This window comes from Lolium perenne, chromosome 4 (assembly GCF_019359855.2).
Source record: "Lolium perenne isolate Kyuss_39 chromosome 4, Kyuss_2.0, whole genome shotgun sequence".
NCBI classification, from domain to species: domain Eukaryota; kingdom Viridiplantae; phylum Streptophyta; class Magnoliopsida; order Poales; family Poaceae; genus Lolium; species Lolium perenne.
The window spans coordinates 279171439-279243527 of NC_067247.2; the positions used below are offsets into that span (position 1 = coordinate 279171439).

At 44.2% G+C, this 72089-nt stretch overlaps 2 protein-coding genes across 3 annotated transcripts; one reads left to right on the top strand and one right to left on the bottom strand.

Moving 5' to 3' along the window:
* Positions 1–4449: 4449 nt before the first annotated feature.
* Positions 4450–9672, top strand: LOC127295525 (CBL-interacting protein kinase 31). Of its 2 annotated transcripts, XR_007847907.2 has the most exons (16): positions 4450–4595; positions 5438–5679; positions 6617–6679; positions 6792–6863; positions 6976–7083; positions 7180–7260; positions 7350–7400; positions 7490–7615; positions 7722–7811; positions 8068–8190; positions 8283–8393; positions 8528–8641; positions 8757–8813; positions 8899–8973; positions 9145–9553; positions 9614–9672. XR_007847907.2 is itself a non-coding variant. In XM_051325489.2 (15 exons), exons 2-15 carry the CDS (start codon positions 5488–5490, stop codon positions 9226–9228), a joined length of 1347 nt encoding a protein of 448 aa, XP_051181449.1. In that variant the 5' UTR covers positions 4450–4595; positions 5438–5487; the 3' UTR covers positions 9229–9672. The 2 variants fall into 2 exon arrangements, 1 of the variants encoding a protein (XP_051181449.1); XM_051325489.2 differs by having other exon boundaries at positions 9145–9672.
* Positions 9673–13316: 3644 nt separating this feature from the next.
* On the bottom strand, positions 13317–15447 carry LOC127295526 (calmodulin-1). The gene is made up of 2 exons (XM_051325491.2): positions 15151–15447; positions 13317–13949 (listed from the first exon to the last, which is right to left on the bottom strand). The coding sequence occupies exons 1-2, from the start codon at positions 15224–15226 to the stop codon at positions 13576–13578; spliced, it is 450 nt and encodes a 149-aa protein (XP_051181451.1). The 5' UTR covers positions 15227–15447; the 3' UTR covers positions 13317–13575.
* Between the last annotated feature and the right edge of the window lie 56642 nt (positions 15448–72089).

Here is a 72089-nt window from a genome sequence, read left to right on the forward strand (position 1 = left end):
TTCTATACTTTTCCTATCCTATGAATCAAAGGAGCCCTAAAATCCTAATTTATTCGCCTGGATGATCTATTTGTTCTTTTTTCGATAAAGGAAATATATTAATATCAAAAGATACCAATTACACCCATCCTCTGCAATAACGCAATGCCCTAATGGAAGCACGGATGTACACAGCCAAAAAGGAGAAAATGAAAACTAAGAAATAAAAGTCCCGCTACAGTATCCCAGCCCTAGCAACAACAGTACATCCACCACCAAGACAACACCTGGAATTTAGACACTCCAAAAGCGATGCATCCAAGAAGGGAATAGTGCATCAGCACCGTTGTCGCCCAATCAAAGATCTTAGTTTTCCACCCTGAAGATAACCCCCACTCTCAAAACAATGCCTTTAACAAGGTCATTGCCAGACACAACCAGTTAAGGCTAGACCTTGGGTTTTCACCCTGAAAGGTAAGACTTCGAACTTCACATGTTCTGCCACCCCCACTCTCATACCACTTCCGCGAAGCCCGAAACACCAAGCAAGTCCCTCAACAGCGCGGAGACTTGAACCTCCCTTAGCTAGTCCTCCAAACCGGGTTTCATGATATTCTCTTCTTCTGACTTCACCATGGACCAAAGGTCACTTGATGTCAACACAGAACAGAGCTTCGTGCCGCTCCCTCCAGAACCAAACGGTCGGAATAGAAGCATGGGTGTGCTGTGTGCACGACCGAATACCACCGATCTAGCAAACTCTAGGCAATAGAAGCATTGTTACATTCACCGGCGGCGACTTCCAGAACTCAACACTCCGACCAGATCAAGAAGGGCAGGCCTCACTCAGGCAGGTCTTCATCTTTGCTCAAGAGAGATCCTAGGACTACCGCCTTTATTCAGGTCGGGGCCCCACGCCGCCGACCATCACAGGCTGGCCAAGGTTGTCGCCGGAGACACCAATAGCAGATCGCTTAGTTCAGGAGACACCGCTCACGCCTGGGCAACGCCACAGCCGAATAGCCAACCCACTACCGCGACCGCCAACACCACGGAGAGGCGAGGAGAAGAGGACCTAGGGTTTCCCCCGGCCTGCAGCCCGCCTCCAACCAAACCTCCGCCGCCGGCATGGCTCACCACCGGAGTCGCCCACCACCACTCGTCGTGGACGCGACAGCACACGCCCGAAGGCCCAGCGCCGGCGCCTCACTAGCCCCACCCAGATCCGTCGCCAGGACCTGAGGAGGGCGCGAGAAACGCTTGGTCGCCGCCGTCTTTTCCCGGCAGATTCCTCCGACGGCGGCGTGGGGGAGAAGACTCCGTCGGCGGCTAGGGTTTGGGGGTCGGGGTCGCCCCCGAGTCGCCCTTGGCGAGAGCGACGCAAGGGGGGCTCGGTATTGTTTCTTCTAAATATCGAACGAACTATTTGTATCACCATAGAATCCTATAAGCCGACATTCAGCGTCACAATAGAATCCTATAATCGGTCGAGCCCCCACGTTTTTTGGCCGCGACACGACGACGTCAGCGAGAAAATATTAGGCCAATGCAGTTGTGAACAGAATATGGTAAGCTAAACCGGTAAGAGAAAGCGTGCAGACGTATGCATGGGAGCATGGTTTTTCTGGCATCGTGACATGCCACGCTTCACCTGTTAAGATATGGTGATAAACACTTCCAAATGGAAGCAGGCAGGATAGTCGCTGCTTTTTTGCACTAGCTAAAAGTCGCAAAATTTCAATTGGTGGTTGTGCGATCGTTTCTTTTTGCTCCTGCTTTTGGCCAGCGACACGACCAAAAACAGCAGGGTAGGGGGGGCCAGCATCTGAATTCGAAATTAATACTTGACTATGTATATCCGGCTATCCGAAGAAAAATCTCATGCCAAAATAGCTCGTGTGGTATTTTGTTATCTCTGCACGCAAGGCACACCGGTGGCCAGCTCACAGAAAAAAGAGTGCAGCTAATCGAAAAGTAAGAATGCTATTGGCACGCCAAACAGGTGTATTCTGCTTACTTAAACAAGTCTTAACTGGCCCGGAAATATCTATGAGAAGGCAAAAGATTTGCTATTTTTATATTAATAATCAAGAAGAGTTTAGAACAAGCTAGTATTTATGACAAATCTTAGGGCTCCACAAGTAGTTTACTCTCTAGGATTTACATTACACACGAATTTTTCCCTGGCTATACTCCTCATTCTAGCCTCATCTTGGATCACGATGGTTCTCGTCGCCCTTGAAGTGTGGTTGCGATAGGCCCCACAACATTTCTTGGTTTCCAAATTATCAAGGCCATTCCCTTCATAGTAGTACCTTGACTAGCAGCAATATGAAGACAGCTCAGAATCTTACCAAGTGCCTCAGAGTTCAAAGACATCTGGGACACCCCGCTCCCTAATAACTTACCTCGATCAGTCTGGAGCTCCATTACCCTAACCATACTTTGGAAGATCTGGGACACAAGGAACGCCAAAGTATTCCGAGATATAGACCACACTCCAGTCTTGACGGTTAGAAACATTATTTCTGACTTCACGCTTTGGTCTCACCGCTTTAAGCAAGCGGGAATTAGGGTGGACGCCGATCTGTGGCGTGCCCACCTATCCACATGTAACCTTTGAACTCTATGGCAAGCAATATATTCAGGTGGGGATCCTCTCCCCCCGGTGAAAGCTTAAAAAAAAAACAAAATGTTTGATAGCTAGCTTCATTTGCCCACACAGGTATTTGTGTCATGATGACAGGGCCAAGGAGGATGCCGTCCCAAATGTGAATGCTAAAGCGACACTTGAATAAAAGATGATATGCAAATTCTTGAACTCGGTTACACAAGGGGCAATTGACACAATTTGGCCATCCTCTTCGAGTTAAGTGGTCTGTGGACCAAATTCAATTTTGTAAAACCAACCATGCAAAGAACTTGCATTTAGGTGGTGCCCAAGTCTTTCAGATCATGGCCTCCAAAGTAAAATTGATGATGCTTTCGAATTGCATTTTGTAAACTAAGAAAGCGGAGTTCTTGCTATCGTTGGTGAATTTCCAAGTAATAGTGTCTTTAATTCCAACTGTAAGTTGGATACTGGTGATCAACTCCCAAAGAGTGACAAATTTAAATTTTGGGGATAATATTCGAATTTCGAGCAAAATTTTGATTTTTCTCCATCACATTCGCCACAAAGAAAGCGCGAAGTTTTTTATTTGCATCCTTCAAGATTCTCTTTCAGACAAAGTTGACCAGGCCTCTGAAGTTATTCACCAGAGTAGTTGCCGCTCAAATTCACTACGGGAAAATATGTCTTTGACGTGCAACTATTTGCATGGCAAAGGGCCCTATATGCACGGCAAAGGTCGCATGGCAATGTCATTGACGGGAAAGGCTTCTTTGTCGTGTGACTTGCCAATGTGCCTTTGCCGTGCGACGCCGCATGGCAAAGGTCGTTTCTTTGCCGTGTGCCAAACATGTTTTATCTAAAAAAAATGTCCAATTTGGTTGGTCTGGGAATCGAACCTAGGACGCAGAGTAGGGAAAGCATGCGACGTTGCCACTAGGCTAAGTGCTTGTTTGTTGATAACTATACCACGCCACACCTTTTGAGATGAGAAGAAATCCAGTTGTTTACATCTTTACCGTGCGCTTACACTATGCAAAGCCTTCTTTGCCGTGCGTTTGTTGAAAACACTAGGCAAATGCTCCTTTGCCGTGCGCCAACGTTGCACGGCAATGCCTAACGCCTTTGTCGTGCACCGAATCTTTGCCGTGCGGTGTGTCGGGCCATTGCCGTGCACCTTTCTTTACCGTGCGGCCTCTTCCATCGTTGTCGTGAATCGTATCTTTGCCGTGCGCTCGTGTCTATCTTTCCCGTGGCCAAGATCTTTGTCGTGCGGTGTGTTGGGCCATTGCTGTGCACCTTTCTTTGTCGTGCGGCCTCTTCCATCGTTGCCGTGAATCGTATCTTTGCCGTGCGTTCGTGTCTATCTTTCCCGTGGCCAAGATCTTTGCCGTGCGTTTTTATCTGTGCACACGGCAAAAAAATCTTTGCAGTACGGGAACACACGGCAAAGAAAACCTGCACGGCGACTCTATTTTTCCCGTAGTGATTCCAATTGATCCTAGGATTTGTAGTTGTTCCCAGTAGTAGAAAAATAGTGGCATGTGAAGAGTCCTGGTAGCTATGATAAGAGCATGTACTTATCTAGTACATGCTATGGTGGGGTGAGCGCACGATGCTCTTCGTGGAGTAGAAAATACCTGTAGTAGCAGTAGAAAAAGTAGAGGAGGAGAATGAGTGGAGCAGACCATGCAGCCCTTGGCAACTGAAAGGGTCGGACGTGAGGTGGCACGGCTAACGTCGGCAAGCAAACAAACTCAGGTACGCCGCTGCTCGCACCGATCCATGTCCTTTTCTCGTTCGAGGTGTTGCCAACGCTACCTGCACGGTACGTGTAACACACCGCCACCCACCTCCTTATTTAGCCACCCATCCTCCCTCTCCCTCCTCTGCATCCTACATTCCTACCACTCCTCCAGTCTACTCTCCTCTCTAGATTTCCTCTGATACTCCTCGCCGCATCTGCTGGTTAGCTCGAGCTATCTGCCCGGCGATCGAGTTGAAGGTAAGGCCCAGCGCCTCCGCCTGAATCTTTTCCTAACCCCCTGAGAATTTTGCGTTCCGGGGATTCCCTTTCTCGTCATGGTTGAGGAGACACGGGGCTGATCTGAAAGAGTGTCTTTTTGGGTTTTGGGGAAGAAGAGAGATCAGCCGCTGCGTTTGCTGTGCATTGCTACGGCCGTGTGAGAGATGGAGTACTATGCTCTTACCATTTCCGGTCCATTACGACCCATTCCTCTTTCCTCATTTGAGCAATAAGTACGTTTTTTGAAGCGAAAGGTAGATGATTATCTACCTACCTTTCATAAAAGTTATCTGTAATTTGTAATTATTCCAAAAGGCATCTGTAATTTGTATGTATCTGTAATTAAGCTGCCTCCTGGAAATGTTTAGTCGCTTTTGGTGTCTAGTGGAATCACAGATCACCAATAACTGGGCGACTGTTTCTATGTGGCCTCCTCCATGTATGTAGTACCTGCCCATGTACTTTCCATCATTCTATTGCCTTTCGGCTGCAGGTACAGGTGTTTGTTAGTCTGGGATGATACATCTGACTGTCCTTAATTGCCACCTTTTTATATGTTACTGGTATAGTCAAGTGGGTTGAGTGTTTTGGAGCAATCTGGTCATTTTATATTGTGATCTGGTGTTATTGTTTTTGTTCGATAAAGATCTGGTCTTGTTAGTGTTCCTGGGATCTTTAGGATCTACACTACTTCTACCGTTCTTTCTTTTATACTTCTGAGAAAGGAGATAAAATCTGCTTCATATTTAATATGATACAAGAATTAATATAGTTTCACACCTTTGAATAGTCAGTTAATACTCTTCATTGCGCAACTGCAGGTCGTTGAAGAACATTTCGGAGGTTGGCAGTAACCTTCGGTTGTTGGAAGATGTATCGGGCAAAGAGAGCGGCACTGTCACCCAAGGTGAAGCGCCGTGTCGGCAAGTACGAGCTCGGCCGCACCATCGGGGAAGGAACCTTTGCGAAGGTCAGGTTCGCAAAGAACACCGAAACCATGGAGCCTGTTGCCATCAAGATACTCGAAAAGGAGAAGGTTCAGAAGCTCAGATTGGTTGAACAGGTCAGTATCACACGATTCCTTCACAAGCCTTCGCACTACCTTCTTCATTTTCCTTTTATCTGGCCATATGATACTACAGTATCATAGATCGGATCGCCAGATGCACGTGGTCAAATCTGAAAGTTCAGCCAAAGATACAGCAGTTTCCTAAATCATAGTAGTTAATATCCATTAACCAAGCCAGCAAAAGGCTTGTATTTCTTACCTTATTAGTGCTCACATGCAAAATCGCGATCCGTGTTTTATCTGGTCAAATTTCAGTATTATAAATTACATCTTTGTGTCAAGGAGCTAACCGGAGAAACACATTTCTAGCTTCCTTGGATGTTGCCGTGTTCAGCATGGGAGCATAGAAAGGTGTATCTTCAGTTAAGAATGATTCTGTGTCTACCCACTATGTTCTTCTGGTATCATTTGCTCTTTCTAATTGATGTCTGAACTTTGTGACATCGGTTCTTGCACTTTCACCATGTGTCCCTTGCACTACCGCAACCATGTCAACAATTTTCATTCTATATAATCGAATTGACTATACTTCGTGTCGTCTTCAAACAGACTTCTGTTAGCCACAATTTTTTTTCTCAAAACAGGAACTATTGCATCCTCATATATATGCTGATGTAATGAATGCCTCATACTCCCTCCTGCCCATTTTTTGTTGCGCATAATTTTCCGTTTAAGTCAAAATGTGCAAAGTTTGACCAAGAATATAGATAATAATACAAAGATCTACTATGACAAATGCATATAATATAAAAATATATTTCATGACAATTCTAAAAGTATTATTCTTTTGTTGTATATGTTTATATTTTTATTAATATACATGATGAAACTTTACGAAGTTTGACTTTGATCAAACTTTGTATGCAACATATTTTGGGCAGGAGGGAGTATTTGATACAAGTATGCTAACACTATCATGAACTCAATGCAGATTAGGCGCGAAATTTGCACGATGAAGTTAATAAAGCATCCCAATGTTGTTCGACTGCATGAGGTGAGTTCAAATACCTATTTATGCTTCAAGATTTATTGCAGTACCCTACTAGACTTCTATTTATAAAGGACTGCACCTTTTTGCTGACATTTACTTCTTCTTTTTACCTCAGGTTATGGGAAGTAAAGCAAGAATTTTCATTGTTCTGGAATATATTACTGGAGGAGAACTCTTTGAAACCATTGTAAGTACCGATATATGATCCATCTATTTGAAATTGTTATATTGTCTTAATTGGCAATTGATTCATGTTATAAGATCATATTTTCATTCATTCTACTTTCTGTTGTACACAGTATACCAATGGAAGGTTGAAAGAAGAGGAAGCACGCAAATACTTTCAGCAACTGATCAACGCCGTCGACTATTGCCACAGTCGGGGTGTGTATCACAGGGATTTGAAGGTAAAACAATATCTTCCGTTTTATGTGTTCATCTGTAATTAATTATGCACAGAAGTGTAGAGAAGTGATCTAATGATGTCTAACCTGCATTTACAGTTAGAGAATTTGTTGCTTGATGCTGCTGGAAACCTGAAAGTGTCTGACTTTGGCTTAAGCGCTTTAACCGAGCAAGTGAAGGTATCATCATATTAGTTTGGAAAATTTCTAATCAGTCACATCAGTGTCTTGTGTTGATTCTCATATTCTACTGTTCTTTGACTCTATAGGACGGGTTGCTGCACACGACATGCGGAACTCCAAACTATGTTGCCCCTGAGGTAATGTTTTTTGCTTGTCACAATATAATCATGTGTTCATTCCACTTTAACTGCTGCCTAACTAATATTTCTCTGTTTGGTTTTTGTAGGTCATTGAGGATAGAGGTTATGACGGTGCAGCTGCAGATATCTGGTCTTGTGGGGTCATCCTTTTTATTATGCTTGCTGGGTTTTTACCTTTTGAGGATGACAACATCATCGCCCTTTATAAAAAGGTAATTCTTTTCAAAAGATATAAAAAAGGTAAAAAAAAATCTTATATGCTATTTTAAGGGAAGCTTCTTATATGTTTTTGTTTCTTTACTCTCTTTGGAATCCCAGATCACAGAGGCACAGTTTACCTGTCCCTCTTGGTTTTCTACTGGAGCTAAGAAGTTGATTAGCAGAATTCTGGACCCAAACCCTACAACTGTAAGTGGCACATAACTTATGTAAATAGTTACTGAAATGACTAGGACTTGATCTTTTTAAAATGAAATGAATCAGACTAAGCTTCCATTTTCTAAAACAGTAATATGAGTAATACTGCCAGAATGATGCATACACAGTACTCGAGCTGATCCCACACTAGAAATGGACTGTTTATGCATTGAGTCCTATGTTACTTAGTACCGGATAGTTATGGAATCCCAACTTACCTGCCCTTCTGTTGTTGAATGTTGAACAGCGCATCACCATTGCTCAGATTCTGGAAGACCCTTGGTTCAAAAAGGGATTTAAGCCACCTGTTTTTGATGATAAGTATGAAACCAGCTTCGATGATGTATATGCTGCATTTGGAGACTCAGAGGTGAGTCAGTTGACCTGATAACGCTGAAGTACTTGCACTTTTGTGGTAGTAATAAGTGATTAACCATGTGCATGTACAAATGTATTTACCAGGACCAGCATGTGAAAGAGGAAACTGAACTTAAGCCAACCTCAATGAACGCATTTGAATTGATTTCACTGAACCAGGGACTGAATCTGGACAATTTGTTTGAGACAAAGGAGGTGAGAAATCTGACATAATTCTGCTGCGGACAGCCGTTTGAACAGATTGTGTTTCTTGCTTATTGTCTATGAATTTCTCTTTAGAAACTATACGTCTCATTGCAATGCACTCATTTGTAAAAATCATGTGGCAGGAGCATAAAAGAGAGACAAGATTCACCTCACAATGCCCTCCAAAAGAGATCATATCCAAGATTGCAGAAGCTGCAAGGCCACTTGGATTTGACATTCAAAAGAAAAATTACAAGGTATTCATAGTGCTTACTGTCTACATGGGCATATTTCTTCCAAAATAAAATTGTGTAGATGTTTGCCATATGTTGTCCTGCAATTTCTAAAAGGTTTTGATTTTGTTATTTCCAGATGCGGATGGAGAACCCGAAAGCAGGAAGGAAAGGCAATCTCAATGTTGCAACTGAGGTAAGGGAGAACAACAAATGAACAAAATATTCCAAACACTAAAGAAAGCATCCTCATTCAAATTTTATTCTTTGTCAACCTTCAGGTATTTCAAGTAGCTCCATCCCTACATGTGGTTGAGCTGAAAAAGGCGAAGGGGGATACTCTGGAATTTCAAATGGTACTAACCATAGCACCCTTTTTCTGAGCAGAACTTAACTATACTTTCACACTAGCACTAGAAAACCATCGCAAATTAAGCAAACAACTTTGTTCCTAAAAATCATTTTAACTAGCTTCCATTCCGTTGTTTCCACAACCAACTAACCACATTTATTCTACTGTCCAACAGTTCTACAGAAGTCTTTCGACCCAGCTGAAGGACGTGGTTTGGAAGTGTGACGGTGAAGCCAAAGATAACATCGCGGCGGCATGAAGCGGAAAGGCTCTTGTTTTTTTCCTTGCACATAGCTCATCCGGGGTGATGGACTGTCGGTGTTGGCTGCGGAAATCGGCTCTGCAAACAAAAGTTCTTTCGTTCATTTTGTTGATGAGTAGGCTCCGATGAGACAGCAGGCGCAAAGCCCGCTGTGGAAGAGCCTATGGCTTCGTTAGTTCGCTTATTCATGGTACGGAACCAGATTAAATCGAGAGGAGAAGATGCTGTATTGTTCAAAGATTGTATTATTGGTAGAGTACATTGGGATACTGCAATAGGTGTTAGTGTTACTTGGTTGAACTTGGTTTTGTACTCCTATTAGGTAGCCAGTATAATGTTTCTGTCGGATCAAATTCTAAATAAACTTTTGTACTCCTATTAGGTAGCCAGTATAATGTTTGTGGCGGATCAAATTCTAAATAAACTGATGGTTCGTGTGGATGATCTTGCCACTCAAAATTGTGAATAATAATTCCTAATAATGAAGAATATTATCGAAGGGTCGGCGACACCCTCTGCCGTTGCATGAGAATTGACTACTAAGGGGCTATCATAGTTTTAAATAGCCGTCTATAGCCATTCGAAAAGATACGGCTAAGGACATTAGCCCGCTAAAAAGTGGCTATAGCGGGCTAGCCTGGCTATAGCCTTTTTGGGATAAACTATGGCTGGTTCGAGCGAGCGAGGAAGAGCAAGCTAACCTTGTGAGTTGTGAGCAGCTGCCATGGATCCCGTCCGCTGCAGTGGCTGCGTCCATGGCGCCAGTGGGCACGACCGGCCGGTTGGCCGGTTTCCCCCACGCAGCGCGCCAGACGGCCAATGGCGCCGGGCGGCGGTGGAACCTCACGAATCGAGCTTGCACATCTAGGTGTGCTTAACTGGGGAACTTAAGCTGGAAAGCACATACTGCCTGCTTGGATGTATGGGCCTTCGAGAAAAACTTGGACATTACTGCCTAGCGTTCTACTCTATTGGATCTTGTCGTGAACATCCCGGCCTTTTTGCACAGCTCGGTCGAATCTTGCGATTCTCCTGTTTTGCGCCGTTGCTATCTGCCTATCTGTATCCAGAAATGCAGAACCCTCACTCAGGCCGGTGAGAAACAGTGGCAAGCAGCAACCAGCAACCTGGAAGATCAAGGCGCCTGGCAAGATGAAAATTCACCTCTGGCATTTCGTGCACCACCAGGGGGTACAAGCTACTACCCTGACGGTCAGCTTTTGGCATATTTGGGAAGAGGCTCATCATACTGTTTGAGAAGCCAAGACCGACGCGGACATGACACAAAATTCTGGCTTATATTGACCTGATCAGGGGATCACTTGTCCAAATGCAATCCGGTTTCTTTTTTGAAACGGAGATAAAAACTTTGCCTCAATCTATTATTAAGAATATAATATCCAGTTAATTAATGGAAAACCGGGTAAAAACCGTTACAACATCGCATACGGACTAAACCCGAAGTCCACAAGTTCTCGAGAGCTAAGCCAGATCAACCAACTCTCCCAACCCGTTGTGGCCACAATCTCTCGAAACAAAGCTCACCGCACACAAAAGAAACCCACTGAAAGATGAGACCATCCATCAAGTAGTTGCGAATGTCTTCCTTGTGGTGCTACTCTTCTTGCTTTTGCTCTTAAGATACTCTCTCACCTTCTTGGTTTTATCACCTGTATCCTTTCCTGACTGGAGGCGCACAATCTCTTTGCCAGATCCAGGGATAGCCGTAACCAAATTGCCAAGAAGGTCGAAAAGCTCTTTTGCAAAGAGAACCTCGGAGCCAACAAAAGCAAGCGACTGACTAAGCTTTGGAGATGGTGGCATGAAAACCACCGCCGAGGGCTCAAGCAAGTACGTCCACGTCCAAATGCACCATCGATGAGGGAGAAGCCAACTCCCCACACAATTCCTCACTCTCAGAAGCAGCTGATACATGTGACTGTGGCAGCAGACAAGCATTGTGGCTAGAGATGTGTGTTTGCTTGTTGACACCAGTTGTCGGGTCTGGCAACACCCCTGAAGAGGCTGAGGCCTCAACTCTTTAGTTAGCGGTTCTGCTTTTCTCGATGAAGGGAATATATTACTCTAGGAGTAATATCAGGAAGATATCAATTACAGCTAGCTTCTGCAATTATGCAATACCCTAGTGATAGTACGGATGCACGCAACAAAAAAAATATAAAATAAAAACTAAGAACAAAAAGTCCCGCTGCCGCCAGCCATAGCAGCAACAATACATCCATCACCATGACAATACATGAACTCCAGACTCTTCAAAAAGCGACGCCTCCAAGAAGGAGACAGTGCACAAGCGCCGTCACCCGATCAAAAGATCTTAGATTTTCACCCTGAAGATAGTCCACGCTCTCAAAATAATGCCTTCAACAAGGCACAACCAGTTAAAGATAGACCTTGGATTTTCACCTTGAAAGGTAAGACTCACCTGTGCTGCCACCCCCACTAGCATATTGCTGCCGCGAAACTCAAAACACCAAGCAAGCTCCTCAACAATACAGAGACTCGAACCTCCATTGCTAGTCCTCTAATCCGGCCTTCATGATATTGTCCGCCTTTGATTTCACCATGTACCCGAATGTCATCTGATGGCAACACAGAATAGAGCTTCACGTCGCTCCCTCCATAACCAAACGGTCGGAATAAAAGCATGGGTGCGCATGACCGAATACCACCCAATCCATCAAACTCCAGGCAAAAGATGCACTGCTCCATTCGCCAGCGGAGCTTTCCGGAAATCATCACTCCAGCCAGATAAAGACGGACATGCCTCGGGTAGGTCTTCATCTTCGCATAAGAGAGACCCGAGGACCGCCACCATTATTCAGGTAGGGCCCAGCGCCGCCGACCATCCCAGGCCAGTCGAGGCAACGCGGCGAGACACCTTGCAACCGGCCGACCCTCCACCGGCGACAACCAAGATCACGAAGAGGGAAAGGAGAAGACCGACCTAGGGCTTACACCCATCTGGTCCGTCCCACCTAGAATATCCACAGTGGCATCGCCCGCCGCCAGTGGCCACCACCACTATCACTAGGACGCTACCCAGACCGGTGCCCCTGGCGCCGTTCGCCGCACTGCTGATGCCCTAGGCGCGTCGCCGCTCACGACGCCAGGCACGCCGCTCACGCCGCCGCCCATCGAGCAACCAACACGTTGTGGTGCCCGGGCGAGCGCACCACACCCAACCGGTGAGGATCCTTCCCGCGCCGATCCACCACGCCAGGGGACGAGCAGGCCCTACCACCCACGGCAACGACCAGGCAGAGCCAAACCGCACCCCATGGCGGCGGCAGGAGGAGGAAGTTGGGGTGGGGGCTGGCAGCGGCTATCTAGGGTGCCCCCCCCCCCCCCCCCCCCCCTCTCCCGTCACCGCGCGGGGGCAAAAGGTGCACAAAAGTGCTATCGGATATCTGATGGCTGACAAACTGTTTTTGTTTTGCTAGGTCAAGGAGAAGGGCATGACCGTCCCATCGGACTGTCTTTCGCGAGAGTTCATTGGCTCAATTTGTCAATGATGGGCAAGTCCCCCGTTGGCATCCCCGTTGGCATAAAGGCCATTACCAACTCCTTCACATCAGTTTCCTTTGCTCATGTGAAGCGTAATCTGAAGTCTTGTTCTACTGTTTTCTCTAGTGAGGTTTTTCATTCTGTTTCAGATTGCATCCGCAAAACTCTGTATCGATATTATTTGATCAATAAAGCAATGTTTTCTATCAAAAAAGTCAAAAAGGGTGTGCGCAAACGCAAGAACATACGACGACCCGTCGCACCAAAACAACGATTCCAAACAGGTGAGGTCACTCCATAAGCGAGCTGTCCGAGATAGGATCACGCCTTTGAACAACATTATCACCTACCTACTACTGTCTGGCGGCAGCATCTTCTTCGTCAACCGTTAGTCCTGCCAAACTTCACCAAACATTGCGTTGGCTGAATTCAACTGATCCACATCACATGTGACCGGACGGCTCAACCGACACTGCCATGTTTCCTGAACGGAGCGGTACTGACAGTGCCGAGTCAAGCAGATTCAACGAAAAAACATACTGTAACTACAATCAAACGGATTCAACTGCAATCAGAGTTTCATCACGGAGAGGGCAAGTCTTACAGATCCACACAAAGAAACAGGTTTCAATGACATACCAGAGAGAGAGAGAGAGAGAGACAGGGGAGGAGGATTTCAGCAACTAGGGCTACTAATACGGTTCTTGTTTCAGGGAAGACAAGGAAACGAGAGTCGCATTCCTTACTAATATGCAATGCACAAATTTCCTCCTTCCAGGTAAATAAACAGTGATACCACCACCACCAAAGGAGGCTGGATCACTTGGCCATCATCACCTTGACGAACTCCTCGTAGTTGATCTGGCCATCACCGTCCACGTCGGCCTCACGGATCATCTCGTCAACCTCTTCGTCTGTTAGCTTCTCGCCGAGGTTGGTCATGACGTGGCGTAGCTCCGCGGCCGAGATGAAGCCGTTCTGGTCCTTGTCGAACACCCGGAAGGCCTCCTTGAGCTCCTCTTCCGAGTCGGTGTCCTTCATCTTGCGAGCCATCAGGTTGAGGAACTCGGGAAAGTCGATGGTGCCATTGCCATCAGCGTCAACCTCGTTGATCATGTCCTGGAGCTCCGCCTCGGTTGGGTTCTGCCCCAGCGAACGCATGACCGTCCCCAGCTCCTTGGTTGTGATGCAGCCTGTCCAGTACACGACGAGAATTTTTCACATGTCTGACTAATTCAGTGATCACATCGTTATTGAGAGCAAGCGTTAAACAAACAAAAAAGACTAATCAGACATGCATGCATGAAATACGGCAGAAGTAACCTAAATCTGGTATAGAAACACAGCAAATAAAACTCGCAGTGTATAGCTGTATTGCACTATTGGCCACTTGTCTAACATGGTAGGGACCCAAGCCAATCCGAATAACAGGAATTTAATCAACTTCACCCTGAATTAGGTTCTGCATTTCATCCTTGAAACAAGAACAACTAATTCATCTGCCAATATATAAAAAGTCGAAAGCTAAGCGATAATGGTTTTGTGAAATCCTCTAGGATGTTAATTGGTGAAAAGGATTGGAGCTGGTATAATTGGTAAAGCTGTTACTGCAGATGTATCTAAAGACCTAAACTGAATTCTGGGAAGGTCACAGTTCAAAAAACGAATCTGGCCAGGGCCAACAATTGCCACTTTATGAGCTCTATCAGACAGCAAACTATTCTCCTAGTTGCTAAATCAATTCATATAGCTGGATCTACTTGTTTCCCAATCTAATCTATACATTCAACCCTCGGTAGAATTGCAGCATATCTGCCGAATTCAAGGTACGAGCTACCGATCTAGTACGATTCAGCCGCTGTAGATGATTCTGGTCTACGCCATAGGCATCTGACCAGCACAAGCCCCAGCCCCCAGGGGGAGTTTGATTTGCTCCACATCCAGGTAGGAACTAACGCTTGGTCACATTCGGATCCGAGACGAGGTCACATCCGGCATGACGTAGAGGTGCCCCACAATCACATCGATCTGATGACGTTTCTCCTGAACAGCATAGTTTCCACAGCAATTACGCGAGATGGCGACCCGCGGCCGTGAATCATACGGCAGTGCGGACTACAGGAACTGGAGAGGCGCAGTGATTTGCTCCTGTTAATACGAGGAGATAAGCTCTCTACCGCCTCTGCGGAGTGATTTTACACGAGATCTTAAACATTACTCCTATGCTAATCAAACAGTAGACGGCGGTCATGAAATTCACAGTCTCGTTTGGTGGGAGGCGAAGAGCGTCCAGCCTGACATGGATCACGACTACCGCAGCAGCAAGAACAAGAACAAGAACGCATGCCATCTTCCTAAAACAGAAAGAAGAAAAGAGGGGAACTTTGGACTCACCATCGCCGTCCTTGTCGAATAGGCTGAAGGCCTCCTTGAACTCGGCGATCTGGTCGTCGGTGAGCTGGTCCGCCATGGTAAGCTTCTCAGGCGGGCGCTCTTCCTCGGGGCTCCTCGCGGCGAGCGCTGGGCAGGGAGGAGGGGGTGGGATCTCTTCTTTGACCGCGCGCGCAGGGAGGGATGACGGAGAGGGGGAGGCTGGGAGCGATTTGTGGGCTCGCGTCGGGGGAATTTTAGCGAGCTTTATACGCGGCGGCACCCCGTCCGGCCCGTTCCGCCGTCCACGCGCCCCCGGTAACGCCGGGCGGGGCGAATTGCCCGAACTACCCCTCGCCGAGCCCGGTGCTGCTTGTCGGGCCAATCAATCATGGATTCATGGTGTGGTGTGTTGGCCACACGTGAGGGGTCGGTGCTGCGATTGATTTCTTTATGGTTCTTCGTGTTGTCACAGGCTGGGCGGGCGCCGTGTAATTTGACGTGCCAGTGTGTTTGTTAAGGCTGGTGCCAACCCAACGCCCCACTCCCGCCCCGCCACGTCAGCTTTTGGGCCACTCTCACCCCACTCTCACCCCACTCTCACCACACGGTGCCAATGCATGGGCTATAGTCCCCACTCTCACTTCTCTCCCCTCCACATCACCATTTCTTTTCCACATTAAGTTATTTCACTCGATTTTGTTTAGACATTCAAAATAATGCAAGAAAATATTTTATTCAACTTAAAATATTTCCGATTACATAATAGTTAATAAATTGCATAATAAATATTAAAAATTACATAATAAATAAAAATTCTACTCTTCTTCCTCTTGTTCCTGCTCCTCCTCCTCGTCGTCATCATCTTCCAGACCAAGCTCTTTTTCCAGCATCTTCATGGCCTTCGCATGTTTGCGCTTTTCTGCTTCGTTCATGTCGACGGTTGATCGGTCTTTCACTTTGTTCCATTGCTTGAATAGCTTAGCCTTCACTAAACTCTTCATCATGTTACTCATCGCGAAGGATTTACTTCCTACCTCACTGCTTGATGAGGTTTCCTTCCCCTTCCTCCTGCCCTTACGTACCGCGGCCTTGGCCCTATCGCGGCCCATTGGACGCTCTTCCTCCGTGTCGCCTGTCGCGTCGCTAGAGCTGAACTCACCAGAAGGTCCTAGACGGATTCTCTTGGAACTGGAGTCGGTTCCACTACCAGGACCATGTTGTCCTTTCCACTTCGCTTCATTTTTTACAGCATTCCACCAGTGGAGCTTTCTGAACGGCCCTGTCACTCTTTTGTCTGCGGCGTACCTCTCCATTGCCGCCTTCATGACCATATCATCGTCTGCTCCACTCTGACGCATATTTGTTTCTTGGATGTGGTATGCATTGAACAGGGACACCTCCTTGTTGTAGGCGTTCCAATGATCCTTCAGCTGCTTCGAGGTCCGATGACGGGAAGGATCCGCGGTAGCGTTGAAGGTTGCAGCTATCCCACCCCAAAAACTTGGAGCTTCGGAAGGTGGTGGGGGGTACGGACCATATGGCGCGTATGGATACGGAGGTGGAGGGTATGCCCCGTACGAAGGTGGTGGGTACGGGGGTACAGTGCCACTCCCGCTACCTACAGGTGGAGCATTTTGAGGTGCTTGGGGGTATGGATACGGAGGCGGAAGAAATGAACCATATGGCCCCGGAGGCGCCGGAGGTGGAGCGTATGGGCCATATGGCCCCGGAGGTGGTGCGCCGGAGGACCATAAAACTCGGGGAATCGGCGAAGAAGCTACATTGGTGCGACGATGTGTCGGAGAGACACCTTCGAGGTCTATTGGTGACCCGTCTAGCATCAGATCCGTGAACGTGGTGCAATCTGGTGGAGTCCAACCGGACATGGTGGAGAAGTTGAGAGACGGAAGGTGATGAATGGAGATGAGATGGGTGTGGAGTGTGAGTGAAACAAATGGGGGTATTTATAGGGGTGGAGCTGAAATTTTGAACCAGCAACGGCTAGCTGACGTGGACCAATCAGGTCGCGCCACGTCAGCTAGCCGTTACTCGCTCCCGCCCCACTCCCGCCCTGCTCCCGCCCGCTCCCGCCCGCCTCCAGCCCGCCTCCCGCCCGCCTCCAGCCCGCCTCCCGCCCGCCTACCGCCCGCCTGCCTTCCCGCCCCGGCCCGCCAACGCGCCGCCCCGTCCCCGCCCCGCTCCCGCCTCCATCTCGCCGCCTACGCGGGCGACACCCGGGCGGTAGCGGGCGCTACCGCCGGGCGAGCCAGCCGGCGCCCGCCGCTCCACTCCCGCCCGCCTACCGCCCCTCTCCCGCCCCATCGCCGCCGCTACCGCCTCCCCTCCAGCCTGCGCTGGCACCGGCCTAAGTGATTGGCGACTGTGGTCACTGATTAACCTGCTAAATAAAGGGTCACTGATTGAGACGTGGGCACACGACGATGAGTCTACACCGTCTCTACCAAGTGACGCAGCGGGTAGAACGTAATCTTTATATTTATATACTGCATTCGATCCAAATTAATTGACTTAATTTTATCTAAATATGAATATATCTAGACGTGAAAAAAGCACTGGCACGAAACCCCTCCCTCTCCCTGGCGTCGCCCCTCTAGGCGAACGGGGGGGGGGGGGGGGGGGGGGGGGGGAACCTTAGTTCCCGTCGTTGCCTCCCCTCCCTTTCCTCCCCCTCATCGCCCCCGGAGGCGGCCGCCGGCAAGGCCGTGCGGCGCATGTGAAGGGGTGGCGGGGATCTCTCCTCCCCCCCCCCCCCGCCGCACGCGTTGCTGTAGGGAGGACGACGACCGCGTAGGGGTGCCCTCCGCTGCTGGGAGAGGTTGGCCTGCCTCCCTCCGTCCCCCTCTCCGGCGCGACCTCGCCGGCGCTGAGGAGTGGTGGCCGGTGGCTGGGTGCACTCCGTCGACCGGGCTGGGACCAGGAATCCAGGGCGGCAGCCTTGGGCGCAGGGTGGGGCATCGCCGGCCTGGCGGCGGATGCCGATGCTGCGGTCTGCTTTCTTCGGCCGCGCGGGCGGTGAAGGGCCGGCATGTGTGGGTATGGCGCGGAGGTCGCCCGATGTGCCTCTGTGTAATATCCCAGGATTGGGGTTACAAAAAATAGAGGAAACAGATGTGTGCATTGCATTCATGCATAGAAAATCCGGGGAATTTTCGCGCGTTCGTTTAAAACACAAAGATGTCGAGGTTTCTCTTGTGTCGATGGAATTGATATAGGTCATCGACACTAGTGCAATAAATTTCGACATGACCTTTGTTGATTTATTATGTTTTCGAGGGAAGGAGTTTGAATTCAAATTCAAATATGAATAACATGAATTCAAATAAAACTTGAATTGGAAATTGAATTCCAAACAAATACTCCCTCTGTTCCATTCTATAGTGCCTATAGTTTTTTGGCACGGAAATTAGCGCAAGAGTATTTTTTACACAATAACCCTAGCTAAACGATTTGAGATCAACGTAAAATTTGGGAAATCCATATCTTCCTAACTTACCATAATAAATTTGGGAGCTGAATGATTTGGAAGCTGAACGGGGAGGGGTAATTGAAAAAAAGCTAAGCTACAACCTTATATTCTGAAACAAATACCAAAAATATATAGGCACTATAGAAAGGAACGGAGGGAGTATATAAAACACAATTGAAAATTTACAAATAGATAAAGAAACAAAATATATATTACATTAAGAATTATCATAACTTAATCAATTACAAGCTCCAAAAGAATAGGAGATTACAAAGAAATAAAAAGAATCCCTAAATCTAATCTTGATCTCCTTATTCTTCATCCCTTGCAAAAGAAACAACAAAGATAGAAGAAATGGTTTGTGAATGTTAAAATGTTTGCCTCACCTTTGGTGAGGCAAGGCCGTGCGGCGCATGTGAAGGGGTGGCGGGGATCTCTCCTCCCCCCCCCCCGCCGCACGCGTTGCTGTAGGGAGGACGACGACCGCGTAGGGGTGCCCTCCGCTGCTGGGAGAGGTTGGCCTGCCTCCCTCCGTCCCCCTCTCCGGCGCGACCTCGCCGGCGCTGAGGAGTGGTGGCCGGTGGCTGGGTGCACTCCGTCGACCGGGCTGGGACCAGGAATCCAGGGCGGCAGCCTTGGGCGCAGGGTGGGGCATCGCCGGCCTGGCGGCGGATGCCGATGCTGCGGTCTGCTTTCTTCGGCCGCGCGGGCGGTGAAGGGCCGGCATGTGTGGGTATGGCGCGGAGGTCGCCCGACAGTGCCTACGTGTAATATCCCGTGATTGGGGTTACAAAAAATAGAGGAAACAGATGTGTGCATTGCATTCATGCATAGAAAATCCGGGGAATTTTCGCGCGTTCGTTTAAAACACAAAGATGTCGAGGTTTCTCTTGTGTCGATGGAATTGATATAGGTCATCGACACTAGTGCAATAAATTTCGACATGACCTTTGTTGATTTATTATGTTTTCGAGGGAAGGAGTTTGAATTCAAATTCAAATATGAATAACATGAATTCAAATAAAACTTGAATTGGAAATTGAATTCCAAACAAATACTCCCTCTGTTCCATTCTATAGTGCCTATAGTTTTTTGGCACGGAAATTAGCGCAAGAGTATTTTTTACACAATAACCCTAGCTAAACGATTTGAGATCAACGTAAAATTTGGGAAATCCATATCTTCCTAACTTACCATAATAAATTTGGGAGCTGAATGATTTGGAAGCTGAACGGGGAGGGGTAATTGAAAAAAAGCTAAGCTACAACCTTATATTCTGAAACAAATACCAAAAATATATAGGCACTATAGAAAGGAACGGAGGGAGTATATAAAACACAATTGAAAATTTACAAATAGATAAAGAAACAAAATATATATTACATTAAGAATTATCATAACTTAATCAATTACAAGCTCCAAAAGAATAGGAGATTACAAAGAAATAAAAAGAATCCCTAAATCTAATCTTGATCTCCTTATTCTTCATCCCTTGCAAAAGAAACAACAAAGATAGAAGAAATGGTTTGTGAATGTTAAAATGTTTGCCTCACCTTTGGTGAGGCAAGGCCGTGCGGCGCATGTGAAGGGGTGGCGGGGATCTCTCCTCCCCCCCCCCCCGCCGCACGCGTTGCTGTAGGGAGGACGACGACCGCGTAGGGGTGCCCTCCGCTGCTGGGAGAGGTTGGCCTGCCTCCCTCCGTCCCCCTCTCCGGCGCGACCTCGCCGGCGCTGAGGAGTGGTGGCCGGTGGCTGGGTGCACTCCGTCGACCGGGCTGGGACCAGGAATCCAGGGCGGCAGCCTTGGGCGCAGGGTGGGGCATCGCCGGCCTGGCGGCGGATGCCGATGCTGCGGTCTGCTTTCTTCGGCCGCGCGGGCGGTGAAGGGCCGGCATGTGTGGGTATGGCGCGGAGGTCGCCCCGACAGGCCTCTGTGTAATATCCCAGGATTGGGGTTACAAAAAATAGAGGAAACAGATGTGTGCATTGCATTCATGCATAGAAAATCCGGGGAATTTTCGCGCGTTCGTTTAAAACACAAAGATGTCGAGGTTTCTCTTGTGTCGATGGAATTGATATAGGTCATCGACACTAGTGCAATAAATTTCGACATGACCTTTGTTGATTTATTATGTTTTCGAGGGAAGGAGTTTGAATTCAAATTCAAATATGAATAACATGAATTCAAATAAAACTTGAATTGGAAATTGAATTCCAAACAAATACTCCCTCTGTTCCATTCTATAGTGCCTATAGTTTTTTGGCACGGAAATTAGCGCAAGAGTATTTTTTACACAATAACCCTAGCTAAACGATTTGAGATCAACGTAAAATTTGGGAAATCCATATCTTCCTAACTTACCATAATAAATTTGGGAGCTGAATGATTTGGAAGCTGAACGGGGAGGGGTAATTGAAAAAAAGCTAAGCTACAACCTTATATTCTGAAACAAATACCAAAAATATATAGGCACTATAGAAAGGAACGGAGGGAGTATATAAAACACAATTGAAAATTTACAAATAGATAAAGAAACAAAATATATATTACATTAAGAATTATCATAACTTAATCAATTACAAGCTCCAAAAGAATAGGAGATTACAAAGAAATAAAAAGAATCCCTAAATCTAATCTTGATCTCCTTATTCTTCATCCCTTGCAAAAGAAACAACAAAGATAAAAGAAATGGTTTGTGAATGTTAAAATGTTTGCCTCACCTTTGGTGAGGCAATGTTAAATGTTGGAGACTAGCCATAGGAAAATAGGAACTTGTCCTAATAACCAAAATTTGATTAGAGGGAGAAGTATTCTTTTTAGGCAGCATTATGGACAAATGTGATTTTTGGATCATGAGGCATCAAATAAGAAGGCAACTTAGGACAAATAGCAACACTGAAATGATCCATTACTATAGGCAACAAACCAACAATGTTTCTTCCCTCTAATCTAGCTAGTGTCCTTTTAGAAGCCCACATATTTTTTTAATCAGTGATTCACCATTGACATTAGATAGTCAAGATGAACCATTAGCCATACAAGTTAAGCCCACAAGTTATACTGCAAATCCCAACATAATAACATCCAATGCTAATTATCCACTTGGCAACAGAGAAATAAGAGGATAAGTATAGGATAAGAGCAACCTGACGTTGCTTGCTCAAGGAGGAAGAGAAAGGAATATTGTTCTCTTGCACTAGGCTGGGGAACACACACAAGTAGCACTATCACTACATGCAACCGGTGTGTTGTCACCTGCACAGCAACAGTTAAATAGTACATAAATATCACAGCAAAGGTACCAGCAGTTTCTCTAGCGCACAATCAACCAGCCGCACCAACAAATCATTAGCATTTATCCATTCATCAGGTACTAGCAAGAACACACCAATATCTGCTAGAACAATACACCAGATAAACCACTGAATCAATAACTAGATCTGAGGAAACCAACCAAGCATATCAGGAGCTAGGATGAGGTGCAGTCAAACAAGCAGTAGATCAAGATCATCATCACCAGCTATTCCACTTTGCTACAACAGGTAGATCCATCTACCCTTCCACTAGGTTTTTACCTAGGAGGATAGAGAGATTTATTCCTCTCAGTCTGGCATAGAGGTGCTATGAATTTTCATCACAGAGGTTTAGAGAAGCAACAACCCAGTAGTATCTGTTCATATCATAAATCATACCTCAGCCTTTGCATCATCGGCAAGGCTACAAGATCAAGCATATAATATGTTCTTATCAGTTTATATTTAGAACCAGAGAAACCATCTATGAGGGCAGCTAGATCCATAAATACAAGCCAGCCATCAAGTAAATCATCAAGCACCAATATCTCTACCTTGTTGCTTAAACTCAACCCCTACATGCAACATCAAATTATTATACCAAGATAATCATGCATGGATGAATAAACCATCCAAACAGGGGCACCACTCCTACACATTCACAACAGAGTGTCCATATAGATAAATTTCAGAGAATTACTTGGGGTCTAGGAACGATCCCAGGCCAACCAAGTTATCTCCAAGCAGAGCCATAATTAAAGCAATCATCTAATTGCCACCCAGCCAACAAGCATCATGTATTGCCCAAGCAGCACAAGTACTAACCATGAATTGCTTTTCCAGCATGTTTGAGCTCAATTAAGACTAAACAGCAGTACCACTGAACTTCTTCAGTTAACACAACAGTCCATGCTGTAGTGTATACTCAGTTTCATCAGTAAAAGAAATAAAACCAGCCACATATGTCTGGATGATTAATCATCCAACTACCATTTGTGCATTTGATTGAGTCATTACCATAAACAGCCACTATTAAGTAACATGTCACCAGGATTTACATAGGGTCCAAGAATAATTTCCATGCCAACCAAGTATTACTCTAGAAGTAGCAAAGCCACTAGAAGGTAACAAGCTCACATAAACCACCAGTAGTTTAATAATAGCATAATATAGATAGCCAGCAGCCAATTGATTTAAGCCAACAAACGGAAGCACTTAAAATATATCACTCGCAGTGGTTTAACAGTAAACTATCCACCACACTAGATCAAACCAGTATATCCAGTTCATCAAATGGATGAACCAGGACTACTACAAACAAATATCATGCCAGCAGCATAAGTCTCTAATCATGAACAGTAGTATCATATGCTGATTACCAGTAGAATCATAGGATCAGAACATGAATCCTTTAAACATCTAGACCAACAATTAAGTTACCACACACAAGCACAAGCCGCCAATACATGGTCATATGCAGAGTGGAGAGGAGAGGGATTATTGCTCACAGTGGTGCAGACGAATAGAGGAAGAGGCCGACGCCGAGGTTGCGTCCGCGGCACCGTCCAGCCGGCGTCGAGGATGAAATAATCATCACTAGCACAACACCATTCCCCACCAGTGCATCACCACCAGTACACGGACGCCAGGGTTGCAGTCGTAGACGACGTCCGACCGGCGTCGAGGATGTAGTAGTCACCACCAACACCACACCGCTCCACTAGTACAACAGCACCGCAACACCACACCACCAATTCACTGTCATGACAGCAGTATGGCCGCGGCGGCGTCGGAAACACGCCGGCGACCGAGCCATCCGTGGGCTAGGGTTGTCGTGAGGCACGTGTGTGGAAAGGGGGCGGCGCCGAGGCAGCGGTAGATGGCAGGGAGGTCCGGGGAGAAGCCACGCCGGGGAGTAGCATCGGAGGAGGAGGCCGGCGATGGCCAAATTGGCCGGCAGTAGGTAGGGTTCCGGGGTTGGGGACGGGTGATTAAGACCTCGAGGATCAAATCGACCGGGAGGAGGCGGTAGAGAGCAGCAAGGAGGAGCAAAGCCCCATCACGCCGGCGCTGGAGAGGGCCGGAGGCGGCCAGGAGAGAGCGGCAGCGCGGCCAGGCCATGGAGAGCTCGGGAATGTATGCGTGCGTGAGAGAACGAGAGGATGAGAGGACGACGAGAGCGTGAGGGAGAGGGGTTGGGTCAGGTCGAGTTTAACTCGAGCTCAACCAACTGAGTGGGCCATTTGGGCCAGGCCAACTTGGTCCGGTTGGACCAGTTGAGCTCTAGCCATTTGGCCATTTTTTTGAAAAAACAATTCTCTATATAATAAAGTGACATAAAAAGCCAAATAAAAAATAAGTTCTGGACAAGAGGAAATTATTAACAAAACAAAACCAGCAACAAATACTGTAAAATTTAAATAACAATAATATGAATGCTCCCTCTAAATTTCAGAAGACCAATTTTAAATCTTAAAGTGTTAAGACTTAAATACTAAAAATATAATCTCTTGTTTCTATTTTTTCCATCAAGAAAATAGTAAATATCAGTTTGTATTAAAATTTCATATAATGCAAAAATTGTTGATCATGCTTAATCATATGGAAACCCTAACTCTACTATTTCATGTGAACCCTAAATGGTTTCTGAAACCTAAACCCTAGATATTACATGGGATCATGTACTTCCTTTTGATCCATAGAACCATAATTAGCAATTAAATACTTGCCATGTTCACATAAAATGTAGGAGATCTATTATCCATAATTTAGTATTCCAGGTATGCATCCCTATCCAACCTAGATGATCAAAATAGGATCCACCAAGTCTAAACCCTAGTTCCTATCATCCCAATTATTATTAACCTTAACAATCCATATAGTATCACACCATTGTGATAAACCCTAGTAGCAACCATACCAATTATTTAGCATTACATAATGATACGTCCAAAACGTATCTACTTTCCCGAACACTTTTGCTATTGTTTTGCCTCTAATTTGTGTATTTTGGATGCAACTAACACGGACTAACGCTGTTTTCAGCAGAACTGTTCTGGTGTCTCATTTTTGTGCAGAAATCCAACTTTCGGGAAAATCCTCGGAATTTATGCAGAAGGCCCTATTTTCCCAGAAAACTGACGGAGCCAGAAGGACAAGTCAGGTGGAGGCCCGAGGGCCCCACACCATAGGGCGGCGCGGCCCAGGGGGGCCCGCGCGGCCATGTGGTGTGGCCCCCTCGGCTGGCCTCCGACGCCCTCCTTCGGACTATTTATCGGCCTCGACCTAAAAACGCACGGAGAGAAGTCGAAGTCGCCAGAAACCCTCCAGAACGCCGCCACATCGCGAAACTCCGTCGCGGGAGCCAGAAGTCTCCGTTCTGGCACTCCGCCGGGACGGGGAATTGGAGGAGATCATCGCCGCCATCACCGCCAACGCCTCTACATCAACCAGCCATGTTTCCCCCATCCATGTGTGAGTAATTCCCCCGCTGTAGGCCGAAGGGGATGGTAGGGATTGGATGATATTGGTCATGTAATAGCATAAGATTGTTAGGGCATAGTGCCTAGTGTCCGTAATTGGTACTTTGATGATATTGTTGCAACTTGTTATGCTTAATGCTTGTCACTAGGGCCCGAGTGCCATGATCTCAGATCTGAACATGTTATTGTTTCATCAAGATATTCATTGTTTATGGTCTTACCTATAAGTTGTATACACATGTCGCTGTCCGGAACCAATGGCCCCGAAGTGACAAGAATTGGGACAACCGGAGGGGATGGTAGTGATGTGAGGATCACATGTGTTCACAGAGTGTTAATGCTTTGCTCCGGTACTCTATTAAAAGGAGTACCTTAATATCCAGTAGTTTCCCTTGAGGCCCGGCTGCCACCGGCTGGTAGGACAAAAGATGTTGTGCAAGTTTCTCATTGCGAGCACGTACGACTATATATGGAACACATGCCTATTGATTGCTTTGTACTTGGACACCGTTTTATTATTATCTGCAAATGCCCTGCTATGATTGTTACATGGGTTTCTCTCATCCATGCAACGCCCGTTCATCCGTCCCCGTGCCTACAGTATTTTAATCCTGCTGTTTACTAAAATCACTACTGCTGTCTTTGTTACTCTGCTCTTGTTATTTCACTACTGCCATCGCTATAAAACTGTTACTTATCGATAAACTCTTGCGAGCAAGTCTGTTTCCAGGTGCAGCTGAATTGACAACTCCGCTGTTAAGGCTTCCAAGTGTTCTTTGTCTCCCCTTGTGTCGAATCAATAAATTGGGTTTTACTTCCCTCGAAGACTGTTGCGATCCCCTATACTTGTGGGTTATCAAGACTGTTTTCTGGCGCCATTGCCGGGGAGCATAGCTTTATTTGGAAGTTCACTTGGATTGATATTGTTCGCTGCAAATTCTCCATCATGGGTAAACCTCGCGATTCTAAGATCGCCATATTACCATCCACTACAAGAAAAGGTACAATTCTGAGTACCTCCGCTACACTTGATTCACCATCTGTGATTGATAAACTTGTTTCACCGCCACATGCTTCACATGCGGGTACTTCTGCTGAATCTGAAAACTCTCATAATATTGATAATATTTCTGCTGTGCTTGATGATAGTGGTTCATTGGGATCCTTTCTAGATGCTACGATTGCTAGGTCTAGACAAATTGAAAATACTGAAACTCCTAATGCTACTACACCTGTTAATTCACCTGAACTTGATTATTTTAGTGATGATCCTGATGAAGATTATGTGGAGCTTAATGATGATTTTATTGAAAAATGCAATGCTACTACTGATGCAAGAAAAATTAAAAAGTTGCTTGCAGAACATGCTGTTAGATATAAACTGTCTCCTGATCCTAAGTTTGCTACATCTCCTATAAACATTAAGGATAAAGATTATGATTTTTCTCTTGATTTATCTCATATAGCTATTGTTGAGAAAACACCCTTTTGTGGTACTGAAAAAGAAAGTGCTGTTGAACACATGATTGAGTTATCTACTCTAAGTAGCTTGTTTTCTGATGATGTCAAGATGCGTACTTACTTTGTTGCTAAAATCTTTCCATTCTCATTAAAGGATGACGCTAAAACTTGGTATAATAGTTTGCCACCTAATTCAATTAAAAGTCCAAAAGAATTGCTTGATGTTTTCTTCCGTAAATACTTTCCTGCTAGTGCTCAACATATTGCTTTGCAGAGAATTTATAATTTTAACCAGGAAGATGGAGAGAAATTGCCTGAGGCTTGGGCGAGATTTTGCTCTCTTATTAGAGCTCGGCCTGATCATGATTTGGAAAAGCATGATTTACTTGATATATTTTATAGTGGACTAACCATTGAGTCTAGGGCATACCTGGATAGTTGTGCTGGTTGTGTTTTCAGGAAAAGAACTCCAGACGACGCTGAAGAATTATTGGCTAAAATAGGCCGGAATCATGATGATTGGACTACGCCTGAACCAACTCCAACGCCAATATTAAAGAAGAGGGGTTTAATTAAATTGAATGATGAAGATATGAGGGAAGCCAAGAAGTCTCTCAAAGAGAAAGGTATTAAATCTGAAGATGTGAAGAATCTTCCTCCCATAGAAGATATATGTGAGATAATTCCCCCTTCATCCATGATTGAGGTAAACTCCCTTCAACGCTTTACCAGGGAAGATATTCCGTATTCGAAACCTCCTGCACAATGCTTAGATGAGTTTGATAATTATATTGTTAAGCAAGAAAATTTTAATATGAGAGTAGAGAATCATTTAATGGAAAATTCTCGAGCTATTAGTGAATTGCATGATATTGTAGAGAGAACCTCCAATGATGTTAAGATGCTTGTTAAACATTTTCATATGATTCAAACTCAAATTGATCAACTCACTAAAGTGCAAAATGACTTGTTGGGGAATAATTCTAAAGAGAAACATGCTTATGAAGTAACAACTAGAGGTGGTGTCTCTACCCAGGATCCTCTATATCCTAAAGGGCATCCCAAAAGAATTGAACAAGATTCTCAACGCATTGAACCTAGTGCTCCTTCTAAGAAGAAAAAGAAGAAGAAACATAAAAATGTTGTAGAATCCTCTGAACCTGCTAATGATCCTAATAGTATTTCTATTTCTGATGCTGAAACTGAAAGTGGTAATGAACATGATAAAGATAATGATAAGAATGATACTCCTGATAAAGAAGAGGTTGAAGAAGAACACAAAAGCATGCTAAAAATAAAAAGTACACTAAAGAAGACTTTATTGCTGAGAAACATGGTAATGAAAGAGAACCTTGGGTTCAAAAGCAAATGCCTTTTCCTGCTAAGAAACTGAAATCAAAGGAAGAAGAACACTATAATAAATTTTGCGATTGGATGAAACCTTTATTCTTGCAAATCCCTTTGACTGATGCTATTAAATTGCAACCTTATTAAAAGTATATGAAAGATATTGTTACTAACAAAAGGAAAATCCCCAATGAGGAAATTTCCACTATGCTTGCTAATTACTCTTTCAATGGCAAAGTTCCAAAGAAGTTGGGCGACCCAGGTATACCTACTATTCCTTGTTCTATTAAGAATAATTATGTTAAAACTGCTCTATGTGACTTGGGAGCCGGTGTTAGTGTTATGCCTTTTTCTCTTTATAAGAGACTTTACTTAGATAAGTTGATACCTACTGATATATCTTTGCAAATGGCTGATAAATCTACTACTATTCCTGTTGGTATATGTGAGGATGTTCCTGTTCAAGTTACTACTAACTGCTTGATATTAACTGATTTTGTTGTGTTGGAAATGCCTGAAGATGATAATATGTCTATTATTCTTGGGAGACCTTTTCTTAACACCGCAGGGGCTGTTATTGATTGCAATAAAGGGAAGGTTACTTTTAATGTTGATGATAAGGAGCATACCGTCTATTTCCCCAAGAAGATTGATAAAGTATGTGGAGTCAATACTATTTTTAATGTGAGAACTATCAAAGTGGGAACTATTGATTGTCCTATATATGAGCCTAAAGAAGAATATCAAACTCTCGTGATTGGATCCATATCAATACAATTCAAGGTAACATGATTGATTTGAGGTTTATTTCTTCTTATGCTATGTAAAATTTATTTGGTGGCAAGACTTGATCAACCTTGTTAACAAATACTTTTTATATGCATAGAGGAGGTAAACAACATCTCTTTCTTCCTCCACTTGCTCTAGTTGCTGTAGCATTTTTAATTTGCAAAGTTCCTTAGTTAATTGGAGATTTCAAAAATTTTCCTGGCCAGTAATAATAAACTAATTACCCAGAAATGTGCATTTTTCAAAGTTTTCAAAAATTCACAAAAATTATACCGTTGGTCCTATTTTTCGACGAGGCACCTGGGAGCACCAGAGGATGACCTGTGGGGCACCACAGGGTGCCACACCACAGGCCGGCGCGGCCAAGGAGGGAGGCGCGCCACCCTGTGGTGTGGGCCCCTCCTTGCCCCACCATCTCATCTCTTTCTCCCAGCATCTTCTCTCTCCCGAAAAAACTCGCACCAGGTTCCTCTCGCTCGCGTTTTTGCTCAAGAGTTCCAGATTTTTTGATCTCTTTGCTCAGCCCAGATTTCTGTCTGAAATTTGGCACATTTGCTCCTTGGTATGTGACTCCTCCAATGATCCAAGTAGAATTTTGTTTGGTTGAGTATATCTTGAATATTTTGCTGCTGTAGGTAACATGTTTAGTGAGCTTGCATGCTTGTTCTAAGTGGTAGAAACTAGTTTTGATGCATGATTAGTACTCTAGCAAGTTCCTATGGTAGTTTCCCTCAATTATATGTCACCAAATCAAATTTTATATCACTTGTTGAAAATTTCAGAGAAGAGATGAAGAAGTTCAACTTTGGAGAGTTGTTCAAGAAAGGAACAACCAGCACCGGGAGACCTTCTAGGGCCGCCACCCGGCTTAGGCGATCGTACAATGAAGATATCATCGCGCCTAGCTTCGCGCCCGAAGAGGACAACGGGGCTCCTAATGCTTCGTCTTTTCCATGCTATGATTTTCTGAGGAATGCAGGGATATTGGAGGATTTCTTCACCCTTGTCAACAGGGCGGGCTTAGCCACCTATGTGGGAGATGAAAGGGAGCAATACTACATGCTCACCAAAATCTTCGTCGAGAGCTTCAAGTTCCACAACAAGCAATATGAGCCGACAGTTGCATTCAAGATCTATGGTAATCCTGTTACTATGGGATTGGAAGATTTTTGTCGTGCATTGGATATTGCCCCTGTAGGTACAACAAGTAGGATTGATGACAACCCCCGGGACTTGTTGGAGCTCTATCGAGGGATTACCGATGATGATTGTTGCACCATTCAGCGTGGCAAGATAAGGAACATTCAACTCCCCGCCATTAAGTATTTTGCATATTACATTGCTACTAGCATTCTTGGTAGGGAGAACACTAGCAATATTTCTAGTTACCATCTTGCTTTCTTGAATATTGCACTTACTGGTTGGACATCTTATCACCTTGGTTCTCTTATTGCTCGCCTTTGTCTAATAGAGGGCCTATTTTTGGAGGAACTATTGCACTGCGCGTTTTAACATATCTAAGGCTTCCTCTTGATCCTAATGATGTGCCATTGGCCCCTAGGAGACTCGATATTGCTGCTATGAAGAGTCATCATTTTGTTACCACTGATTCTACTTTAGATAATATGGTCTATAGAATGTTGTTTGCTGACGGGGATGAGAAGGAAATCCCTCTTCCCCAACCAGGTTTGTTCAGTATTGACAGGCAATCATGGTCGTGCACTAAGGAGGAGGTGGATGAACATATGAAGATACAAGACTTCCACCAGCAGCATGACTCCGAGGACGCCGAGGCCTCCCACGACTACACCGTCACGTATCCGGGTGCTTCTTCTAGCACATACCCGGAATACGATCCATCTTCGTCATACTACGGAGATACTACCTCATGGTCTCGATGGGATTGAACTCTACTTAGGCCAAAAGCCTAAGCTTGGGGGGGAGGTATACCGGCATCACTCATTCTTTGCATATTTTGATTTCTGGATACTTGTACATACTTGTTTAGTCTCTTTGAGTGGTTTTCTAATGAGAGGGGGATGATATTTGGGGAAGTGCTGCCTGAAAACAGATTCTGGACTGTTACTAGAAAAATTCGTGCGCACAGCCAGAACGTTATTTTGAGCTGCCAATTTTTGTGCAGGTTCCCCAGGTTGTTATCTAACTTTCATTAGTTGAACACTTTTCGAGCTGAGCAACGTAAGATTTTTGTAAAAATCGATTTCTGTACTGCTGTCAGGTTTTGGCAGATTTCTGCCATCTCGCTTTTCTGTGTTTCTTCTAGTTTGCTATTTCTTGTTTTTGCTTTGTTTCCTTTCCAAAACATAAAAAGTCCAAAAATATTTTTGTTGTTTCTCTTCACCATTTGTTTGCTTTGGTTTCTTGCATTTGTTTCGCTTTATTTGCTATTGTTAGTTTGCTATAAGAAAACCCAAAAAGATTTTGCTTTGTTTGTTTGTTTCCTCTTGTTCTTGTTCTTAAATTCGAAAACACCAAAAATATTTGCTGTTCTTCTTTGATTTTGTAAAGTTCTTTATGAGTTCAATGGTCTTCGGTGGCTGGAGCATGGCTTTCATTTCATATTATCCAAACTGCACAAGTGAAAAGGCAATAATGACGATCTACGACAATTGGATTGTGGTGAGAGGCTGGTATGAACTCTATTTGTTTTCATTTTTGTACATATACTCATCCATGTGAGCATGCTTAGTTGGTTCATGTGAGGTATATGTTATTTGAGAAAGTCTAGTAGTTTATGATCTCTCATGTTTAGCTCCAATCTATTAATATGAGTAGCATGTCATGGATGTTTGCTTGCATCGTTTTATTCATAAGTAAGTATGGCATTGTGGTATCTTCCTCTGAATAATTCATTTATATCGACTTGGCACATGCTCACGCATGCATATGACTGAACAAAAAGTCAATTAAGCCTCGATGATCTATATTGCTTCAGAGTTCTTGTATCACTTTTATGCCTCCGTTAATTTATTTTGCCGCAAGCATGATTATGACAAGCTTCGCTCTCTTGATTTGTCGCTCCCTAGTCTATTGCTAGCCTTCACTTGTACTGAGCGGGAACGCTACTCGTGCTTCCAAACACCTGAAAACCAAGTTGTTCCAAAGTGTCCACCATAAATACCTATGCATGGCATTTCAAACCATTCCAAGTAAATTCTCATGCGCTACCTTTAAAACCTTCAAAATGCTTCTCAATTTGTGTTTATGTTTCATAGCTCATGAGGAAGTATGTGGTGTTTAGCTTTCAACCTTGTCATTTACTTTTGACGGACTCTCATATGGACTAGTGGCACATCCGCTTATCCAATAATTTTGCAAAAAGAGCTAGCAACGGGATTCCCAGTCCCAAATTAATTAACTTAAATAGACACTCCTCCATGGTTTGTGATTGATGGACGGCACCTGAAGGATTCGGTTAGCCATGGCTTGTGTAAGCAAAGGTTGGGGGGAGTGTCATCATCATAATAAAACTAAAATAAAAAGGCACTCCTTCATGGTATGTGATTGTTGGCAGGCACCCGAGGATTCGGTTAGCCATGGTTTGTGTAAGAAAGGTTGGAAGGAGTGCCACATAAATATGCAAATAATTCATGGGAGCCGCTCTTGAAAGTCCGGTTGGCGAGGTAGTTGGTGTACCCATTACCATTCGTTGACAACAACAAACACCTCTCAAAATAATTTTACTCCTGATTTCAAAAATGAAAAGCTCTAGCGCATGTTAATCCCTGCTTCCCTCTGCGAAGGGTCAATCTTTTACTTCTATGTTGTGTCTCCATTATTTCTTTGAGCACTATCTTGAGAGCACAACTGTCATTCTTAGTATAATATGCTTGTCTCAAAATATGATTGATTGTGGTATAACTTTGATGCTTTTATCTTTGACAATCACTACTTCTAGTCTTTCTATGAACTCCGAGAGGTGCACTGGCATTTATGTTTTGCCAATCAAATACAGGCAAGCGAGATACCACTTTATCATACTCTCTTATGAACATTGCAATCCTGCTTATATACATGATTCATGATGCTTATTATTAATTGTTGGTACCTCTCCATGATTGACATAGCTGTTAGATGATCTTATTTGCATGTATCTCATTATGAACTGCTTAAGTATTAGCCATAGCATGAGAATATATACATCATATGAGCAAATGCGTTCGTGAAAGTTCGTTTTTATCTCACTTTTTAATTGAATTTCTGGAGGACACGCACTAAGCTAAGATTTCGGGGAGTCGATACGTCCAAACCGTATCTCCTTTCCCGAACACTTTTGCTATTGTTTTGCCTCTAATTTGTGTATTTTGGATGCAACTAACACGGACTAACGCTGTTTTCAGCAGAACTGTTCTGGTGTCTCGTTTTTGTGCAGAAATCCAACTTTTGGGAAAATCCTCGAAATTTATGCAGAAGGCCCTATTTTCCCAGAAAACTGACGGAGCCAGAAGGACAAGTCAGGTGGAGGCCCGAGGGCCCCACACCATAGGGCGGCGCGGCCCAGGGGGGCCCGCGCGGCCATGTGGTGTGGCCCCCTCGGCCGGCCTCCGACGCCCTCCTTCGGACTATTTATCGGCCTCAACCTAAAAACGCACGGAGAGAAGTCGAAGTCGCCAGAAACCCTCCAGAACGCCGCCACATCGCGAAACTCTGTCGCGGGAGCCAGAAGTCTCCGTTCTGGCACTCCGCCGGGACGGGGAATTGGAGGAGATCATCGCCGCCATCACCGCCAACGCCTCTACATCAACCAGCCATGTTTCCCCCATCCATGTGTGAGTAATTCCCCCGCTGTAGGCCGAAGGGAATGGTAGGGATTGGATGAGATTGGTCATGTAATAGCATAAGATTGTTAGGGCATAGTGCCTAGTGTCCGTAATTGGTACTTTGATGATATTGTTGCAACTTGTTATGCTTAATGCTTGTCACTAGGGCCCGAGTGCCATGATCTCAAATCTGAACATGTTATTGTTTCATCAAGATATTCATTGTTTATGGTCTTACCTATAAGTTGTATACACATGTCGCTGTCCGGAACCAATGGCTCCGAAGTGACAAGAATTGGGACAACCGGAGGGGATGGTAGTGATGTGAGGATCACATGTGTTCACGGAGTGTTAATGCTTTGCTCCGGTACTCTATTAAAAGGAGTACCTTAATATCCAGTAGTTTCCCTTGAGGCCCGGCTGCCACCGGCTGGTAGGACAAAAGATGTTGTGCAAGTTTCTCATTGCGAGCACGTACGACTATATATGGAACACATGCCTATTGATTGCTTTGTACTTGGACACCGTTTTATTATTATCTGCAAATGCCCTGCTATGATTGTTACATGGGTTTCTCTCATCCATGCAACGCCCGTTCATCCGTCCCCGTGCCTACAGTATTTTAATCCTGCTGTTTACTAAAATCACTACTGCTGTCTTTGTTACTCTGCTGCTGTTATTTCACTACTGCTACTGCTATAAAATCACATTACTGCGATAAACTCTTGCGAGCAAGTCTGTTTCTCTGTGTGCAGCTGAATTGACAACTCCGCTGTTAAGGCTTCCAAGTGTTCTTTGTCTCCCCTTGTGTCGAATCAATAAATTGGGTTTTACTTCCCTCGAAGACTGTTGCGATCCCCTATACTTGTGGGTTATCACATAACTATATTCCACTAAACCCTACTAGTGTTGGATACTTATGAACCATCCTATTTAGGAACTAATTGTTACTTACCTAAGGGATCCAATAGCAAAACCTTGTACCTATAAACCCTAATTGCAATACTTCTTTTTATTTAAGAAGTATGGTCTTCAAAAGTTATTCTTTTGAAGTAAACAGAGAATCAGCATCAACCCTACTTATAAGGACCTATAAACCCTAGCTAGCTATCCCCAACAAGATGAACCAACCTTGATAGCAATCATGTATAAATAATTGCTTAGGAAGCCTAGGCCTAACTCAACCTTACAAGCCCTAGGTGTTGATGAATCCAACATTGTTGGGATCCATCCAATCCTTACTCTAGAACCCAATTAGAACCATAGTAAACCACAAAACTCCAAAACCCTAATTATCATACTGGTTCTTTATTAAAGAACATGTTCTTCAAAAGTTATTCTTTTGAAGCATATAAAAAGTAACTATCAACCATGCACTATAGAACTTAAAATTGACAACTGCTCTTTACTTATTATACAACTCCTATCCTTTGGTGTGTATGATTGTTACTTTGCATTATACCACTTGTTTATGATTCTAAGACAACAAAACCATAATAAGAACCTTGTTTGTGGAATCACTCTAAAAGTACAACACACCCTAAGCAAATCATTTCAACTAACTAATCCTAAAACATCGGGGTTAGGTCACGCTTAGAGCGATTGCATCTCATACTTATGCATTATTGCATCCTTGCCAATCTTTTAAACATCGTCCTTACCAGACGATGATGCTATTTCAGAATTTGGAGTTATTGTGTATCGAAGACCTTGCCTGCATAATCTTGCAGTCAAGAAAGGCAAGTTCATCGCTTGCTCATGTCATTTGAGTACTTTTACCAAATTACTTGCAAAGTACTATACTTATCACTCTTGCATGAAAATCAAAAGTACTATTTTCATAACTATGAATATGACTATGTGGTGGGCAATGGAACCATGGTATGTGTTGATATGGTGGAGGTTCCATTGCAAGGGTTTATATCCATCTGGGATTAAACAACAAATGTCGTCCAGTGATTCTCGTGTCGTAAAACTCGTGTTAACCATAAGATCTGGAGTGGGACGGAATAGTCAATTGTATTTCCACCTCTTGTACATCAACGGATGCGCTTTACCGTAGACACTTGTATTCCAAGGGGACAAGCGGTGGGCTGGGGAAGCCTAAAGTCCCCACGGCATTGTCCGTAGACACTTGTAGCCCGAGGAGCAAGCGGTGGGCTGGGGAAGCCTAAAGTCCCCATGGTATTGCGGTCTATGAGGGGTTGCATCTACCGGCGAAGGAGTTTGGTTCTATCCCAGACTGTCGTCGTGGTCGGGGGCCATCCTTAATTGGTATAAGTACACCGGCGAGGACCCAGGGTCGGGGATGCAACAAAGGCTGGGTGTGCGAGGTAGCGGAGGAATATGATTGGCTATGACCTTACTCCTGGCCTCACACCAAAGGAAGTGTGGACGAGCCTGCAACTCGGTTGGCAACAAGGATAAGATCTCTTATGGGTAAAGCAACACACCTTTGCAGAGTGTAATGAATCGTGACATGTCACTCCCTGTTCCGGGTTTGGAACTGCGAACGCTACCGGAAAGGAACTCCATGAAGTTCTAGTAAACCGGTGAAGGCTGACGGACATAGTTCTTCTGAATAAAAGCAACCTTTTGAAGAAATGGTTATGAAAATCTGCATTGGTATTAGACTTTCTGGTCTAATGCCGTAGCTAGTGCATTAAACACCTCTTTCCTATAATGAACTTGTTGAGTACGCTCGTACTCATCCCACTCTTAAATCCCCTGCTTAGATATGGAGGCATCGAAGGAGGATCTATAGTGCAACTCGAAGACCGAGGGATCAACAACTACTTCAAGGGACATGAACTTGTCAGAGGAGTCAAACACACATCTGATGACCCACAAGTATAGGGGGCGTATCGTAGTACTTTCGATAAATAAGAGTGTCGAACCCAACGAGGAGCAAAAGGTGTTGACAAGCAGTTTTGATGAAAGATTCACTGTAAATGCTCACAAACAAGTATTCAGGGGGTTTTGATATAGCAGATGAATAAAGTACGAGTAAGTAAAATGCGAGAGTAATAATTGCAGCGAGTGGCCCAATCCTTTTTTAGCACAAAGGACAAGCCGGTTTGTTTACTTATAATGACCAAACGTTCTTGAGGACACACGGGAATTTAGTCTAGTGCTTTCGCTTCATATAGTTGATTAATCTTCATTGTTTTGATAAGTGTTGTGTGGGTGAACCTATGCTAATGCACCGCCCTTCCTAGGACTAATACATACTTGTGATTATACCCCTTGCAAGCATCCGCAACTACAAGAAAGTAATTAAGATAAATCTAACCACAGCCTTAAACTCTGAGATCCTACTATCCCTCCTGCATCGATATACCAACGGGGGTTTAGGTTTCTGTCACTCCGGCAACCCCACAATTAGCAAACGAATACAAGATGTATTCCCCTAGGCCCATAAAGGTGAAGTATCATGTAGTCGATGTTCACATGACACCACTAGAAGAATAACACCACAACTTAAATATCATAACATTGAATATTACTCAATCATAACTCACTACTAACATTTAGACTTCACCCATGTCCTCAAGAACTAAACGAACTACTCACGAGACATCATATGGAACATGATCAGAGGTGATATGATGATGAATAACAATCTGAACATAAACCTTGGTTCAATGGTTTCACTCAATAGCATCAATAACAAGCAGAAATCAATACCGGGAGAGTTTCCCCTATCAAACAATCAAGATTCAACCCTAGATGTTACAGCGGTGACGGGGTGCAGCAGTGGAGATGGCGGTGATGATGATGGAAATGATGGTGATGATGATCCCAATGATGTCCAGCTCGATGACGGTGACGATGGCGTCGATTTCCCCCTCCGGGAGGGAATTTCCCTGGCAGATTTCAGCCTGCCGGAGAGCTCTTTTCTCTCTGGTGTTTTCCGCCCCGCAGAGGCGGCTGTGACTCTTCGCGACTATCCTCCGGAGCTTAGGTTTTCGGGACGAAGAAGTACGCAAAGGAGAGGAGGCCAGAGGGGGCTGTGGGCCCCCACCCCACAAGGCGGCGCGGCCAGGCCTGGGCCCGCGCCGGCCTATGGGGGGCCCATGGCGGCCCTCCTCGGCTCCTCCTTTTGGCTAGCTCCGTCTTCTGGAAAAATAAGATTTTCAGTGTAATTTCCGTCAATTGTTGATCTTCCGAAATATTGCATTCTGACGGTGCTTTTTCCAGCAGAATCCTGACTCCGGTGCGCGATTCTCCAATAATCATGAAACATGCAAAATAGATGAAATAACATAAGTATCACCTCTAAATATGAAATATATCAATGAATAACAGTAAATTATGATATAAAATAGTGATGCAAAATGGACGTATCAACTCCCCCCAAGCTTAGACTTCGATTGTCCCCAATCGAAACTGAACTCGGTAAACAAGACCACATGTTTATGGAGTGAAGAGTCGATAAACCAAATACAGACAAGAAGCATCATATTAATTCACACAAGGCATTCTAGTGAACAACTTCCTCATATAATTCAACTTGAAACAAGTAGAAGGTAATCACAAATAAAGGTGCATAAGAAATCATAATTGGTGATGGCAAACTTCGTTCTTGGTCAGAGAACAATTAACATATTGTACTTATCTGTTGAGCTGCGCTCTTATGTTAAAGCTTATATGGCACAACTTGCATACTCAATCATAGTAATCTCCTCATAATCATTGATAACTTTCAAAGCTATATTCATTCAGATAAAACTTGTACTAAACAAGGAAGAATAAAAGGCATGATTAAGTGGATCACAGTATAAATGGTTTGATCACAACAACTCAATTGCTTGCTTAAGATAGAGGGAAATAGGTTTACTGACTCAACATAAAGTAAAAGACATGCCCTTCGCAGAGGGAAGCAGAGATTAAATCATGTGCTAGAGCTTTTTCGGTTTTGAAATCATATAGAGAGCGTAAAAGTAAAATTTGAGAGGTGTTTGTTGTTGTCAACGAATGGTAGTGGGCACTCTAACCCCCTTGCCAAACAGACTTCCAAAGAGCGGCTCCCATGAAGGACGTCATCTCTACCAGCAAGGTAAATCATCCCTCTTCTCTTTTGTTGACACATGTACTTTAGTTTATTTAAGGATGACACTCCTCCCAACCTTTGCTTTCTCAAGCCATGGCTAACTGAATCCTCGGGTGCCTTCCAACAATCTCATACCATGGAGGAGTGTCTATTGCAAAATTAAGTTGCTTACTGATGAATCAGAGCAAAACGTGTGAAGAGAATTATTAATGAAAGTTGATTAAATGGGGCTGGGAACCCCGCTGCCAGCTCTTTTTGCAAAGTTATAGGATAAGTGGATGTGCCACTAGTCCATTGGTGAAAGTCTGCCTAACAAGATTGAAAGATAGAACACCACATACTTCCTCATGAGCTATAAAACATTGACACAAATAAGGGATGATAAATTTTGAATTATTTAAAGGTAGCACATGAAGTATTTACTTGGAATGGCAGGAAATACCACATAGTAGGTAGTTATGGTGGACACTGATGGCATAGGTTTGGGTTAAAGGTTTGGACGCACGAGAAGTATTCCCTCTCAGTACAGGTCTTTGGCTAGCAAGGTTGATTGGCAAGCATAAGAGTTGAGGGAAACAAACAAATATACATGTGATAGAAACAATCATGCATCTTCCTTGTAAGCACAAACAATTTTAACTTCAGAATACTAAGCTAGGAGCTAACAAGAAAGCAAGATAATGAAATAACATATCTACATGTATTTCCTCTTTTCTATTTAAACTCAAAGTGTTGTTGCTATTGACCAATGCTAAGTTTGCCAAAACCAAATAGATTTACTCAATGCTCCCAAAGTGATACCAATACTAACAACAAGATCAATCATATAATAGAGATTGCAAACTAAAATAAGATGTGAAATATGTAAATGATAAAACTTCTCATTAATATTCCATAACGATAACTCACACCAAGGGATACATAGCAACTAAAAGAGAGATACTTCCATACTGCAACCCATCTTATATGATAAATTTCCTACTCATGATATGACACTACTTGATAGTAAAAAGTAAAAGATAGTGATGATGTGATACCGCGGCACCCCCCAAGCTTGGAACAAACCAAGGGGGTGCCAATACTGATGATGAATTACTCCTTCGGCGGTGGTGGTGATGAATTCTCCCCATCATCAGACTTCCAAGGAAGAGGCTCTCCATCAACAAACGACATCTTGGTCTCGGGAATCCTGAAACTAGCAGCATAGCTTATGTGTTTAAACCTGTTTTCATACTCACAGTTTTGATTCTGAACATCATAGAGTTGAGCTTGGAGTTTGTTGATGGTTTCGTGAAGCGAGAGGATGTCGTCCCACAGCTTTGCAGTCTCCTTCTTGTGTCCATCAATAAGTTCAGACACAATCTTGTGGAAGATGTCCACTTCACGCTCAGCCATCTTCTTGTAGTTGAAGACCTCTTGTTCTAGTTTCTCCATCCTGTCTTCCAAGCTTCCTTCTCCTTTAGGACCCTGGACATCTTTGATCTGCAACTCTCCATCTACGAGCAGCAATTCCTTGGGGTGCATCTTCAGCTTGTTCATGTACGGGTTGACGACGTCCTCAAAGAAGATGTCCTTCGAAGTTCCCGACGAAGACATGGTGGCTCTAGATCTGAAGCAGATCTTGGCAGAAAATAGCTCGAAACAAAACACGTCGAGAAAACGATATACGGGCCTCCATGGGTCTGGGGGATTATATAGCAGAAATTTTCACGACGAAAGGAAAGTACCAGGTCGAACCAGAGTCGGAGAGGGACAGCGAGGAGCTGTCCTCATAGGGCGGCGCGGCCAGGCTGGGGCCCGCGCCGGCCTATGGGGGCACGCCCTTGTGCGTCTCCTCCACTCCGTTTCGATCTCGTAATTTTTCATATTTTCCAAAAACAGCAAAAACATTGTTCGGAAAGTTAAACGCGGACTTTTTATTACCAGTACTGTTACCTATTCAAAGTCGAACTCTGCAGAACTGTCAACTTGACCTTTAATGAAAGCTTCCGGAGTCACCACTCGAATAACATCAACATCTTCATTATAAGAATCACCAGGAATATAATGCTTGAGTCTTTGTCCATTCACCACTTGTGTGGCATCGCCTTGCAGAGAACTAATTTTAATTGCTCCTGAACGATACACCTCCACAATGACATATGGTCCTTCCCATTTCGAGAGTAATTTCCCTGCAAAAAATCTGAGACGAGACCGATACAATAGGACTTTATCCCCAACATTAAATTCTCTTTTGATAATTCTTCTATCGTGCCATTTCTTAACTTTCTCTTTAAAGAGTTTAGCATTTTCATAAGCTTCACTTCTCCATTCATCTAGAGAACTCAATTGTAGCAATCTCTTCTTACCGGCAAGTTTTGGATCTTTATTTAGTTCTCTTACAGCCCAATAAGCTTTGTGTTCTAGTTCCAAAGGTAAATGACAAGCTTTCCCATAAACCATTTTATAAGGTGACATACCCATGTGATTTTTATAAGTAGTTCTATAAGCCCATAGTGCTTCCTTCAATTTACTAGCCCAATTCTTTCTAGATTTATTAACAGTGTTTTTTGCAAGATAGATTTAATCTCTCTATTTGATAATTCTACTTGGCCACTAGTTTGAGGATGATAAGCGGAAGCAATCCTATGATTAATACCATATTTAGCAAGAGTTTTTCTAAAACCACCATGAATAAAATGAGAACCTCCATCAGTCAAAAGATATCTAGGAACTCCAAATCTAGGAAAAATAATATCTAAAAGCATTCTTAAAGAGGTCTCACCATCAGCACTTTTTGTGGGTATGGCTTCCACCCATTTAGTAACATAATCAACAGCGACAAGTATATGAGTGTTACCTTCTGAAGGAGGGAAAGGACCCATGAAGTCAAATCCCCAACAATCGAATGGTTCAATAACAAGAGTATAATTCATAGGCATTTCATTGCGTCTGGAGATATTACCAACCCTTTGACATTCATCACAGGATAAGATAAACCTTCTTGCATCTTTGAAGAGAGTTGGCCAATAAAAACCTGGTTGCAGAACCTTTTGCGCGGTTCTATCTCCGGCGTGATGTCCTCCATAAGCACTACCATGACATTTACTCAATATCTCTTGTTGTTCATATTCGGGAACATATCTTCGCATAATACCATCCACTCCTTCTTTATATAAGTGTGGGTCATCCCAAAAATAATGCCTCAAGTCATAAAAGAATTTCCTCTTTTGCTGAGCTGAAAAGGTCGGAGGCAAGTACTTGGAAACAATAAAGTTAGCATAATCAGCATACCAAGGACTATCTCGCGAGCTCACCTTTATTACAGCCAATTGTTCATTTGGAAAACTATCATTAACAGGAACAGGATCATAAGCAATATTTTCCAATCTAGATAAATTATCAGCAACAGGATTATCAGCACCTTTCCTATCTATAATATGTAAATAAAATTCTTGCAAAAGATGCACCCATCTAATAAGCCTTGGCTTAGCATCTTTCTTTTCCATAAGGTACCTAATTGCAGCATGATCAGTATGAATCGTAACTTTTGAATCAACAATATAGGATCTAAACTTGTCACAAGCAAAAACTACAACTAATAATTCTTTTTCAGTTGTAGCATAATTTCTTTGAGCAGCATCAAGAGTTTTACTAGCATAATGAATAACATTCAATTTTTTATCTACTCGCTGTCCAAGGACAGCACCTACAGCAAAATCACTAGCATCACACATGATTTCAAAAGGTAAGTTCCAATCAGGAGGTTCAACTACAGGAGCAGTTGTTAAGGCTTTCTTTAGAGTTTCAAAAGCTTCCTTACAATCATCATCAAAAACAAAAGGTACATCTTTTTGAAGAAGATTAGTAAGAGGCTTTGAAATCTTAGAGAAATCTTTAATAAATCTCCTATAAAACTCAGCATGACCAAGAACACTACGAAGACCTTTAACATCCCTAGGATAGGGCATCTTCTCAATTGCTTCAACTTTAGCTGTATCAACTTCAATACCTCTCTCAGAAATTTTATGTCCCAATACAATTCCTTCATTAACCATAAAGTGGCATTTCTCCCAATTAAGAACAAGGTTAGTTTCTTCACATCTCTGCAAAACTTTATCAAGGTTTCGCAAGCAATTATCAAAAGAATTCCCATAGACAGAAAAATCATCCATGAATACCTCTGCAATATTCTCACAAAAGCCATGAAAAATAGCAGACATGCATCTTTGAAAAGTAGCAGGAGCATTACATAAACCAAAAGGCATACGCCTATAAGCATAAGTTCCATAGGGACAAGTGAAAGTGGTTTTCTCTTGATCTTTAGTTGTAACAGCAATTTGTGAAAACCCAGAATAACCATCAAGAAAGCAAAAATGAGTATTTTTAGACAACCTTTCTAACATTTGATCAATAAAAGGTAAAGGGTAATGATATTTCTTAGTAACTTTATTAACTTTTCGATAATCAATGCACATTCTATACCCTACAACTACTCTTTGAGGGATGAGCTCATCATTATCATTATGCACAACAGTTATTCCTCCTTTCTTAGAAACACAATGCACATGACTAACCCATCTACTATCAGCAATAGGATATATAATACCAGCTTCAAGAAGTTTTAATACCTCATTTCTTACCACATCCTTCATCTTAGGAATTCGACGACGCTGATGTTCAACAACAGGCTTTGCATCATCTTCCATGTTGATGGCATGTTGGCAAATAGAGGGAGAAATCCCCTTCAAGTCATCAAGAGTGTAGCCAATAGCCCCTCGGTGTTTCTTCAATATTTCCAATAACCTTTCTTCCTCAAAGTATGATAGCCTAGAACTAATAATAACAGGATATATTTTCTTATCATCAATATGAGCATACTTAGGATTATCAGGCAACGGTTTTAAATCAAAAACAGGATCTTCCTTTGGTGGTGGTGTTGTACCTAGATCTTCAACCGGTAAGTCATGTTTAAGAATAGGTTGATGAAGGAAAATTTCATCAAGCTCATTCCTTTCTTCCCTAAAGACTTCACTCTCACTATCCTCCAAATGTTGTTGCAAAGGATTATTAGGAGCAAGAGCAATAGATGCACACTGTTCAACTCTAAAATCATTATTAGGCAAATCAGCTTTATAAGGAGTTTTGGCAAATTTAGAGAAATTAAAATCATAAGATTCACCAGCAAATTTATTCACAATTTTCTCCTTCTTGCAATCTATAACAGCTCCACAAGTATTTAAAAAAGGTCTACCAAAAATAATAGGACAAGACTTACTAGCAGCAGAACCAAGTACCAAAAAGTCACCAGGATATTTAATCTTACCACATAGAACTTCCACATCTCGAACAATACAAATAGGAGAGATAGTTTTTCTATTAGCTAGCCGAATAACCACATCAATATCCTCAAGTTCACAAGAACCAATTTCATGCATGATTTCCGTGTAAAGCTCATAAGGAATGGCACTAATACTTGCACCAATATCGCATAAACCATAATAACAATGATCACCAATTCTAACGGAGAGCATAGGAACACTGGCTTTCCTAGACTTATTAGGATGCGAAACAATATTAGAAGCATCTTCACAGAAAATAATATGACCATCTTCTACATTTTCAGTCACAAGATCTTTAACTATTGCAATAGCAGGTTCAACCTTTATTTGCTCTTCAGGTTCTATAGGTTTCTTTGCACTTTTATTAACCGCACTAGTTATAACAGAATACTCCTTCATTTTAGCAGGAAAAGGAGTTTTTTCAATATAAGCTTCAGGAAGAATATGATCAACAGTTTCAATTTCAACACATTTATCTATAGATGAATCAGTTTTATCTTTGTAAGGTTCATGATACTTATCAAAATTCTTCCTAGGCAATTCAAAATGAGAGGCAAAAGCTTTATAAAAATTTGCAACAACTTGAGAGTCAAGACCATAAGTAGCACTCATATTACTAAATTTATCAGTATCCATAAAAGTTTCAATGCATTCATAATCATAATTTATACCTGACTCTCTATCTTTGTCATTCTCCCATCCTTCAGTATTCTCCTGAATCCGATCAAGAAGGTCCCATTTAAACTCTTCTTTGTTGCGTGTAAATGATCCAGAACAAGTAGTATCCAGCAAGGTTTTATCTTGAAAAGAAAGTCTTGCATAGAAATTATCAATGATAATATTACCAGGAAGCTCATGAATGGGGCATTTGAGCATTAAAGACTTCAATCTCCCCCATGCTTGGGCAATACTCTCTCCATCATGAGGCCAGAAATTATATATGCGGTTCTGGTCTTTGTGAATTTCACTTGGAGGATAGAATTTAGAATAAAATAGAGGCACAATATCCTTCCAATCAAGAGAATCCCCATTCTTCAGCAATTTATACCAATGCGTTGCTTTACCAGACAGCGATATAGAGAATAGTTTCTTCCTAACTTCATCCATAGCAATACCTGCACACTTGAATAACCCGCATAATTCATGTAAAAACAGTAAATGATCTCCAGGATGGACAGTTCCATCCCCTTCATAGCGGTTATCCACAACACGTTCAATAATTTTCATAGGTATTTTGTATGGAACCTCTTTCTCACCTGGCGCCTCATCCACTACCTTTGCATTAGTAGTAGATTTTCCAAATAGGAATTCAAGAGAAGATCTCTCCATAATGAATTATAGCAGCAGGCAGAAATAAAATCAGCACGTACAGTAAAAGTTTCCCTTACCAATTCCACTTACCAATAGCGCTTCACTCCCCGGCAACGGCGCCAGAAAATAGTCTTGATGACACACAAGTATAGGGGGTGTATCGTAGTACTTTCGATAAATAAGAGTGTCGAACCCAACGAGGAGCAGAAGGTGTTGACAAGCAGTTTCGATGAAGGATTCACTGTAAATGCTCACAAACAAGTATTCAGGGGGTTTTGATATAGCAGATGAATAAAGTATGAGTAAGTAAAATGCGAGAGTAATAATTGCAGCGAGTGGCCCAATCCTTTTTAGCACAAAGGACAAGCCGGTTTGTTTACTTATAATGACCAAACGTTCTTGAGGACACACGGGAATTTAGTCTAGTGCTTTCGCTTCATATAGTTGATTAATCTTCATTGTTTTGATAAGTGTTGTGTGGGTGAACCTATGCTAATGCACCGCCCTTCCTAGGACTAATACACACTTGTGATTATACCCCTTGCAAGCATCCGCAACTACAAGAGAGTAATTAAGATAAATCTAACCACAGCCTTAAACTCTGAGATCCTGCTATCCCTCCTGCATCGATATACCAACGGGGGTATAGGTTTCTATCACTCCGGCAACCCCACAATTAGCAAACGAATACAAGATGTATTCCCCTAGGCCCATAAAGGTGAAGTATCATGTAGTCGACGTTCACATGACACCACTAGAAGAATAACACCACAACTTAAATATCATAACATTGAATATTACTCAATCATAATTCACTACTAACATTTAGACTTCACCCATGTCCTCAAGAACTAAACGAACTACTCACGAGACATCATATGGAACATGATCAGAGGTGATATGATGATGAATAACAATCTTAACATAAACCTTGGTTCAATGGTTTCACTCAATAGCATCAATAACAAGCAGAAATCAATACCGGGAGAGTTTCCCCTATCAAACAATCAAGATTTAACCCTAGATGTTACAGCGGTGACGAGGTGCAGTGGTGCAGATGGCGGTGATGATGATGGAGATGATGGTGATGATGATCCCAGTGATGTCCAGCTCGATGACGGTGACGATGGCGTCGATTTCCCCCTCCGGGAGGGAATTTCCCTGGCAGATTTCAGCCTGCTGGAGAGCTCTTTTCTCTCTGGTGTTTTCTGCCCCGCAGAGGCGGCTGTGACTCTTCGCGACTATCCTTCGGAGCTTAGGTTTTCGGGACGAAGAAGTACACGAAGGAGAGGAGGCCAGAGGGGGCTGTGGGCCCCCTCCCCACAAGGCGGCGCGGCCAGGCCTGGGCCCGCGCCGGCCTATGGGGGGGCCATGGCGGCCCTCCTCGGCTCCTCCTTTTGGCTAGCTCCGTCTTCTGGAAAAATAAGATTTTCAGTGTAATTTCCGTCAATTGTTGATCTTCCGAAATATTGCATTCTGACGGTGCTTTTTCCAGCAGAAACCTGACTCCGGTGCGCGATTCTCCAATAATCATGAAACATGCAAAATAGATGAAATAACATAAGTATCACCTCTAAATATGAAATATATCAATGAATAACAGTAAATTATGATATAAAATAGTGATGCAAAATGGACGTATCAACATCCAACAAGGAGACAACCTAGATTAGCAATAGAAGGGAACTAGCTTCCTACACTTAGATCCTATTTAGCTAGAATCTATTCATAGCCTCTATAGCTAGTTAAATACTCTACAAATAGAGTTCGTGATAAGCTTAGACTACGAGTCGTTCTTCTGGAGTTTATTTGCAGATTTACCTCATTGTAAAGTAGGAGGCTGTGATGATCTTATGTAACAGAGTCTGTGTGTAATTCTATAGACATGCCTTGGACCCGCAAATGTTTCTGTTGTACTACTCTGAGCGATATAATACTAGTGGAACGTTGTTTCATTGGTGTTATATCAGACTTGCATACTACACCATGCAGTGGTATGCCGGGTCACCACACTCTGGTACCAGATCTGAAGACGGAGGATCCTCCTACTTGCGGTGCTCGTCGCACCTCCTCGGCCATGGATCCTTCGGTGGTAGGGGTGTGGTCGGATGTGGGCTCTGGAATGGAGAAACCCTTGGCCGACGGTGGCGGCCGCGACGTCGACGACGCTGTCAGCGTCGTTCTCCTTCTTGAAGGCGACATCTAGGTTGTATCCCGTCCCTCCCTGCCCTATCTATCTCGGGTGAAAACCCAATACTTTGGTTTGGACGGTGGCGGCGCTCTGGTGGTGACGTTCCCTCGTTGGAGGCACCGTTTTGAGAAAGTGGGTTTGGGTGGATGAGCTCGGCGGAGGTTGGTTTGCATTGTATTCGCTTACTCCTGGCAGCTTGGTCTAGTATGGTGGTTTGTGCTGCGGGTGGCAGTGCTGCTCGTGGGTGGCGGCGCGGCGAGGCGAGTGCTCAGAGTCCTTCTCCTCGGCGGTAACTTCCAATATCCATGCGTGCTCAGGGAGAGCGATCTACCTCCGACAGGTACGGTGCCCTCCGATCCGGGGTGAGAAAGCAGGGAACTTTCTTTGGAGGTGGAAATGGATGGTGCCTGGGATTTGCTTGGCTTCTGGAGGTTGACGATGGTGCGAGTCCCTCAATGGTGGCCTTCTTGACCAACTTCGTCACCTCTCTAGTCGGATCGCAAGGCTGGACAATGGTCTCGGAGCTGAAGCTGTGTTTTACTCCTATTCTTGTTTTGCTTGCTTGTAGTTTTCGTTTCCTGTTATCTGGTTTTCAGCATCATGTATCAATTTGCCGGCAACGGCCTTATTACTTTAAGGCAGGGCTACGGCCTAGTGTTTAATATATCTAGACGTGTTTATTGATCAGATATATTTGTATTTAGATAAAGTTGAATCAATTAATATGAACCAAAGGAAAATATGTGTTTTGCGAGGAAAATAGTTCTCGATAAATTTTTTAAACATGGGGCACAAATACCTAGCTTTAAATTAATAAAGATCTAAATGGTCAAGTTTGATATAAGATGATCGTAACCAGCTTACAAGCAGTAGACACCACAAGCACAAGATAAACAAAAGAGCACAGCTTGTCGATGTAGAAGCCTCCTCGCGAAGCAACCAAAGGAGACATTGTCCTGATTCGAGGGATCCACCTGCTGCCTAGAAGACCATCATTTGCAGCACATGTTGGGAAGGGGCTGCAGCACCAACCATTTCCAATGCCAAGAGGGACCCTTCCCTCTCGTCGTGGCTCAAAGGACGCCGAACCATCGATGCCAGATGCACTCCCCTAAGCTATGGCGGATATTGACCACAAGCAAACAGCCAGAGACACCTCGCCAAAGCTGACGAACCACCGAGGTTGAAGTGCCGAAGAGTGAAGGAGTTGTCGCGAAGAGCGTAAACAGGGGACACAATCGCTGATGAGGAAGGAGTGTGGCACGGAGAAAACGCTCGGATAGCACTGCTACCAGCCGCCAACCACCAAAGCCACCCTCAAACGGAAACTACCGTTCCCCAAGCGACGCCCCCAAGGAGGAAGTGTCGTCCATGGCGTTGTTGTTGCCCAATCTAAAGGATTGTAGGTTTTCACCCGGGAATAAGACCGGGTTGGGGAGAATCGAGACTTCAACGACGCCTCAAGAGGAAACACGGGGCATCGCCACTGCCGTGTTAGGTCCATCCGACTAGGAATTTTTCCGGCCCAGATCTCACACCACCACCCAAAGATCGTCCCCGGATCCAGCGCAGGAGCCGACGACCAGATCTCGTGGGTAAGAGAACCAGTGGGAGGGGCAGACTCACCTTTCGATCTGAAGGATGGGTACTGGAGCAACCACCGCGTCTCGATTGCTGCCCACCGCCACCTTGCCACCCATGCGGGAAAGGATGATGGCATGCACCCGCGAGCGGCACTAGCCGTCGTAGTTGACCTCGTCGCTCCACCTGAGGCTAACGCCTCGTTGCCTGAGATCCCCTACTGAAGCAGCAGAGCCGCTCCTAAAGAAACTACGCAACCATTGACATCGCCCTATGAAGATGGCAGTACCACCACGTGGAACCGCATCGCCACGTCGCGCCGGCCTAAACCGTGAGGAGCCATTGGTTCGTAGTTTGAAATCGCCGCCGACAGGTTGGGAAAGCCCTGTGCCACTGATACATTGCAAACGTATCTATAATTTTTGATGCTCCATGGTGGTTTGATACGTCTCCAATGTATCGATAATTTCTTATGTTCCATGCCACTTTATTGATAATACCTACATGTTTTATGCATACTTTATGTCATATTTATGCATTTTCCGGCACTAACCTATTAACGAGATGCCGAAGAGCCAGTTGCTGTTTTCTGCTGTTTTTGGTTTCAGAAATCCTAGTAAGGAAATATTCTCGGAATTGGACGAAATCAACGCCCAGGATCTTATTTTTCCACGAAGCTTCCAGAACACCGGGGAAGATACGAAGTGGGGCGACGAGGCGGCCATACGCTAGGGCAGCGCGGCCCAGGCCCTGGCCGCGCCGGCCTAGTGTGTGGGCCCCTCGCGTCGCCCCTTGACCTACCTCTCCGACTATAACAAGCCTTCGTCGATAATAGTTCCAGTACCGAGAGCCACGATACGGAAAACCTTCCAGAGACGCCGCCGCCGCCAATCCCATCTCGGGGGATTCAGGAGATCGCCAACGGCACCCTGCCGGAGAGGGGAATCATCTCCCGGAGGACTCTTCACCGCCATGGTCGCCTCCGGAGTGATGAGTGAGTAGTTCACCCCTGAACTATGGGTCCATAGCAGTAGCTAGATGGTCGTCTTCTCCTAATTGTGCTTCATTGTTGGATCTTGTGAGCTGCCTAACATGATCAAGATCATCTATCTGTAATGCTATATGTTGTGTTTGTTGGGATCCGATGAATAGAGAATACTATGCTATGTTGATTATCAATCTATTATCTATGTGTTGTTTATGATCTTGCACTAGTGGAAAACAGGCCTAATGTCGCGGGTCGTATGACCCTTTTGTCGCGGGCGGCCAGCCGCGACAAGGGAGGCGCGACAAAAGGTCACCCTTTTGTCGCGGGTCGCTTACGACCCGCGACATAAGGTCCACCACGTGGCAGCCGCGGGGCGCGCAGGGCACGGGCCCTTTTGTCGCGGGCGGTATTACCACCCGCGACAAAAGGCCCTCTACATGGCGCACGCACAATGCTGCTGCTTTAGGGTTTGAGAGGTGCAGCACCCCCCCCCCCCCGCCACCGACCCCCTTTTATTTCATTTTTTCATTCGAAAATAAAAGTTGCATATATTTGTACGCTACTAGAAGTGGTACACGTTCATTCATTATATATATATATAGATCGATCAAACAAATATTGGAAGCAAAAGTCGATTCCCCTTACACATATTCGTAGATTCCCTATATATATACATGGAGCTCACGATCGACAAGCGGTACTAACGACCGTCTATTTGGAGGTAGAGCATCTATTTGGACTAAACAAGCCTTTGTTGTTTATTACTTCTCTAACCAAAAGTCCCGCCAGTTCCTCCGCGATTCCTAGTAGGTGTTCCTTTGGTTGGAATCTGTCCCGCATGAAGTCGACCTATATACGAAAATGAGATGAGTATGACTATATCAGTCTTGATAACGAAATATTGATGATAATAAATAAAGTTGTGAATGTTATTGCTTACGTCGAATTTATTTTTGTTCTGCTTCTCAGTGGTTAACATGCGAATGGACTCGCAAACGTAGTATCCACATAGATTCGTCCCTTGTGGCTGCCGGGGCACGGTACAGAGTAAATGTTAGCTTCTTTGCCCAGGTAATCTCCTTATGATGATTCTTCAAAGCTTGCCAAGCCCTGCCAGGCAAAAGAATGATTGAATGAGTGGATAATTAATTGATATCTCACGAAAGATAAAGCGCGGCGATGAAGGAAATTACACTTGGAGCAACTTCTGCAAGTCGTGGAACCCGTCCACGCCTCTACTCAGTGGGTCTCTTACTTCAACTATTCCCTTATCAGGTTAAATGTCTAGTAGAATCCAGTGGAAGTTGCACATGTTATGCATATACGTCAGGAATTACACTTAACATCGAGTAAGAAAAATTGAATGTGCATAAAAGATCATTAAGACTCTCACTCGTAGTTGTAAGGAAACAATATTGAATCACAGAAATATTGCTCCCCCAAAAACCTTAGTAGGTTTCCCCCCGTTTCTTCGCGTTTATGCTTTACCGTTTCAACATGTATTTTATCTGGGTCAATAAACCCAACATTGATAATATTATTACTTTTGAATTCACCGATCTTCACCTCCGCATAAGAGAACACATAAGATATAATGAGTATATGCAATGAAAACGAACATGAACTGAATGAAAATGAACTTATATGTAGTTAACAACTTACAAGCAATAGCAACTCATGAGAGATTTGTCGAGAGCATCTAGATTGAATAAGCTGCTTAGTTCATTCATCTCAATATGGATCTCCTCCTTTCGGTAGTAATATTCCCATGGTATACTCGCCACGATGTACATTATGTTCTCCTTGCATGCATCAAGGTACCACTGATGCAAATTCCGCATATGTGTTGGCAGTTTATGCAGCTGCTCTCTGCTGACCAAGTCGGCCCCGTAGACAAATTTAGGAGCTCTATCAAAGTGGGTAGTGCAGCATCTGCCGCAGACAATTCCTCCACGGTAACTGAACAGGAAGCCGCTAGCCTTGCAGCTTCTTCCATATCGAGACCACCATGTTCCTGGTACACCTTGGGAACATTAAACACTTTGAGTGCTGGGATCGATTGTTTGGGCTGATCTCCGAGGAGGGGAACTTCCTTTCTCTTTTTGCCTTTTGTTGTTTGCTTGGCCTTGAGGGGTGCACTTGTTGAACTTGACTTTTTCTCGGCTGCACTTCTAGCTGATGATTTGCTCGTGCCAGCAATGTCCTTCTCCTTAGCCTTTTCATCCTTCTTCTTGTCAATTACCTTCGCAAGAGTGCGTGTATAGTCATCCTTCTTCTCGTGTAAGTCATACTGCGATGGTGTGTTCAGAAAACTAGTAGCATATTCTATTTGCTTCTCTGTGTATGGCTCTGGCGCTGGAGGTTTTGGCTTATGAAAAAAATCATAATTGTATTTCTTCACAATGGCATCATTTTCCTCCTCAGTACGATCGTAAGGACGGGGGGAGGAACCTTTGGTACTTTTGGGAGGGGCGACATCTTGCGGACAGGACTCTTGAAACGCTTCCGGCTGGGTGCATTCCGAGTCTTAGTGGGCGGAGGCGGCGGCACTGGAGATGGAGATGGACTACCGATGTCGTGGTCGACGTCGTACCCACGGGGTGATGGTGGCGACATGTGATCAGTAGGAGGAGGTGATGGTGGCCTGCGATCACCTGGAGGAGGTGATGGTGACCTGCTGGGACGACTGGTACTAGGGGCTACCCAGCCTGGCAGCCTGATGTTCTTCTTTTCCCAGAGAATGATTTCTCCCAGCACCTCTCTGAGTGTAAGCCCCCCATCACCTCCAGGGATTTCGAGCTCCAATGTCTCCCACGACGGGACAACTGAATCCACCCCGACACGAGCATACCCAGCTGGAATCGGATTGCCATGCCATGTTGCCGGCTCACCTTCGGGTCCAAATGCCGGTAAGACATAGCCGACCGCCACCTTAACAGACACCTTCCTGAACACCTCATGGAGATCACAAGGTGTTTGCTCCTTGATTCCATCCAAGGGGTCGCCAGGACCGGCATCTATCATCATCCGTGTAGGAGGGGCCTCCGAGTCGGCCACGCTGCTGTCTCGTCGCTGAGATATGCCAGCGGTATTATCTGGCGGGCGCTGTCCTTTTAGTTCATTTATCTCCCGCTGCTGCTGCTGAAGCTCCCTCTGCTGCTGGTCAAGTCGGCATTGGAACTCGGCCATCCGGTCATTCTGCACCTCCAGCTGGCGTTGTTTAGCTCTCGCTTGGCTTCTATAAGTCTCCGCGTCGGCGGGAAACTCAAGCGACCACGGAACACTAGGGCCGAAGCCTCTTGTTCGTCCTCCCTTCTCAGGATTACCGAGGACAAGCGTCAGCAAGTCTTTCTCTCTATCGGGAGCAAACTTTAGTTTTCCCGCCTTTATATCTGCCGTCACTTCAATCCATTTTTTCCTGGGTACCCTAACCCTGCTGTCACTTTCAACAATGTTCCCTGTCTTCATGTCATACTCACAACCATGCACGAGGAACCAATTTCGAGCCCTAATGTCCCATCCTTCTCGCGTGGGTTCTGGAGTGATCCCATTCAGCTCCATCTCAGCTTCTTGTGCATCCCACTTAGGCATGGCTACTCCGTAGCCCCCTCGCCCCGTATGATGGTGATATTTCTTTTCACTTGCATTCTTCTTGTTTTTCTTGGACAGGTTCACAGCCTCCTCTGATTCTTTGTACTTCACAAATTCTTCCCAATGATGCTCCTGCTTCGCTAGATAGTTCACGAATAATGGAGGCTTCTTCTCTTTCTTATAATTTTTCCATAACCGGTTCTTATACGCCCGGAAAAGTTCCCCCATCTTCTTAAGAGCCCATTTCTTCACTAGCGCCCTCTGCTTAGCATTCTCAGACTCCGATCCCAAATCTGGCAAAGTGAAATGTGCCATGAGGTCGCCGAAAAGTGTGTCTTTGTACCTATCGGCAACCTGATTTTCGGACACATTCTTGGTCTTGTTCCATTCTCTGATAGTGATCGGGAGACAATCTCTAACCACAACTCCGCACTGATTTTTAAATGTCACTCCGACACTCGCGGGTACCACCGGTTGGCCTTCCGGTGATATAGCTTCAATTGTGAAGTGGTCTTTTTTGCCCAACTTCTTTGCCGGGCCTCGTTTCTCAAACTTATTTTCGGAGGCCTAAGAGAATACATATAGAATTCCATTAATGCCTCTATACTAATGCCTCTATACATATGTACATATAGAATTCCATTAATACCTCGTCATGACCGGAGCCGTCGGCTTCTCCGTCACCGGAGCTGTCGGCTTCTCCATCACCGGAGCCGTCGATGACCGGAGCCGCGGGCTTCTCCATCACCGGAGTCGCGGGCTTCTCCATCACCGGAGTCGCGGTCTTCTCGGTCGGCTTCTGTACCATCGCGGATTATGTCCGCGAAAATGTCTTCCTGTTCCAAGTCCCATTCGAATGGATCCATTATTTATGCAAAAGAATTAAATCGATAAGTACATGTTCTAACCCTAACCCTAATCAAACACTAACCAAACCCTAACCCTAATCAAACACTAACCAAACCCTAACCCTAACCACAGATGGGGTAGGCTCAAGGAGGGGAAGTCTCGGCGTGGAGCAGGGAGAAGAGGGCGCGTCAGGTAGAGGATCTTGACAATGCTCACGTGTTTGCGAGAGGGAGAGGGTGTCAGCGACGCGTGTTTGTGAGAGGGAGAGGGTCTCGGCGGCGCGTGTTTGCGAGAGGGAGAGGGGTGTCGGCGCGTGTTTGCGAAAGAGAGAGTGCGCGTGTTTGCGAGAGGGAGAGGGGTGTCGGCGCGTGTTTGCGAGAGGGAGAGGGCGCGTGTTTGCGAGAGGGAGAGTGCGCGTGTTTGCGAGAGGGAGAGGGGTGTCGGCGCGTGTTTGCGAGAGGGAGAGGGCGCGTGTTTGCGAGAGGGGGAGGGTGTCGGCGACGGGTTTTTGCGAGGGGGGAGGGAGTCGACGTCGGTTGTTTGCGAGAGGGGTCTCGGCGGGTGTTTACAAAAAAATTAAACTAACTAATTACAACAAAATACTTACAACAAAATTTGAACTAACTAATTATCTAACTACAAAATTTGTACAACAAAATTCAAACTACAAAATTAAACTAAATAATTATCTAACTAACTAATTAAACTAACTAATTATCTAACTAACTAATTTAAACAAAAATTTTACAACAAAATTTAAACTAACTAATTATCTATATATATACTAAAAATTTTACAACAAAATTTAAACTAACTAATTATCTATATATATACAAAAATTGACTAATTAACTAACTAACTAATTAACTAACTAACTAAAAAAAATTAAAAAAAAGAGGGCCGGGGGGCGCCGGCGCCGGCGGTTGCTACCTCTCTCTGCAGATGGGCGGAGGGGGCGAGGCGGCGGGGGCGGCACGACACGTGTGCCGCGCGGCGGCGGGGTGCGGCACCGAGCGGTGGCCCGCGCGGCAGAGGGCGGCGGCACCGAGCGGCGACGCGGCAGAGGGCGGCGGCACCGAGCGGCGGCGCGGCAGAGATGTCGGGGGCGGCGCTAAGTCATCGTTAGGGTTGGCCTCCGATCGCGGGTGGACGCTCCGCCCGCGACCCGCGGGTTATATACCTACCCCTCTTTTGTCGCGGGTCGTGGCACCACCCGCGATAAAAGGCCCCCCTTTTGTCGCGGGTCGTGCCACCACCCGCGATAAAAGGGGGGGTCTTTTATCGCGGGCCGTGGCATGACCCGCGACAAAAGGGGGTTGGGGCTGATCCGCGGCGACTTCATCCAACGGCTCCGGCCGTTTGAATCCAACGGCCTGGAGCCGTTGGACGCGGATCAGCCCCTGGAGCCGTTTTTTCTGTTTTAAAAATAAACCCTCTATTTTAACTTAATAAACTGTTAATTCAATAACTTCTAAATGGTAACTCAAATAGAAAAGTTTTATATATGAAAATTGATCAGAAAAATCCAATGAACATGAATATGACATCCATATAACTATTTGCATCTCGCATCATATCAAACGTTTCACCGCCGTGCCACACGTGTCGCTTACCCGTCGACACCGTCGTGCGACGTGTAGCCACCGCTTCCACGTGCCTCGCCCCGCGCCGACACCGTCGTGCGACGTGTAGCCACCGCTTACACGTGCCTCGCCCCGTCGTGCGACGTGTAGCCACCGCTTCCACGGGCCTCACCCCGCCGACGGCGGCGTGCGACGTGTGTAGCGCAGGCGGGGGTCACGATAGGCCATGACGCTCTGGAGAGTCCGGCCGCGCCACCACATCCGACGGACAGCCTCGTTGAAGTTCGAAGGAGGCGGGCCGTCCTCCTCGTACCTAGCAACCGCCCTCTCACGCCGATTGATGAAGAAGCTGTCCCAAGTCGGGCTGTAGTCGGCATGCCACTGGGGATTCCTCTGCTGCTCAGGCGTGAGCTCGAAATAGTAGTGGTTCGTGATGGCCATCTCGCGTGGCACACCAAGAGGGATAGGAGGGACCGGTACGCCTCCGACGCTCAGCAACCAGCCGGTCGGGATGCGGTAGCCGGGCGGGCAGGGGTAGTTCGAGGCGCAAAGTGCCTCCGCCTCCCGGGGTGTTAGACATACGATGGAAGCCATGGGAGAGAGTGATGAGGTTTGCAGATATGAGTCCAAGCCTACATATATATAGTGGAAAAATGGCGGGAATGCGGGAAGAAAATAGGCGGGAATTAACGAAGTGGCGCGCGAAACTTTCATCCCGGGTGGAGGCTCAAACCGGGACAAAAGACTGGGGGAGGCTTATCTAGGAGGGCCTTTTGTCACGGTTGGTGGCTGCAACCGCGACTAAAGCTGTCGGCAGGATAAGGATGTGTCGGTAACCTTTTGTCACGGTTGGTGGCTGCAACCGCGACTAAAGCTGTCGGCAGGATAAGGACGCGTGGGTGGACGCACTGCTCGATGAGATAAAGCATGTAGCGCACGACGCCCTGTCGAAGGAATAAGACAAAGTAGAAGCGGTGCCGTGCCTATAAAAGGAGCATCGATACGCCTTGCCAAGAAAATCAACAAGCCAAGCACAGTTTCATTCCCATGGATGAAGGAAAGGGTTCTCATTATTACATAAATGTAGAGATTGTCTTGGGAACTATATATGAAGAATACATTATTACATCGCCATCTAGTGTTGTGATCTTCTATGCCGTAGCCATGGAGAATCTTCATCATTTAGCAAGATGCTTGGGTCAATTTTCACCGTGAAGGGTGGAATTTCTTTAAACTTATTATAATCTTCTGACATGTCTGTCTTGTCATCCACTCCCACGATGTTTCTTTTCCCCGAAAGAACTATGTGGCGCTTTGGCTCCTCGGTTGATGTATTCTTTTGTTGATTTCTTTTTCTTGATTTGATAGAGATGTGCTTCACGTAGAAAACTTGAGCCACCTCGCTGGCTAGGACAAAAGGCTCGTCCAGTGCACGCAAGATTGTTGGGATCCACTGTTATCATACCGTACTTATCGTCAATATGTATAGCGCTGAGCTTCACCCATTTGCACCGAAACAAAGGGACCTTAAAAGTGGGACCATAGTCAAGTTCCCATATCTCCTCTATGTATCCATAATATGTGGTGGTCTGCCCATTCTCGTCTTTTGCATCGAAGCGGACACCGCTGTTTTGGTTGGTGCTCTTTTTATCTTGGTCGATCGTGTAAAATGTATTCCCATTTATCTCGTACCCTTGGAATGTACATATGTTTGAAGATGGTAACCTGGCCAACAAGTACAGCTGCTCCACAACAGATGGGTCATTAATGAGATGTCTTTGCAACCAACTGCCGAAGGTATTCATGTGTTGACGTGTAATCAAGGACTCGGGCTGGCCCGGGTTTATTTCTCGTAAAACATTCTTATGTTTCTCGATGTACGGAGCCACCAAGCTGGAATTGTATAGAACTGTGTAGTGTGCTTGATTGAAAGAAATCTTGTCCCTGCACACCGTTGCTTTCCTTCCTAGTGTGCCTTTTCCAGTCAGCCTCCCCTCATACCGAGATTCAGGAACACCAATCGGCTTAAGGTCAGGAAGAAAGTCAACACAAAACTCAATGACCTCCTCAGTTCCGTAGCCCTTTGAGATACTTCCTTCCGGCCTAGCTCGGTTATGAACATATTTCTTTAAGACTCCCATGAACCTCTCGAAGGGGAACATATTGTGTAGAAATACAGGACCGAGAATTCTAATCTCTTCAATTAGGTGAACGAGGAGGTGCGTCATAATATTGAAGAAGAATGGTGGGAACAACAACTCGAAGCTGACAAGACATTCGACCACATCTTCCTGTAATCCTGACAAAGTTTCTGGATCCATTACCTTCTGAGAAATTGCATTGAGGAATGCACATATCTTCACAATGGCTAGTCGAATATTTTCTGGTAGAAGTCCCCTCAATGCAACCGGAAGCAATTGTGTCATAAGCACGTGACAGTCATGGGACTTCGGGTTCTGGAATTTTTTCTCCTTCATATTTACTATCCCCTTTATATTCGACGAGAAACCAGACGGAACCTTGATACTGAATAGGGCTTCAAAAAAGATCTCCTTCTCTTGTTTGGTAAGAGCGTAGCTGGCAGGCCCTACAAACTGCCCTGGATGATTGCCGTTTCGTCCTTTATGAAGTTCCTGGTCCTCCCGTGCTTCTGGTGTATCTTTTGTCTTTCCATACACGCCCAGAAAACCTAGAATATTCACACAAAGATTCTTGGTCAGGTGCATCATGTCGATTGCAGGGCGGACTTCCAGGACTTTCCAATATTCTAGCTCCCAAAAAATAGATTTCTTCTTCCACATGGGCGCGTGTCCGTCATCGTCTTTCGGAACAGGTCGACTGCCTGGACCCTTTCCAAAGATAACATTTAAATCCTTCACCATGTCAAATATATCAGCACCACTACGGGGGACAAGCTTCGGACGGCGGTCTGCCTCGCTGATGACCCACAAGTATAGGGGATCGCAGCAGTCTTCGCGGGTAGTATAACCCAATTTATTGATTCGACACAAGGGGAGACAAAGAATACTTGGAGGCCTTAACAGCGGAGTTGTCAATTCAGCTGCACCTGGAAACAGACTTGCTCGCAAGAGTTTATCAGTAGTAACAGTTTTATAGCAGTAGCAGTAGTGAAATAACAGCAGCAGAGTAACAGAGACAGCAGTAGTGATTATAGTAAACAGCAGGTTTAAAATACTGTAGGCACGGGGACGGATGACGGGCGTTGCATGGATCAGAGAAACTCATGTAACAATCATAGCAGGGCATTTGCAGATAATAATAAAACGGTGTCCAAGTACAAAGCAATCAATAGGCATGTGTTGAAATTATAGTCGTACGTGCTCGCAATGAGAAACTTGCACAACATCTTTTGTCCTACCAGCCGGTGGCAGCCGGGCCTCAAGGGAATCTACTGGATATTAAGGTACTCCTTTTAATAGAGTACCGGAGCAAAGCATTAACACTCCGTGAACACATGTGATCCTCACATCACTACCATCCCCTCTGGTTGTCCCGATTCTTGTCACTTCCGGGCCATTGGTTCCGGACAGCGACATGTGTATACAACTTGCAGGTAAGACCATAAACAATGAATATCATGATGAAACAATAACATGTTCAGATCTGAGATCATGGCACTCGGGCCCTAGTGACAAGCATTAAGCATAGCAAGTTGCAACAATATCATCAAAGTACCAATTACGGACACTAGGCACTATGCCCTAACAATCTTATGCTATTACATGACCAATCTCATCCAATCCCTACCATCCCCTTCGGCCTACAGCGGGGGAATTACTCACACATGGATGGGGGAAACATGGCTGGTTGATGGAGAGGCGTCGGTGGTGATGATGGCGATGATCTCCTCCAATTCCCCGTCCCACGTGAGTGCCAGAACGGAGACTTCTGGCTCCCGAGACGGAGTTTCGCGATGTGGCGGCGTTCTGGAGGCTTTCTGGCGACTTCGACTTCTCCCCGTGCGTTTTTAGGTCGAAGGCAATATATAGTCCGAAGGAGGGCGTCGGAGGCCGGCTGAGGGGGCCCACCACAGGGCCGCGCGGGCCCCCCCGGGCCGCGCCGCCTTATGGTGTGGGGCCCTCAGGCCTCCACCTGTCTTGTCCTTCTAGCTCCGTCAGTATTCTGTGAAAATAGGGCCTTCTGCATAAATTCCGAGTATTTTCCTGAAAGTTGGATTTCTGCACAAAAACGAGACACCAGAGCAGTTCTGCTGAAAACAGCGTTAGTCCGTGTTAGTTGCATCCAAAATACACAAATTAGAGGCAAAACAATAGCAAAAGTGTTCGGGAAAGTAGATACATTTTGGACGTATCAACTCCCCCCAAGCTTAGCTTATTGCTTGTCCTCAAGCAATTCAGTTAACAACTGAGCGATAAAAGAACTTTCACGAACACATTTGCTCATATGATGTATATATTCTCATGCTATGGCTAATACTTAAGCAGTTCATAATGAGATGCATACAAATAAGATCATCTAACAGCTATGTCAATCATGGAGAGGTACCAACAATTAATAATAAGCATCATGAATCATGTATATAAGCATGATTGCAATGTTCATAAGAGAGTATGATAAAGTGGTATCTCGCTTGCCCGTATTTGATCGACAAAACATAAATGCCCAGGCACCTCTGAAGTTCATAGAAAGACTAGAAGTAGTGATTGTCAAAGATAAAAGCATCAAAGTTATACCACAATCAATCATATTTTGAGACAAGCATATTATACTAAGAATGACAGTTGTGCTCTCAAGATAGTGCTCAAGGAAAGAATGGAGACACAACACAAAAAATAAAAGATTGACCCTTCGCAGAGGGAAGCAGGGATTAACATGCGCTAGAGCTTTTCATTTTTTTAAAATAGGAGTAAAATTATTTTGAGAGGTGTTTGTTGTTGTCAACGAATGGTAATGGGTACACCAACTACCTCGCCAACCGGACTTCCAAGAGCGGCTCCCATGAATTATTTTTATGTTTATGTGGCACTCCTTCCAACCTTTCTTTCACAAACCATGGCTAACCGAATCCTCGGGTGCCTGCCAACAATCTCATACCATGAAGGAGTGCCTTTTTATTTTAGTTTTATTATGAAGACACTCCCCCCAACCTTTGCTTACACAAGCCATGGCTAACCGAATCCTTCGGGTGCCGTCCAACGATCACATACCATGGAGGAATGTCTATTTAAGTTAATTAATTTGGGACTGGGAACCCCATTGCCAGCTCTTTTTGCAAAATTATTGGATAAGCGGATGTGCCACTAGTCCATAATGAAAGTCCGTCAAAAGTAAATGACAAGGTTGAAAGTTAAACACCACATACTTCCTCATGAGCTATGAAACATTAACACAAATTGAGAAGCATTTTGAAGGTTTTAAAGGTAGCGCATGAGAATTTACTTGGAATGGTCTGAAATGCCATGCATAGGTATTTATGGTGGACACTTTGGAATAACTTGGTTTTCAGGTGTTTGGAAGCACGAGCAGCGTTCCCGCTCAGTACAAGTGAAGGCTAGCAAAAGACTAGGGAGCGACAAATCAAGAGAGCAGTAACTGTCATAATCATGCTTGCGGCAAAATAAATTAACGGAGGCATAAAAGTGATACAAGAACTCTGAAGCAATATAAATCATTGAGGCTTAATTGACTTTTGTTCAGTCATATGCATGCGTGAGCATGTGCCAAGTCGATATAAATGAATTATTCAGAGGAGGATACCACAATGCCATACTTACTTATGAATAAAACAATGCAAGCAAACATCCATGACATGCTACTCATATTAATAAATTGGAGCTAAACATGAGAGATCATGAACTACTAGACTTTCTCAAATGACATATACCTCACATGAACCAACTAAGCATGCTCACATGGATGAGTATATGTACAAAAATGAAAACAAATAGAGTTCATACCAGCCTCTCACCACAATCCAATTGTCGTAGATCATCATTATTGCCTTTCACTCGTGTAGCTTGGATAATATGAAATGAAAACCACACTCCAGCCACCGAAGACCATTGAAATCATGATGAACTTTACAAACCAAAGAAGAACAGCAAATATTTTTGGTGTTTTCGAATTAGAAACAAGAACAAAAGGAAACAAGCAAACAAAGCAAAATCTTTTTGGGTTTTCTTATAGCAAACTAGCAATACCAAATAAAGCGAAACAAATGCAAGAAACCAAAGCAAACAAATGATGAAGAGAAACAACAGAAATATTTTTGGTCTTTTTGTGTTTTGGGAAAGAAACAAAGCAAAAACAAGAAATGGCAAACTAGAAAAGTCACATAAACACAAAGCAGCAGAAATTTGTCAAACTTGACAGCAGTACAGTACTCAATTTTTAATAAATTCTTCCACTGCTCAAATCGAAAAGTGTTCAACTAATGAAAGTTAGATAACAACCTGGGGAACATGCACAAAAATTGGCTTTGCAAAATACTGTCCTGGATGTTTTTGGGAATTTTTTCGGTAACAGTCCAGAATCTGTTTTCAGGCAGCACTTCCCCAAATATCATCTCCCTCTCATTAGAAAACCACTCAAACAAACTAAACAAGTATGTACAAGTATCCAGCAATCATAATATGCAAAGAATGAGTGATGCCGGTATACCTCCCCCCAAGCTTAGGCTTTTGGCCTAAGTGGAGTTCAATCCCATCGAGGCCATGAGGTAGCATCTCCGTAGTACGACGAAGATGGATCATATTCCGGGTATGTGCTAGAAGAAGCACCCGGATACGTGACGGTGTAGTCGTAGGAGGGCTCAGCGTCTTCGGAGTCATGCTGCTGGTGGAAGTCTTGTATCTTCATATTTTCCTCCACCTCCTCCTTAGTGCGCGACCATGGTTGCCTGTCAATACTGAACAAACCTGGGTGGGGAAAAGGAATTTCCTTCTCATCCCCGTCAGCAAACAACATTCTATAGACCATATTATCTAAAGTGGAATCAGCGGTAACAAAATGATGGCTTTTCATAGCAGTAATATCAAGCCTCCTAGGGGTTAATGGCACATCATTAGAATCAAGAGGAAGTCTCAAATGTGTTAAAATGCGCAATGCAATAGTTCCTCCAAAAATAGGCCCCCTGTTAGACAGGCGGCGAGCAATAAGAGAACCAAGATGATATGATGTCTGTCCAGTAAGTGCAGCATTCAAGAAAGCAAGATGGTAGCTAGAAATATTGCTAGTGTTCTCCCTACCAAGAATGCTAGTAGCAATGTAATAGGCAAAATACTTAATGGCGGGGAGTTGGATGTTCCTTATCTTGCCACGCTGAATGGTGCGACAATCATCATCGGTGATCCCTCGATAGAGCTCCAACAGGTCTCGGGGGTTGTCATCAATCCTCCTTGCTGTACCTACAGGGGCAATATCCAATGCACGACAAAATTCTTCCAACTCCATAGTAATAGGATTACCATAGATCTTGAATGCAACTGTCGGCCCATATTGCTTGTTGTGGAACTTGAAGCTCTCGACGAAGATTTTGGTGAGCATGTAGTATTGCTCCCTTTCATCTCCCACATAGGCGGCTAAGCCCGCCCTATTGACAAGGGTGAAGAAATCCTCCAATATCCCTGCATTTCTCAGAAAATCATAGCATGGGAAAGACGAAGCATTAGGAGCCCCATTGTCCTCTTCGGGCGCAAAGCTAGGCGCGATGATATCCTCATTGTATGATCACCTAAGTCGGGTGGCGGTCCTAGAAGGCCTCCCGGTGCTGGTCGTTCCCCTCTGAAACAATTCTCCAAAGTTGAACTTCTTCATCTTCCTTTTCTGAATTTTTTCAACAAACAATATAAAATTTGATTTGGTGACATATAATCAAGGGGAACTACTATAGGAACTTGCTAGAGTACTAAACATGCATCAAAACTAGTTTATACAACTTAGAACAAGCATGCAAGCTCACTAAACATGTTACCTACATCAGCAAAATATTCAAGATATACTTAACCAAACAAAATTCTACTTGGATAGGCAGAGAAGTCACATACCGGAGAGCAAATGTGCCAAATTTCAGACAGAAATCTGGGCTGAGCAAAGAGATCGAAAAATCCTGAGCTCTTGAGCAAAAACGCGAGTGAGAGAAAGCTGGTTCGAGTTTTTTCGGGAGAGAGAAGAGTCTGGGAGGAAGAGATGAAGTAGTGGGGCAAGGAGGGGCCCACACCACAGGGTGGCGCGCCCCCCTCCTTGGCCGCGCTGGCTGGTGGTGTGGCACCCTGGGGTGCCCCACAGGTCATCCTCTGGTGCTCCCAGGTGCCTCTTCGAAAAATAGGACCAACGGTATAATTTTTGTGAATTTTTGAAAACTTTGAAAAATGCACATTTCTGGGTATTAAGTTTATTATTACTGGCCAGGAATTTTTTTGAAATATCTAATTAACTAAGGAACTTTGCAAATCAAGAAGTGCTACAGCAAATAAAACAAGTGGAGGAAGAAAGAGATGTTGTTTACCTCCTCTATGCATATAAAAGGTATTTGTTAACAAGGTTGATCAAGTCTTGCCACCAAATAAATTTTACATAGCATATGAAGAAATAAACCTCAAATCAATCATGTTACCTTGAATTGTATCGATATGGATCCAATCATAAGATTTTGATAACCTTCTTTAGGCTCATGTATAGGACAATCAATAGTTCCAATTTTGATAGTTCTCACATTAGAAATAGTATTGACTACACATACTTTATCAATCCTCTTAGGGAAATAGACGGTGTGCTCCTTATCATCAACATTGAAAGTAACCTTTCCTTTATTGCAATCAATAACAGCCCCTGCGGTGTTAAGAAAAGGTCTCCCAAGAATAATAGACATATTATCATCTTCAGGCATTTCCAACACAACAAAATCAGTTAATATCAAGCAGTTATTAGTAACTTGAACAGGAACATCCTCACATATACCAACAGGAATAGCAGTAGATTTATCAGCCATTTGCAAAGATATATCAGTAGGTATCAGCTTATCTAAATAAAGTCTCTTATAAAGAGAAAAAGGCATAACACTAACACCGGCTCCCAAGTCACATAGAACAGTTTTAACATAATTATTCTTAATAGAACAAGGAATAGTAGGTATACCTGGGTCGCCCAACTTCTTCGGAACCTTGCCATTGAAAGAGTAATTAGAAAGCATAGTGGAAATTTCCTCATTGGGGATTTTCCTTTTGTTAGTAACAATATCTTTCATATACTTTGAATAAGGAGGCAATTTAATAGCATCAGTCAAAGGGATTTGCAAGAATAAAGGTTTCATCCAATCACAAAATTTATTATAATGTTCTTCTTCCTTTGATTTTAGTTTCTTAGCAGGAAAAGGCATTTGCTTCTGTACCCAAGGTTCTCTTTCATTACCATGTTTCTTAGCAATAAAATTTTCTTTAGTATACTTTTTATTTTTATCATGTTTTTCAGGTTCATCTTCAACCTCTTCTTTATCAGAAGCATCATTCTTATCATTATCATTATCATTATCATGTTCATTACCACTTTCAGTTTCAGCATCGGAAATAGAAATACTATTAGGATCATTAACAGGTTCAGAGGATTCTACAACATTTTTATGTTTCTTCTTCTTTTTCTTCTTAGAAGGGGCACTAGGTTCAATGCGTTGAGAATCTTGTGCAATTATTTTGGGATGCCCTTCAGGATATAGAGGATCCTGGGTAGAGACACCACCTCTAGTTGTTACTTCATAAGCATGCTTCTCTTTAGAATTATTATTTAGCAAGTCATTTTGCACTTTAGTGAGTTGATCAATTTGAGTTTGAATCATTTGAAAATGTTTAACAAGCATCTTAACATCATTGGAGGTTCTCTCCACAATATCATGCAAATTGCTAATAGCTTGAGAATTTTCCATTAGATGATTCTCTACTCTCATATTAAAATTTTCTTGCTTAACAATATAATTATCAAACTCATCTAAGCATTGCGCAGGAGGTTTTGAATACGGAATATCTTCCCTAGTAAAGCGTTGAAGGGAGTTTACCTCAATCATGGATGAAGGGGGAATTATCTCACATATATCTTCTATAGGAGGTAGATTCTTCACATCTTCGGATTTAATACCTTTCTCCTTAGCTTCCCTCATATCTTCATCATTCAATTCAATTAAACCCCTCTTCTTCAATATTGGCGTTGGAGTTGGTTCAGGTGTATTCCAATCATCATGATTCCGGCTTATTTTAGCCAATAATTCTTCAGCTTCGTCTGGAGTTCTTTTCCTGAAAACACAACCAGCACAACTATCCAAATATGCTCTAGATTCAATGGTTAGTCCAATATAAAATATATCAAGTAGATCATTCTTTTCTAAATCATGTCCAGGTCGAGCTCTGATAAGAGAACAAAATCTTGCCCATGCCGCAGGCAATTTCTCTTCATCTCCCTAGTCAAACCTATAAATTCTCTGTAAAGCAGCATGTTGAGCACTAGCAGGAAAATATTTTCGAAAGAAAACATCACGCAAATCAGTTGGACTTTTAATAGAACCAGGAGGCAAATTATTATACCAAGTTTTAGCATCATCCTTTAATGAGAAAGGAAAATTTTTAATGACAAAGTAAGTACGCATCTTGTCATCATCAGAAAATAAGCTACTCATAGAAGAAAGTTCATTCATGTGTTCTACAGCACTTTCTTTTTCAGTACCACAAAAGGGTGCTTTCTCTACAATAGCTATATGAGATAGATCAAGAGAAAAATCATAATCTTTATCCTTAATGCATATAGGAGATGTAGCAAATTCAGGATCAGGAGATAACTTATGTCTAACAATATATTGTGTAAGAAACTTTTTAATGTTTCTTGCATCAGCAGTAGCATTGCATCTATTAATATGATCATCATTAAGCTCCACATAATCTTCATCAGGATCATCACTAGAATAATCAAGTTCAGGTAAACTAACACGTGTAGTGGCATTTTCATCAGGAGTTTCAGCATTTTCAATTTGTCTAGACCTAGCAATTGTAGCATCTAGAAAGGATCCCAATGAACCACTATCATCAAGCACAGCAGAAACATTATCAATATTATGAGAGTTTTCAGATTCAGCAGACGTACCAGCTTGTGGCGGTGAAACAAGTTGACTTATCACAGATGGTGAATCAAGTGTAGCGGAGGTACTCAGAGTTGTACCTTTTCTTGTAGTGGATGGTAATATGGCGACTTTAGAATCGCGAGGTTTACCCATGATGGAGAATTTGCAGCGAACAATATCAATCCAAGTGAACTTCCAAATAAAGCTATGCTCCCTGGCAACGGCGCCAGAAAACAGTCTTGATGACCCACAAGTATAGGGGATCGCAGCAGTCTTCGCGGGTAGTATAACCCAATTTATTGATTCGACACAAGGGGAGACAAAGAATACTTGGAGGCCTTAACAGCGGAGTTGTCAATTCAGCTGCACCTGGAAACAGACTTGCTCGCAAGAGTTTATCAGTAGTAACAGTTTTATAGCAGTAGCAGTAGTGAAATAACAGCAGCAGAGTAACAGAGACAGCAGTAGTGATTATAGTAAACAGCAGGATTAAAATACTGTAGGCACGTGGACGGATGACGGGCGTTGCATGGATCAGAGAAACTCATGTAACAATCATAGCAGGGCATTTGCAGATAATAATAAAACGGTGTCCAAGTACAAAGCAATCAATAGGCATGTGTTCCAATTATAGTCGTACGTGCTCGCAATGAGAAACTTGCACAACATCTTTTGTCCTACCAGCCGGTGGCAGCCGGGCCTCAAGGGAATCTACTGGATATTAAGGTACTCCTTTTAATAGAGTACCGGAGCAAAGCATTAACACTCCGTGAACACATGTGATCCTCACATCACTACCATCCCCTCCGGTTGTCCCGATTCTTGTCACTTCGGGGCCATTGGTTCCGGACAGCGACATGTGTATACAACTTGCAGGTAAGACCATAAACAATGAATATCATGATGAAACAATAACATGTTCAGATCTGAGATCATGGCACTCGGGCCCTAGTGACAAGCATTAAGCATAGCAAGTTGCAACAATATCATCAAAGTACCAATTACGGACACTAGGCACTATGCCCTAACAATCTTATGCTATTACATGACCAATCTCATCCAATCCCTACCATCCCCTTCGGCCTACAGCGGGGGAATTACTCACACATGGATGGGGGAAACATGGCTGGTTGATGGAGAGGCGTCGGTGGTGATGATGGCGATGATCTCCTCCAATTCCCGTCCCGGCGGAGTGCCAGAACGGAGACTTCTGGCTCCCGAGACGGAGTTTCGCGATGTGGCGGCATTCTGGAGGCTTTCTGGCGACTTCGACTTCTCCCCGTGCGTTTTTAGGTCGAAGGCAATATATAGTCCGAAGGAGGGCGTCGGAGGCCGGCTGAGGGGGCCACACCACAGGGCCGCGCGGCCCCCCTGGGCCGCGCCGCCGTATTGTGTGGGGGCCGCAGGCCACCACCAGTCTTGTACTTATGGCTCCGTCGCATTCTCGTGAAAATAGGGCCTTCTGCATAAATTCCGAGGATTTTCCTGAAAGTTGGATTTCTGCACAAAAACGAGACACCAGAGCAGTTCTGCTGAAAACAGCGTTAGTCCGTGTTAGTTGCATTCAAAATACACAAATTAGAGGCAAAACAATAGCAAAAGTGTTCAGGAAAGTAGATACGTTTTGGACGTATCACTCGCCATCGAAATGCTTGCCTTTTTTTCCTTAAGGGATGCTTGCGCGGAAGGAAATGACGATTGAACGGGTACACAACTTTTCTGCTTTTTCCCAAATATTTACTTTCAGTCTCATCTAAACAGTGTGTGCATGCATTGTATCCTTTGTTCGTCTGTCCTGAAATGTTACTGAGAGCAGGCCAATCATTGATGGTTACGAATAGCAACGCTCGTAGGTCAAATTCTTGCTCAGTGTGCTCATCCCACACACGTACACCTGGTTTGGCCCACAACTCCAAAAGTTCATCGACTAATGGCCTTAGGTACACATCAATGTCGTTGCCCGGTTGCTTTGGGCCTTGGATAAGCACTGGCATCATAATGAACTTCCGCTTCATGCACAACCAAGGAGGAAGGTTGTAGATACATAGAGTCACGGGCCAGGTGCTGTGACTGCAGCTCTGCTCCCCAAAAGGATTCATGCCATCTGTACTTAGACCAAAGTATAAGTTCCTTGCCTCACCTGCAAAATCCGGGAACTCTCTCCCGATGTTTCTCCACTGCCGACCATCAGCGGGGTGCCTCAACATCGCGTCTTTCTTACGTTCTTCCATGTGCCATCGCAACAACTTCGCATGCTCTTTGTTTCTGAACAAACATTTCAACCGTGGTATTATTGGAGCATACCACATCACCTTCGTAGGAACCCTCTTCCTGGGTGGCTCGCCCTCAACATCACCAGGGTCATCTTTTCTGATCTTATACCGCAATGCACCACATATCGGATATTTATTCAAATTCTCGTACTTCTCACCGCGGTAGAGGATACAGTCATTAATGCATGCATGTATCTTCTGCACATCTAATCCTAGAGGGCAGACAAGCTTCTTTGCTTCATATGTACTGATGGGCAATTCATTATTTCTTGGAAACAGCTTCTTTAATATTATCATCAATTTCTCAAATCCCGAGTCAGTCACACCGACCTCTGCCTTCCATTTTAGCAATTGCAATATGCTACCTAGCTTTCTATGCCCATCTTCACAACCTGGGTACAACAATTTGTGGTGGTCCTCTAACATCTTGTCGAACTGCAACCTCTCCTTATCCGTGCCACAGTCTCTTCTTGCATCAGAAATGGCCCGACGAAGATCATCATCAACAGGATCATCTGATGCCTGTTCTTCACCTCCTTCTTCTTCATTGTCGTCCATTGCGGTATCAAAGCATTCAGAGAACATAGATCGGTACTTGTCATCATTATCTTCTTCTTCATCGCCGTCTTCCATCATAACCCCTTCTTCTCCGTGCTTGGTCCAAACATTATAGCTGGACATGAATCCAAACCGAAGCAGGTGGCTCTTAATGTCTCTTGAGCAAGAGTAATCCTTCTCGTTCTTACATTTTAGACATGGACAACACATAAAACCTTGCTTCGACTTGTTGGCCTCGGCCACAAGCAGGAAAGAATTCACGCCCTCTCTGAAAGCGGGAGCACATCGGTTACCGTACATCCATGGATGACTCATCTGCATCATAAGTAAAATTATATATGTATCAGATGCAATCACCTTGCTAAAATTAGTATTGTACGGACTATGCATATATATAGTCGAGAAAATAGTTGCTAACCTTTTAGGATCAAAAAGAGGATAAATCTTATCAAATAAAACCAAGTGGCATCCCTCTCACAAGCATTCCATCAAACACCTCTTGTGCACATGTAGAAAAAATGAGCTAGCATACACCTCCACCTTCACCACCAAGGAAAAAATGAGGTGGGGGGTGGCTGGCTGCTTGTCTATATATATAGGCATGGCCATTTTGTCGCGGGCCGTATTACGACCCGCGACAAAAGGGGTGCCGACCCCTTTTGTCACGGGTCGTAATACGGCCCGCGAAAAAAGGCCGCGACAAAAGCCTCTGCCGGATTCGGAGCGACGTGGCCACCCCATTTGTCGCGGGTGCAGGCGCGCCCACGACAAATGGCTCCAACAGAAGCCCTATTTTCCACTAGTGTTGCATGCTCTCCGTTATTAGTAGAGGCTCTGGCCAAGTTTTTACTCTTAACTCCAAGAGGGAGTATTTATGCTCAATAGTGGGTTCATGCCTCCATTAAATCTGGGACAGTGACAGAAAGTTCTAAGGTTGTGGATGTGCTGTTGCCACTAGGGATAAAACATCGATGCTATGTCTAAGGATGTAGTTGTTGATTACATTACACACCATACTTAATGCAATTGTCTGTTGTTTGCAACTTAATACTGGAAGGGGTTCGGATGATAACCTGAAGGTGGACTTTTTAGGCATAGATGCATGCTGGATAGCGGTCTATGTACTTTGTCGTAATGCCCAATTAAATCTCACTATACTCATCATATCATGTATGTGCATGGTCATGCCCTCTTTATTTGTCAATTGCCCAACTATAATTTGTTCACCCAACATGCTTATTCTTATCGGAGAGACGCCTCTAGTGAACTGTGGACCCCGGTCCATTCTTTTACATCGAATACAATCTACTGCAATACTTGTTCTACTGTTTTCTGCAAACAATCATCATCCACACTATACATCTAATCCTTTGTTACAGCAAGCCGGTGAGATTGACAACCTCACTGTCACGTTGGGGCAAAGTAATTTGGTTGTGTTGTGCAGGTTGCACGTTGGCGCCGGAATCCCTGGTGTTGCGCCGCACTACACTTCGCCGCCATCAACCTTCAACGTGCTTCTTGACTCCTACTGGTTCGATAAACCTTGGTTTCTAACCGAGGGAAACTTACTGTTGTACGCATCACACCTTCCACTTGGGATTCCCAACGGTCGCGTGCTGTACGCGTGTCAAGCTAAATTTCTGGCGCCGTTGCTGGGGAGATCAAGACACGCTGCAACGGGAGTCTCCACCTCCAATCTGTTTACTTTGTTTTTGTCTTGCTTTATTTTATTTACTACTTTGTTTGCTGCATTATATCAAAATACAAAAAAAAATTAGTTGCTAGTTTTACTTTATTTGCTATCTTGTTTGCTATATTAAAAACACAAAAAAATTAGTTACTTGCATTTTACTTAGTTACTTGCATTTACTTTATCTAGTTTGTTTTATTTACTATTGCAAAAATGAGTAATCCTGAAGTTGAAGTTCGTTCATTTAAGC

Excerpts from the sequence above, each read along its gene's own strand:
- LOC127295525 (XM_051325489.2), top strand. The coding sequence starts at position 5,488 with ATGTATCGGGCAAAGAGAGCGGCACTGTCACCCAAGGTGAAGCGCCGT. Across the intron at positions 7,084-7,179 it reads TGTATCACAGGGATTTGAAG|TTAGAGAATTTGTTGCTTGA; the intron begins GTAAAACAATAT and ends CTGCATTTACAG. Across the intron at positions 8,191-8,282 it reads CTGCATTTGGAGACTCAGAG|GACCAGCATGTGAAAGAGGA; the intron begins GTGAGTCAGTTG and ends TGTATTTACCAG.
- LOC127295526 (XM_051325491.2), bottom strand. The coding sequence starts at position 15,226 with ATGGCGGACCAGCTCACCGACGACCAGATCGCCGAGTTCAAGGAGGCC. Across the intron at positions 13,950-15,150 it reads ATTCGACAAGGACGGCGATG|GCTGCATCACAACCAAGGAG; the intron begins GTGAGTCCAAAG and ends TGTACTGGACAG.